This window comes from Lampetra fluviatilis, chromosome 39 (genome assembly GCF_964198595.1).
Source record: "Lampetra fluviatilis chromosome 39, kcLamFluv1.1, whole genome shotgun sequence".
Lineage (NCBI taxonomy): Eukaryota > Metazoa > Chordata > Hyperoartia > Petromyzontiformes > Petromyzontidae > Lampetra > Lampetra fluviatilis.
The window spans coordinates 8,779,422-8,836,540 of record NC_136313.1 but is presented as its reverse complement, the minus strand read 5'-3'; the positions used below and the strand labels follow the sequence as shown (position 1 = coordinate 8,836,540).

The 57,119-nt window shown below is 47.8% G+C and overlaps 1 protein-coding gene across 2 annotated transcripts; it reads left to right on the top strand.

Moving 5' to 3' along the window:
• Nucleotides 1-30,543: 30,543 nt before the first annotated feature.
• On the top strand, nt 30,544-56,510 carry SQOR (sulfide quinone oxidoreductase). 2 transcript variants are annotated; one of them, XM_078874654.1, is made up of 10 exons: nt 30,544-30,648; nt 34,637-34,971; nt 36,023-36,193; nt 36,554-36,607; nt 46,219-46,413; nt 48,226-48,435; nt 50,387-50,570; nt 52,141-52,208; nt 54,305-54,483; nt 55,281-56,510. In XM_078874654.1, exons 2-10 carry the CDS (start codon nt 34,708-34,710, stop codon nt 55,336-55,338), a joined length of 1,383 nt encoding a protein of 460 aa, XP_078730780.1. In that variant the 5' UTR covers nt 30,544-30,648; nt 34,637-34,707; the 3' UTR covers nt 55,339-56,510. The 2 variants fall into 2 exon arrangements, with proteins under 2 accessions (XP_078730780.1, XP_078730781.1); XM_078874655.1 differs by having other exon boundaries at nt 30,621-30,695.
• Nucleotides 56,511-57,119: the final 609 nt, after the last annotated feature.

Here is a 57,119-nt window from a genome sequence, read left to right as displayed (position 1 = left end):
GGATTGGTTAGTGGCGCCGACCGGCGATGACGTAAATATGGTAACACTGATGCGCATGGCTGGGTGAGCGTGTGGCTTATTAGTGTTACCATATGTAACGTGCAGTTAAATTGTCTTAAAATGTATACGTATTTTACCTTGAGGGTGATAATTGTGAAATCTGCATTGGGCCATGTTCATCCGTATCATTCTTTTTGTAAAATTTGTGCTGTACAATATTTCGCTAATTCATTAACCCCAATGATAAAATCAAAACGTCCGTCTTATTACCTTTAAACTATCCCTAGAACAAGAATTGGCATTGGTGGTAAAGTCTTTGCCGTCACAGCACCAATGTTTTGGAACAACATTGTTTCCTACCTTCACGTCGTAAATCTTCCTTTTAAAAACCTTGAAGCTGAATATTTGTGCTGGATAATACAACATATGCTAACTTTGACCTTTAGCCGTGATTATATTAACATGTTGGGGACTGTGTGTTTTCTTGTTGTGGTCTGGGACTGCTGTTGTTTTGCTGCTTTGCCCAAGCTTGCAAATACAGTGTAGTGTTGAAAAATCTGCAAGAATGTATGCACTTATTCAATTGAGGCTCAAAAGAAAGCCGTCTCTGGTGTGGACCAATCAGTTTCAAGGACAATGCATATATTACCAGAGTGTGTTTTTTGTTTGCATTTTGACCACAAGTATTGTGGTTAATGCACACATGATTCATTGTAAAAAGGTTTCAGTTTTGTTGCCAGAAAAAATGGGATAAACCCTATTATTGTGATTTAAATACTTTGTTTATATTTAATTTGAGTGACTTGCTTACCTTTTCTGTATTTTGCACTCCGATCAATTTTTGGATTGTAACTTGCTGACCTGCCCCTACTGGACATCTGTGAAAAGAGCTTCATAGCTTATCGGATTTCTCCTCCAGTCGAAATAAAATTAATCTGATTTTTAATCGCTTAAGGTTGTCCAGAGTGTAAAGCAACCCGCACTAACCTGCGTGGTAAACTATGGTCAAATAAAACCGAATGATGACACGGCCTTCATCCAGTAGTGTACTGATCATGGTTGATGATGAATAAATTCATTTGAGCTTTGTCTTGTTTGGACAATACAAATAATTCGGTGATCCTGCTGCGTTGACAGTGATGCACAAGCACAGTCAACAGCAACACTCAACACGTTCCGTGTCAGTCACGCTGCCTCAACATTAAAATACTGTGTATACTATATATTTGGCGACATTTCGGGCAATGCTATGAAAAAGAGTCATTGCCCTAAACGTCGCCTTTATTTATTTTTATTCTAAGGCCATGCACACACGGTGTTGCTATTCACACGGAATGTGTTCAGTTGTTTTGTTAAATATGCAGTATATTGTACGTTTTGTCCTTTATTTAATACCCAGACATGGAGTCATTGATGCTAAGACTCTCTATTTTGACACCGAGTGCCCTTTGTTCAAGTTGACTTGAAACAAAAGTGACCATGATTGAATTACTGTACCCACAAGACTCCCATGTGTCACTTATTACTTCGTATGTCAGCCTGCGGGTATAGCATGTATGCACATACATTGAACTTCTTTCGCACCGTACGTGGCCAACCGCGCTAATCGGAGGTGCGGGGGAAGGACAACAAACTAAACACAAAAATCTGTTTTCAGAAATGCGTTTTTAGTCTAGATTTTAAAGTGCATAGCTTCAACGGCTCCCTAATAACAGTTTTCCTTAAAAAAAACAATAGCTGCTTAACAGTCCCAAAGAAATGTCAAGCGGCTAGCAACAATAAGCACTCTTGTAGGGCTTGAGTATAACGCCCCACGCATCCCCCGCCTCTGTTGCTATGCAAGCAAGCACAGTACAGTGGGCTGATGTGAGGTAATGGTTGTGTTGTGACTTTAGGCGAAGTGGGTCGTTAAGGGTTGAAACAGGTGTCAGGGTAGCCGGGAGGACACAGGCCAGTGATTGGCTGGAAAGGTAATTGGGCATTAGCTGGCGTCGCTCCGGCGGCAAAAACAAGGCCACGTGACACGGGGGGCCAGGAGGCGAGCAATAAGCGGGGGGTAGAGATAATTAGGGAGATTAATTGGTGTGGGGATATAAGCCAGAGCGCAACGGAGAGAAGGGAGTCCTGTATGAGTCGGCGTCGTGGATGGAGCTGCAGTAAAGGTGCCCAGAGAGTCGCAGAGCAAGTGATAGTAGAGTACAGCATAGAGACAGTGTTAGTAGAGTAAAGCACGGAGAGACAGTGGTAGCGAGAACGCAGTGAGCAACCAGGGTGGCCATGAATCGGAAGGATGCAGAGTAGGAGAAACCGTAGAGACGACAAGCGTAGCGATAGTGAGGTAGAGGGCACGGAGAGACGTGGAGCGGTGGCGCAGCAAAGAGACGCGGAGCAGAGCGAGGCCACGTCGAGACGCGGAGCGGTGGCGCGGCGAAGGTGGACTCTAAGAGGAAAATAAAGAGGAGAGAAAGACAACCCTTGTACGGGTCCTACACTCTGATCAAAGTTCTGAAATGTGAGAGTGTAACGTGTTTCTTGAGTTGAGTGAGATTAGTATAAGATCTTGGGGGGGGGGGGGGGGGAAGGATACGATGGTGATGATGGCAGAGAGAATACCAGAGTGGAGCAGAGCAAGGGGAGAAACAGGGAGAGAAGTGAGATGACCTGCAGTGGGTGGGTGAATGATGTTGTGATCTGCAGTATTGTGGTTGAGTGGGTGGGTGTGTAGTCGACCTACACACCCACCCACTCTGAACCGGTCCTGGGCCTCCCCTAAGTCGACTCAGCTTAAAATTAGTATCTGGTGCGATGTGTAAACATCGGCACCACCCCCTCGCGTGCTGTGTCGGCCTTCATAGATGCTCGCTAACAGCACTTTTCCCGAAGGGTCTGTTAAGGCTATACGAGAGATCTTTGTTGGAACGAGGTGCAGTGTGGTGGATGAACACAGTATGGATGAGGTGAAACAGAGCCTTGTAGACCAAGTCTTCAACACGAGTGGAGGAATCATGAATGAAGTTCACGGGACCATTAATCATGGTAGTAGCGATAGATGAGTGATAAGGAGGCAACTAACCACAGGTGAGTGAGTGACTTTGTGAGTGCTTGATCATCAACCACCCTGACTGCAAAACCTAGAATTATGCAAAGTTCAGTGATGTAAGAACTGAGTGCTCATAAAATTACGGCTTATTTTCATCAGCAATGAAAGTCACGTGTGTCTTGTTATGTGTTGAGGAGTTCCCACGGACGCACTCGGAGACGGAGGTAAGTTATGGGCTTCCACCAAGAGTTTATTAACGACTTCACAAATACACACAAGGATACACAACTCCCAGGGGCTAGGGGTCCGACACGGAGTCTTGGTCCCTGCCCGGCTAGCTCCGATCTCTCGGGAACTCTGCAGACTCCACCGACCGGAGAGAGAGCACCTCTATCGGCTACCACCGGCTTCTCCATCGACTCACTACTCGATCCCTCTCTACCCCTGGTTCACTCTTCGCCCTTCTTACTCTACCCGTTCCCACAGTGACCCCGCTTTCGTCACGGGGTCTCCGTTAAGTACTCTAGGAGATGTGACGTCATCGCACTGAACGGCATACATGACGTCACGTCCCCATTTTACTCCTTTACATATGTAAAATGCGCTGCAGGCGGAGCGGTGGCACAGTGGTTGGCGCCCTGAACTCTGAACCCAGTGTCCTGAGTAAGGGTCGCTACCTCTTCCACACACCGAACCCGGACAGATTCCTCACTCAGCCTAGGCCAGGGGTCGGCAACCTGCGGCTCCGGAGCCGCATGCGGCTCTTTTGAACCTTGACCGCGGCTCCGGGGCGGATGCTAGCGATGGGAGGAGGCGCACTGTGACACCTGCTCTGGCGTTGCCGCTGCTGACAGGTCGCCGCTCCGCTCCACACTGCCCGCCCGGTGACAGGCAATAACGTTGCCGTTGCTTTGTCACATGTTTGGAAGAAGTAAAAACCTTCCTGGGCAGCAAAGAGCTCACCTTTGCTGAGCTGGAACAGCCAGAGTGGCTGGAAAAATTACATTTTATGGTAGACATGACAGCACATCTAAACACGCTAAATACAACCCTTCAGGGGAAAGGAGGCACATCCCTGCACATGCTGGAGGAGGTTTTGGCATTCGAGCGCAAGTTGACAGTGTTTGTCAAAGATTTACAGAGAGGTACACTGTCTCACTTTCCCTCTTTGAGAGAGTTCAAACAAAGTCATGATACGATAAATTTGGAATATTTCAAGTCTGCAATCACCACAATGCAAAGTTCGTTTGGGAAACGATTCTGTGAGTTCAGAGAGGAAAAAACGACATTATCCTTCCCTGTCACTCCCCTGGCGATCGATCCATCCCTATTGAATATGACTGCATTTGCAGGTGTAAGTCAACCTGATCTTGAGATGGAACTGGCCGATATAGCCGACAAAGATATATGGGTGTCCAAGTTCAAATGCTTGACCGCTACTCTTGAGGATGTTGCCCGTCAGAAGGCCATTCTGGCTCAGAATCATAAATGGAGTGATATTGAAAACCTTCCCAAACAGGACAAACTTGTATTCGAAACATGGAATGCCATCCCCAACACTTATATAAATATGAAAAAGTATGCATTTGGAGTCCTGTCGATCTTCGGCTCCACATATGTATGTGAGCAGGTCTTCTCCAACATGAACTATATTAAAAACAAACATCGATCACGCCTCACAGATGACAGCTTGCAAGCCTGTGTGAAAATGAAGGTGACGTCTTACAGCCCTGATGTGCAGACACTGTGCACTGAGGTTCAGGAGCAAAAATCCCATTAACCAGGTAATTTAGCTATTAATTTGCAAAAATATATTTTACATTGTTAAGTGAAAAAGTCCTTTTTTTATTCATATTGACAGCTGACTGCACGATCCTGTATATAGCAATAAGGTAAGAAACAATATATGCAGTGTTATATTTGTTTTAAATGTTGCAATGGTTTTGCGGCTCCCAGTTTATTTTTTCCTTCGGAAACGGGTCCAAGTGGCTCTTTATGTCTTAAAGGTTGCAGACCCCTGGCCTAGGCCTATCAACACTGTGCTATGCCCAGAAATGAATTTCAACACAAGAATGATAGTCCCAAATCTCGATGCAAAACACATTCCTGCGGAGGGAGCTGGTAGGAACGTTGGGTTGCTCGGTCAGTGGCCAGGGTCAACGGCGGTGTGGTGTATTCCGCAAATATGCCCGACTGTGAAGGCGGGCACAAGCCGACGTGAGTAGGTTAAACATTGAGTTTTGTAAGGGCACCACGGGGTGACCAGCCCCTCCCCACCCTCCCCACCCAGCCCCTCCCCACCCTCCCCACCCAGCCTCTCCCCACCCTCCCCTCCCCACCCAGCCCCTCCCTGCACGACAGACGGACACAATAATCCCCTGTGGGCTTGTGGAACCAGTGGGTTCCTACCAGTATAAATTTCTGTGACCCGAGCACAGATGAAAATTCCTGGACTGTCTGGCTCAAACCCAGTCAGGCGGCCAGGGCTTGCATTAGTGGCTAGTGATAACCAGACCAATACCGAGCGCCCCCTTCACACACCTACACTGACCAGAGTGGTGAAGTATGCCTGACAAGGCGTGGAGAGGCAGTCATCCAGTAGTGGAGTGACAAAAGAGCTGTACATGGGATCATACCGTTGTAAACTTTACACTGCAATTTCATTGTCTCAGTGACATCGCATGGTTGGGATGGACCCTGGTGTGTGGAAGTAAATAGGGCCCCAGTCCGATTTAACCCTCCTCTACATATCCTGGAGTCTTGGCCCTGGTACAGTTACTCCACAAAGCACAGCTCGATAGCTACGCCACGAGGGCAGCTTCTGTTGAGGAGCACCTATTTAGGCTGGCATGATGACAGTGGTCATGATGACAGTGAAAACGGTTCTCTATTTATGGCTGAGCTAACTTAGCAGAGGCTGAAGCCAAGCTACGCACGCCACTGGCCTCAATCTCTTGGCCACAGCTGCGTGAGTCAATGGGAAAGACAGAAATACTCTTGTGATGCTCTCGCGTCGCTGTAATTTTTGGCCACATTAAAGCACTGGCCCAGTCCCTTGAAATGCACCGAGACAGGAATACACTCTGCAGTGGTGGCTGCAGGAGTACTGCATCGCAGGGCATTGCACAATCTCGGCCAGTGACAAAAAAAACCAAAGGGAAGTTAATTGCGTGGCGGTGTTTGATGATGCAAACACAGCATTGGCAACAATCACATGGGGCTCACGGATGGGCCCAGAAAGCCACTTGCCATGTGAACTGTTTGTAGGGTCGCCACCCTTTTTCACAAACCAAACGCGTGCACATTTCGCACTCAGCCCAGGTCTATCTATACCGTGCATTCTATTGCAGTCTACTGCACAATAATGTTAAACACAATACCGGTACCAGATATCGATACAAATCGATTCCTGCCTCCCAAACACAGACGCCAATTCCCAAACTGCCCAGGTCAAAGCTGGATTGGTGGCGGCCATGATTAGCTGCCATCTGGCTGGTTATTTTGGTAACCCAGGTTCAATTTGTATATGAAACTCTATCCTGGTACGTTGAGCTCTCACCTGCTTAAAGTAAATACACTGAAACGTCACGATTAAGTGGATTTGGAAGTTATATAAACCAACATCCTTCTGTCCTACGGGACTGCTGCAGAGTATATCTGTTTGTGAAACATAGCACCTTCATGATAGCAGGGTGTGTTAATAATGGCACGAATAGTAATTATACTGATCATTCGTATAGCATGTTTGTATTCGTGCCGTTTGCTATGTATCATGTCAACCGACACCCTTGACACCATTGTAAACGAGATCGTGTCGAGGGATTACCCAGATGAAACACAGGTTTCTCATACTCTATGCGGGTTCGATTTGTGCGATTTAGCATTTATGCAGTTAACCTATTCTACCCAAAATTCTCTTCATGCGGTTTGAATTCACTCGTATGCGGCTATTCAGTCATATGTGGAACAACATAGTCGTGCGTACTGTGCGCGCTTCTCGGCAGGCAGCTGTCTTGTGCGGTTTCGTTTTGTACGCCCTTTTGGAATGCATATACTATACCGCATTAAGCGAGGGATACCTTTCGTTTTAAAACCTACCGTGTGTCTCCAGCCCCTCCACCCCCACCAATGAACATTTCCAAGATTTCACTTTAGACTGTCTTAAGCTAAAATAAGAAGACAATGTAATAACTGGTATTGGCAAAACATCCCTATGCTGGAAAATCACCTGCAAATGACTCAATTGGGAACACACACTGCAGCAGTAGCATCGCCCTCTACTGTGACACTACTTCAGACTCTGTGTGCCAGCAGCACCTTGCTTCAGTGATGGTCCTGCGTCGTGATATCCTTGCGTAGTGATAGGAATGGCATGAATACCAAATGTACTGAATTATTATAGTGCCTGAGTAACAGAGGTCATTGTTAGGGCCCATCCACCCTCCCTATAAATATTTTGTTCTGAACGAAATAGTTTGAGGGCTTTAGGGAACTGCTTGGCCCAAAGTTAGAAACACATTCCTTTCCACCACAACTACACCTCTACTGAGAACTCACCCAGCTATCCCACCACAGTGCCACGGTGCCGCAGCCTCACAAGTGCTGGATGAGACGCACGCATGCAAAAAGCACACTGCATATACATACTTACACGTTTCTGTCTTGTTATTGTTGTTTGAAACTCATGGTTTTTTGGCCGGCACTATTATTCTGCTATGATGGGTGTTTGGTCAAACAATCCCCATGACTGACATAGTATGGGGAGGCCTTCTTCTAGCAGTGGAATGAAAGACTGTAGCCACATCACATTCTACAATCCTATTGTAAGTGGCCACTCTCAAAGCAACAGCTGGATGAAGTCTTCCACATTTTGGCACCTCAAAATCAGCAACAGCCATGTTCTATCCACTGCTATATGAAGGCCTCCCGACGTAGTTGCAGCTGCACACAATGTCCGACGTTTCCCTCCACGTGTTAGGAGCTTCTTCCATTCATCCTTAAGTAGTGCCCACAACTTGGGAGTGAAACATCGGACACAACGCCGAGCAACGCGCAGCAGAAACCCAAAAACACCGCGGAGAGCCGTCTGTTTCAATAATCACACAGAGATCTGCCGAGTCTGACTGTCTAAACCTCGAACTGCTCACCCACCCATCCGCACTGCATCGAGTCAGAGTTGGTTGCTGCTCAAAGGAGCTTTGGGGTATTGGTTCTCATATCCTACTCTTAGGTTTTTTCGGTAAAGTCACGTAGGTAAAAATAAATAATAAAATAATAGACATTATAATTGAAATAAAATAATAAATCATGACGTTTCGGGCGCAACACAAGCGTCCGTCATCAGGTGGGACAACCACAGCAAGAAACACATGCACAGCAAGAAACAAATGCTGAAGTGGGCATTTGATTTATTATTTTATTTATATTATTATTTGCATTATTTTAATATTTTTTATTATTATTAATTTTTACCTACGTGACTTTACCGAAAAAACCTAAGAGTATGAATCCTTGCAGTCACGAAAGCTTCAAATCTAGAATTCTCATATCCTGTTCACAGCCCAGATGATGACTGTTAAGAGCAGGGGCGGTTTCTTCATTAGGGCGATTGGGCGACGCACCACCAATCTCATTCAACCACAGTTACGCTAGGCGTTATTGTGCCTCTGCATATAGTCCAATCAGCGTCATGTCACGTTCTGTGGAGTACCGCCTCTTTTTGGGCGATTTCACTCCGGCTGAGAATCGCCCAGAGTGTTCCTATAGACTTACATTCAAAGATGTTATTTTTCGAACGGCGGGCGCTGCAATGCATTCTCTGGCTTCCGGGAGGGCTCGCACTAACGTGCTTACGTCATCATACGTAAGCACGTTTCATCCAACAATATTATTTGTCGCCACCTAGTGGAATCTTTAAGAAAAGAAACTGAGTGGATTGTAATAATAGTGAGTATATAAACAAACAAGATGTATTGTAAGAGTCACTTTATTTTTCATTAATATTAAAGAAGTGAAGTTGTCTTTACATGCTTAAGCTGTTAATTTATCCATTGCATGGGTGGACCTTATCCTTATCAATCATCCAGACATTTGCCCCCCCCTGAGAGATTTTGCAGGAGCCGCCACTGGTTAAGAGGCAAGTCTATAAACTTTCCTTATTTAAAAAGAAAACCCTAATGTATTTTCTCTGTTAAATATCAATAAAACACCAATTTTCTGGGTCTTAGAGAGGAAGGGGCTGAGGAAGGAAGGTTTCGAACGATCGTCCCCATCACCACCTCTGTGGATTCACCACTGCCCCAAGTAGCAGTGGAAATGCCATGTTCCTATGGCGGGGCCGAGTCTGTCCCCAGGGAAAATCAAGGAACATCCGTTTACACGCACAAGCCAAGGTGACAAGAGCACCTGGCGAACCCCACTAACGCCGATGAATAACGCATCCGAAGTAACGCCACAGTGCACAGGCATGTGCCTCTATGTATATCCTCTTAGCGCCGCTCATATTTATTTATTTAACTTGAGGAGCGAGCGTAAGTTCCTTAAAAGGTAAAGAACTCGGTGCAGGCGTGGCAGCTACCTCTGGCTTGGGCTGACAAGCCCTCACCTGCCTGCCCTCATAGCCTGAGCCAAGGGGTTTGGTCGGTACCAGCTGGGGTGGAAATTGCAACTCGTGTACACCACGGGCAGTGGCAATTGCCAGCAGTATTCACCATGAGCAGTGCTCACCGTGGGTAGTGCACACCATGGGTGATGTCTACCACGGGCAGTGTCCACAATGGATTGTGTCCACAATGGACGGTATCCACCTTGAGCAGACGTCTTTTACCAAAACGACGTTCTCTATCAAATGTCCCACGGTACCTTTGGCATAAACATTTTTTCTCAAAGCTACTCCGATGCCCTTGCTGTCCGACATCATCGTGATCTAGAGATAAAATTCCTCTTGAAAATCATTGGTAGCTTGGGTCACCCTTGGTGGTAGCTATAAGGATTTTTTAGCCAAAGGCGCCAGGATCCAATATTGCCGGGGTGACAGCGACAGGCGACCTACAGGGAAGTGGCGTCGTGTCAGCTATTGCGTCACCGTGGCATGGCTCTGCCCACAATACGAATAATCTCCATACACTGTATATAAAAGGCAAAGTTGTGAATATGTGTGTCTGTTCAAAATGTTTAGCGTACTTCCCGTCATGCAACAAACTGGAAATTTGCCATGTGGGTAGTTTCCAGACTGTACACCATGCAAAAATTATTAAAATACTCTTTTGTGTTTTTTTTGGGGGGGGGAGCTCAATAATGCATTTCTTTTTTTTGCACGGCAAGTAAGCTGTGACGTCAAATCTGTCATATGACCCGCGCATGTGGAAGCGTAACGCATTGTAGTGTCGTGGTTAGCGCGCCGAGTTTGATTCCCGCTCACAGCCACCACCGGTGACGATTATTTAAACCGGTCCTGGGCCTTCCCTAGATCGACTCAGCCTCAAACGAGTAATTGGTGTGGTGTGTGAACATCGCCACTGGAGAGACAAAAACGGCCGGGCGTGGTGAATCCAAGTCCCGGGCGAAGCCGGGTAGTAAAGCTAGTAATACATATACCGTACTGTACTAAAGTAGAGGAATTTCTCAGTCGAATGATTTCTTCCTCAAATAGGCGTTGAGGCATTGGTGCTCATCTCCTGTTTACAGCCCTGAGCCAGTGGTGGAAACATACCTGTCAACCCCTTATCAGTGCCTACCTTATTACAGACCAATTCAGACCTTATTGGTCACCCCGTGCCCTTATAAATATCAACGTTCATCCTACAAAGTCCCATCACAATGGAGAACACAAACAAATAGACAAATTATATTCTTAGGGTCTTTCGGTAAAGTCACGTAGATAGGTTCTTGTTATTTTCTTTCAACCTATCTACGTGACTTTACCGAAAGACCCAAATAACACGAATTCCTGCAGTCACGAAAGCTTTAAGTCAAGATTTAAATAGACAAATAGTTTTTTGCTAGTATTGAAACGGCTGTACGCTGTATGGACCTGAAAACTCAATTTCCCTGTACAAGAATACGGGTACACCGTATGGGTTTACAGGAATGTGGAAATGTCACATTCATATAGCGAGGACGAATGTATCAATTGGACAACCACTATTGACTTCCGACAAAGTAGTACTCATTTTCTTGACCCCACAATATTCTTTCATATGGCTGATGTAGATACAAAGCAACAACTACAATTTCACGTTCAGGTGGTTAAGCCAGATAACCACGTCAGGAGCAGCAGAGAGTGCATCGCTGTGATGTCTGCTTTATATTTGTGGATCGGGCATTGCGTCGTTATATGTTGTATGGTCTGTTCTGGGTGACCACAGTCGCAAATTACTGGAGAGTTTATAAGTTTCAATTTGTGCATCAGGTATCCGCATCTGCCATGGTTTTTGCAGATGCGGTTTAAGGTGGACCATGAGCTTCATGTGGCAGTCGCCTATTAGTCAACATCGTCCATATCAGGCGTATTATTTTTAGGCAGGGAATGGTCCTTGCGATCTTCAACATCAAGCCCTTAATTTAGATTTTGTTGTAGGCAGACGACAAGTCCACAAAGTCTGCGCCGGTCTTGGATTTCTTCCGGAATGCCATCAACGTGGCGACCGAACATCGATATTCGATCTCCCAGTCTCCGGAGCAACAACACAAGCCACATCACAGTGATGATAAGCCGAGTCAATCTCCAAACAATCTCCAAACCTTTAGATTGATATCCGCTCGCCCTACTGCTGAGCCACCAAGCTACGAAGAGATGAATGTCTCAGAGCATCGTTTTTTTAGGGAATGGCAGCTTGTCCCTATGCAGCACGAGTTGAACACACCACTCTGCCAGTGGGCAGTGGTCTGCCAGTAGCGGGTCAGTGTTGCTATTGGTTAATGTAGTTAAATACTTTGAGTAATTTCACACATTATGGAATATGTTGGATTGTGACGTTGAAACATGTAGCCTACTCTTTTTTGTAATAATTTAATGGGATATTTAAGGTCTACTTTGATGCAGACAATGCATATTCTTTTCATTATTGTGACACTTGCTGTATTGACTTGGGGCAACTGCTGGGCTCGAACCGTAAACCTCTGCTACGGGAAAAATATAACAACATCTTGAGAAGAAATATCACATCGCTACAGTGTTTGCTCGATAATACATACTGTCGCAACAAAACAAAAAAAAATGTTTCCTCATACGGCAGTCGCTGTTGACACGTTCCGACTACAATACATCCGACCCAGAAAACTATGAACAACACACTTTTAACTTGAATATCCTGGGCGTGGGCTGCGGTACGTAAAATGTTACATAACATTTTATTTCCAGTCCCTAAAATGTCATCTTTGTAGCTCGAGGATTGTTATACGAGTCATGCCTCTTAATTGAGTGAAGGGGGGCAGCATTACGTCCCTAGGTAACGATAACGGGTAAAGTCGTTGGTGAATGCAGCCCTGGTAAAGGTTGCACGCGGCTAATTGCAGTTTTCCACATAGACCTAACCCGATCACATTCCTCAGTTAGCCGAGACATATCAACACTGTGCAGTATACTGGAATAAAGTTCAACAATAATACCGGTACCAGATGTCGGTACAAATTAATTATCGTCACCCAAACACAGATGCCCATTCCCGTACTGTCCGGGTCAAACCTGGGCAGGTGGCAACCCTAGTCCTGACACAGAAGCATGTGGTCACCATACCCATACAGACATCAACCTCCGAACTTTTGACCTCAGTGGCAGGGCAGTCATCAGCGAATTGCGATCTTTAACTCCATGTCTGGACATTATCTTTATAACGACTGACGTTGGCCAGAGACAACAAGGCTAGTAAAGCACAACGCAAGGCATAGTCAAAGAGACAGGCGGGCGCATAGGCAGGGGGACAAACAGAGGCATACATGGAGAGAGGCAGGCAGGGAGATAGACAGAGAGGCAAGCAGAAAGATAAAGACGCAGACAGAAATAGAAGCTGGCACACAGACAGACAGCCAGACATATAAACAAGCTCACGGACGAAAAAACAGACAAGTTGGCAAACAGAGACAGACAAATAAACTGATGAACAAGCTGGGTCATTCGCTGTTCGATGAAGGCATCTCCACGATGTGTCTATTGTGGTGGTTGTTTGACCATAATTCACCACACTGGTCAGTGCGGATCAGTTAAGTGGGACGTGGCCCAAGACCGGTTCAGAGGTCACTCGCCACTGACATGAGCCGTGTGTGAGCACGAATGGAGTTCACAGCGCAGTGCGCTAACCACTGCGCTGAAACCACAGCGTGTGCAGAGTCGTGATACCTTAATCACTCACGCGCAGTGGGGTTATCAGTGCCGGGCAGACGTGTCTGTGGAGAAAATGGGGCTAGAGTAGGGCATAGCCACTGCTGCTTCGATGCCAAGATATGGGCTTCAATATAAGATATGGGCTTCAAACGAAAGTTTTAAGTCAAAATGTAACTTCAATATGAAGACTAACATCATCATCATCATCAGCCATGGTCAATCTACTGCTGGATGAAGTCCTCCTCACGTCGTGTAGCGGTGGGTATTGTTGGATCGTTCTTCACATTGGACAGTTCGTGAAAGGGGGAGCCCAGGACTGGTCCACTTAACTATTTATATATTACCACTTAGATAAGTGCAGTGTGTTGCTGGCAGTTTGATGTTTTGGGCATTTTAACCTGTGCTCAGCAAGTGCATTGATGTTAGCCGTGGCGGGGAATGAAGCTCGAGATATTGGATTCACAGTGAAGTGCGCTAACCAGAGTTCCACCGCTCCTACTCGCATTGAATAACCTAAGCATTCGTGCTTTTTTTTATTCACGCATGTTGTTTGCAATGTGTTCAGGCCACACATACAGCCACTAGAGCCACTGCAATTGACTGTGATTTTGAACAAAGGAGCGATTCTTGACTAGGTGCTGTCACAGATACAGTCTGCAGTAATTTCACCGTATGGGGCGATGTTGCCATGCGTGATCCCAATGAAGTAATTTGCGGTGTCAATTTTTTTTATTTTGACCATAACGCCGGCACACAATGGCCTAATCTTTTCAAATGACGTCATGTGATATTGAACATTAACTGTATAGAAGATGGCAGTTATGGTATGGTTAGTAGGATATTACCCGCAGTATTAACCAGGGTGGCCTGCGGGATTCGAACCACGAGCCTCAAAGTGAATATCACCACGAGTGTATACCACCACAGCGCTGGAATTCCGGTTGCCGAACGAATACATTATAAGGTCGCATTCATTGCACACAAAATGCTTGCCACAAATGAACCACGATACCTTCCTGATCTTGCCAAAGAGGATAAACCATCATATAAACTCCAGTCACCCTAGCAGCAGCTTTTGGCTAGCCATCGAACTAAGATGGTCACTGCATTGCGCACTTTTAGGTGTGCTTCTGCGGCCATCTGGAACGCTTTTTGTTCTGACATTAGGAAGCCACTGGAGCCCTTCACTTTTAAATCATCTAGATTGAAAACTAATTTATTTTCAATATACGTGCTGGGCAATGTGCATACCACCATTGTACTGAACCATTTGCATACCTCAATCGTACTGGGCCATGCAGGGGCGCAACTATGGGGGGTATGTGGCAGCGTTATGCGACATATAGAGACCCAGTCGGCCACAAGGGGGTCCCGAACCAACAAATAAACAAGTAACAACATGTTAAGAACAAATATCCTTCCAAAATATCCAATTATGAACCATAAATGCCAAAAAACATTGTTACAAATTAAAAATATATATATTTCCAAAAAACACATCGTAAAATATAGTAGCGCTACTGCTGGTGTTTATTACTGAACACCAGGCTGTTCTGCTAAGTGACATGCGCATCCTTAGCTCTAGCAGTCTAGCTACATCAGTAACGTCATTTCCAGTCAGAGCATTAAAAACGGCGCGATAAAGTGAACCGCAAAATTAGGCATGAGAAAACACTTGGTCATTCTCCCAAAAACGAAAAGAAGTAGAGGATGGAGAAAAAAATTAGCACATGCATTTCAAATTGAATTACCCAACAGCCATCAAAGAAAAATATCGATCCTCCTTCTACCAGTGACAGTGAGGGGCAAAGCAGTGAGGCGAGCAGACAAGCAGTTACGACAACCACCAATGATGTCAGCGAGGGTATCGCAGCGCCGACTGTCGGCCAGAAGTAGCATTTGCCGGTGAACCCACCACCCAAGGGGAGACTATACACGGGAGAGTCCACAAGGGGGAAGCACTGAAGCAATGGTCATGGAGGGATAAGAACTGGGCCAAGGGTCACGGAAGGGATCCATCTGGAAGCCCCCAGAACCAGTTAGAAGGTTCGAGAAGGGGGGAGTGGCCAGGGCAGGGCCGGGTCCCGCTGGAAACATAAAAGGGGGCGGGAGCTCTGGGCTGTCCGTGGGAGTCGGGATCGTCTCATCATTGCTGCCGTCTTTGTCATCGCTCGACGTCGCCGCTGCTAAATATTCAGCCAGCTATCTAGTCAGTTAGCGGGAACGAGTTGAGCATGATTGGCTGATATTTTTAAAGAAAATTAATAGTATATTGCTTCTCGTGTAAACTTTTTGCAAGTATACGACAACAGCAAGAAATAGGGAATAATCGTATAGATACCTTGCCTGGAAACAAATGGAGACACGTTTACGACTGGGAAAGTGCATTGACAGTCAACTGCAAAACACTATTGAAGTGGAGGGCGAGATGGAGAGCAATCCTGAATCGCGTGTTGAACGTATTTCTGTTCCTTGCAGAGAGAAATTTACCATTGAGAGGTAAGAAGGCTGAATTGGGAAACCCAAGAAATGCCAATTTCCTTGGACTGATTGGACTTTTAGCTCGTTATGACATTGCGACGGCTGAACATTTTCAAAGTGTTAGGGTAACAAAGGGTGCTCCATCCTATTTGAGTTGGTGCATGCAAAATGTATTTTGAAGTCCATCTCAGATTGTGTCATTCGTTAAATTAAATCTTGACTGAAAGCTTTCGTGACTGCAGGAATTCATATTCTTTGGGTCTTTCGATAAAGTCACGTAGATAGGTTCAAAGAAAATAACATTAAACTACGACGTTTCGATAAAAACACAAGTGGTCGTCATCAGAAAAAGGGGGTTAGCTTCTAAAGGCAAACTGTTTATCAAGGTTTGAAATGGGCATAGCCCAAATGTCAGCAGCATGGGCGGGACAACTAATGTTAATGTAAGTGGTGGGCGGCGACCGTGACGGTGGTGGGTTTTCCACTAATTAAAGGGCTGCCAGGTAAAAATCAGCATGTTAATGTAAGATCCGTGAGCGGCCTCTACGGCGAGCAGGCTGATGTGGCTATGTTAATGTGAGAGATTAGCAGGTTAATGGAAGATCGCAGAGCTGCAACCTCTAGGTCGGCGTGTGAAGGTGGCTGTGTAAGTTTGAGACATTTAACCTGTTAAATTAGTGAACAAGTCAGAGCAGTTAAATATCATTCTGTAGAATTATATTGCGCCCCCGACATTTCAAAGCAGAAACAACCGTCTGTAATAATCTGACATGTAGATATAAATAAAAACAAAGTGGCAAAGATTGAGAAATTGTTGGATTCACATCTGTTACTGACACAACAGGCTTGCAGAGACTTTGTGGGAACACTTTTGATAACCTAGGCATTTAGCTAGCGAATAGTTGCAGCCAGAGTTATGATAATGGCTCAAACACGATATAAATTCACCGTGGTGTAGAATCATTAATACTCGAAAAGAATCCATAGCCCTTATGTATGTCTTGCACGAGCCATAGCTTTAACTTGCTCTTTATGTGATGTTGCCTCCTCAAACAGAGTGCGTTTACATTTTTTTGGAACCGTACAGAGGCTGTACACAATGTTTTCCTTGTCGGTCGAGCGCTGGGACATTTTGAAAGAATGTGTTGACATTACATTGAAACCACTGAGTTATACGAGATGGGGAGAAAATTAGACTAAGTTAAAGCTCTGCGATACCAGCTCGGATATATCCTTGACGCTTTAGAAAAGCTTGAGCTCGAATCAAAAGATGGAAACAATTGTTCAGAGGCAATAAATTGTCAAATGAAATACAGGGTATGGAATGTTTTACTTGTGTGGTTATCTGGCACGATATGTTGATGAAAATCACACGCTTTAGTATTGCAATGCAGTCCACCGAGATATCGCGGGACACAGCTGTTATGCTGGTCAAGTATAGAGAGGATGGATTTAAGGATGCCATGTCCACTGCTTACATGCTAGCAATGAGATTTGATGCGCGCACAGTTTCCCGAGAGACGCAAAATAAAACGCAACATTTTCACGATTAATTGGGCACTGAAAACACTGACCACTCGGAGGGCCAAGACCCCCAACTCTGCTTTAAACAGGGCATGTTTTAAGTCATTGTTGATACAGTTCGCGGTGAATTTGATGACAGATTTCAAAATCTAAACCAGATTTCAGAGAAATGTCGCTTCATCATTGAGATGAATAAAATATCAAAGGAGGATTTGGAGGAATCGTTGGCACGATATGCCACCACATCACGGGATGTATCCCAATATATCATTCAGGAAATCTACCCTTGAAGCCGTCTTCTGAATGAATGCAGAAATGCCCTCGATAAACTGAATTTCATATTGAAGAAAAATCTTCAGTCAGTTTTCCCAAACGTGGCAGTTACGTTAAGAGTCTTCCTTACCATGCCAGTTCCAGTGGCAGCCGCAGAGAGGCAGAGAGGTCTTTCAACACGACGCATGATAACCTAATTGTGAGTATTTTACCTTTACATCTTACTGTCACTGTGAAACTATCTTCCTCTAAACCCAATACACGGTGCAACTAAAATAATATATAGTTATAGACAACATTATTTATACGGGTTAAGAACATCTGTAGCTATTTCAGTAAAAGTGAGTCGGGAGAAAGGAGGGGGGCCCACAGTCGGATCTTGCATAGCCACCACCCCCAAGTTGAAACAGGAAGCTGCGACCCTGGGGCCATGTCATACCACCACCATCGTCTCGCTAGCGAATGTTTATTTGAATAGATTTTTAAATGGAATTCAATTTTCGTGAACGTGCTATAAATCACTGCCTGTTCGTGTCTAGTCCTTTACAAGGTAATCCACGTACACAGGAACCCACGTTTCCCTGTCCTCGTGTAGTCCTGTAGCGGCTCGCTCGCGAAACAGCGGTGCCCGGGTGTTTAAACCCCCGAGGGGGAGGAAGGGGCGATTCCTAGAAGAGTCGCCATCTCGGAGTGAGGTCCCAGAAAAATGTTGGGATGAGTTGCTCCGAGCTTCCCCCATGGATGAGCAGTGACCTGGAATCCCAGAGCTATCTGGGGAGCCAGGGAGACCTGCCTGGTGAGACTGACAACTGTGGAGCTGCTGACTTTGCTGCAGCCTGTGAGTCCTTATGCCTCTAGTCTGCCTGGTCCCAAGACCCAGTCTCCCAGTGTCCTAAAACCAGTTCAGTTTAGTTTTAATTTATTAGGTATAACCCTGTGAGCCATGCGGCTCTTGACTCGGGTGCAACCACAACAAACAACAAACATGAACAAGAAACATTTAAAAGTGACTACACGCAACAGAAAAATCGAGGAAAAAACAGCAAAGTCTTCCAGAAAAAAACACCGTATATCAACGCTGTGTGCAAAAATCCCAGTAGGATGCAAGTCAAACATTAACAACCATAAGACAATTTGGATTAAAGTTATCAGGCTAACTCTGTACTACAACAAACAAACATGGCTAAACCAAAACGTTTTCAAAATCACCAAAATAAAGCGATAAGAACAATGTAACAGTGATCATAGGAACTCTGATTCAAATTTAACAATATACAATATACATAACATGTACGACCAAACTTTGCAGCCATAGCTGGCTGCATGAGTCACTCCATAACAGTACGAGTATCAGTATTAAAAAAATTCAATACACCTTTAAAGATCAGCACACTCTAATCAAAACTCAAGATCATACTTTGCAGCGGTCATCCGGAACGATACATTTGATTTCAGGCCACTGAATAGAAGTGGCAGCTAGGGTGTACAACTCCTCTAGAGCAGTTTTGAGTGAAGATCTCACAGGTAGTGATCCAAGTTGCAGTTTATTGGCAATAGCATTCCAGACCCTGGGGGCATCAATAGTAAAGGCCCTTCCTCCAGTATTTGTACGGCAATAAGGAATGTGAAGCTGATAAATGAGCGAAGACCTTAGGTCACATTTGTTCTTCGAAACAGTGAAGAGATCCAGCAGGTAGTCTGCGGATTATTTTGGAAGTACATCGTGAATAAATCTGATGCACAAGCCGTCGATCATTAAGATAAGTTAAGTTTGACCCAATGTAGAGATCGCAGTGGTGGGTCCTATATGGGCAGTTGAATGCAAATCTGAAGGCCGAGTGATAAATTGAGTCAAGCTTCTTCAGTATAGTACTGGGGGTTGATTTATATACGATGTCACAGTAGTCAAGTAGAGGCAGTATGGTAGCTTTTATCAATTCCAAGCGGAACATAGGGGGAAGCAGTGTTTGTGTCGATACAGAAAACCAATTTTTTATTTAGTCTTTTTACCAATATAATCAATGTGATCTTGAAAATTCTGTTTTGAATCAAAGATGACCCCAAGATACTTATAGATCTTGACTTGCTCTATTTGATGATTATTTAAGGAATATAATTGGGGGAAAATAACTTCCTGCTTTAGTCCTGGTGAGAAGCATAGCACCTTGATTTTGGAGGTATTCAGGACTAGTTTAAGAGCAACTAGCTTAGCAATCACGTCATCTGGAGAGCGGCCAGCAGTAATCAGTATCGTGTCATCTGCAAACAGATTTACCCTGGAATGGTCCAGGTCAGTGCCAAAGTCATTGGCATGAAGAGAGAATAAGAGGGGGCCGAGGATGGAGCGCTGTTGAACCCCTTTTGTTATCTTAACACTGTTTGACCTCCAACCATCTATGGGTGCGAGAAAATAGGTAATGTTTTAACCATTCTACTGCGTGTTTGGAGAAACGGAGGCAACTTAGTTTACTAAGCAGGGTGTTGTGGTCGACTGTATCAAAGGCTTTGGACAAGTCAAGAAAAAGACTGGCGCAGTACTGCTTTTATCAAGGCTACTGTAAATGTGATTCACCTACACAGCTGACCGCGATAATCGGAGGTGCGGGGGAAGGATAACAAACTGAACACGCAAAAAACACTGTTCTAAAGAAAGTAGTTTTCAATCTGCCCGAGTGGCTTCCTCATTCATTCATAAACACAATATGAGAAGCCTGAAGCCTAGGGCTTTAGATGAGGCGCTGGCGAACTAGGCCTTGATCATTTTTAACTCAATAAACAAAGTAAGTAAACCTTACATTTGAAAAAAATATCCGTGCATTTGTATTATAATAAATATAGACACGTACATTTATATTTGAAAGTGCGGACTAGGCCTTTATCACATTTAAACTCAATAAACAAAGTGAATAAATCTTAAATTAGAATAAAATACGTGTATTTGTATCTTGTTGCATTAGGAACCCGGTCACCAGAGTTCGATGTATTTGTAATAAATACAGACATGTACATTTATATCTGAAAGTGCATAAATTTACACAAATTAACAAACTCTTTAAAATAATTTACAAAAAGCCATGGGCTTTAGGCGAGGCGCTAACGGACTAGGCCTTAATCACATTTAAACTCAATAAAACTCAATAAACGAAGTTAATACACCTTCAATTAGAATAAACAAACGTGCATTTGTATTGTAATGAATACTGTAATGAATACAGACACGTACATTTATATTTGATGGAAAGAGACGATGATGATTGAGAGATGGAGAAAGAACACACGATTAGACCCTGGGTCCCGAGGCCTTGGGTCCCGAGACCCTAGATCCTGGTCTCCGTGGGACCAAGAACCCGAGACACCGACACCTCAAGACCCGATACCTGGTCTTCCTGGTCCCTTGGCCCCAACATCCCAGAGTCCCAAGACCACGAGACCCTGTGTCCCGGTCTGGTCCTCGGACCTCGAGACTCCAACACCCCAAAGCCCGATGAGACCCAGTCTACCTGGTACCAAGACCCAGAGACCCGAGACACCGATACCCTAAGACCCAGAGAAGCGGTCTCCCTGGTACCAAGACGACTTGAGACCCCAAACCTCCAAGACCCTGGGTACCGGTCTCCTCAGATCCCATACCATGCATCCCAAGATCCTGAGTCGCTGTATCCCTGGGTCCTGGTCTGCCTGGGTGACGAGACCCCGAGACACGGTCTCCATGGGTTCTACCTCATTATTAGCATCAGAATAATCAGCATAACCAGCAGAATTAGCATAATGGCAATTACAGTCGTACCTCGGTATACGACCGCTTTGGAATACGTCGAATTTGGTATACGACGTGTTCTGACGAGAAGAAAATATCTTGGGATACGACACGCTTGCTAGAACTTGTATGGGTCGGGATGAGTCACCGCGTACCCGCGTAGACCCCGTTCACGACTGAGACAAAGCGCCGCTCCTCAGTCTGCCTGTAGATCTCGTTCAGTGCACAACCCTTGCTATAACTCTCTGTGAATTTTCACGTGTTTTTTGTCATTTTAATTTATGTATGCATTTTAGTAATAAGTGTCTAAATTATTTTATACAACCCCATTAATGTATAATATACCATATAAAATATCATTTCTTATACTCTGGAACGGATTATTTTCTTTCCCTTTATTTCTTATTGGAAAAATTATTTTGGTATACGTCATTTTCGGTATAAGTCCTACCTTCTGGAACGAATTAACGACGTATACCACTGTATTAACATAATCTCCACCATCAGCATAATCGTACACGCGTACACAGAAAAACACCTATGAAGGCAGGTACGGCACACGAGGGGGGGGTGGATCACCAGCAACCGCGCCCGACCGCTTTTGTCTCCCGAGTGACGATGTTTACACACCGCTCCAGGTACTCATTTTGAGACTAAGTCAACCTAGGGGAGGCCCAGGACCGGTTCAGATAATCGCCACTGGTGTTGTTCGTGAGCGGGAATCGAACTCGGGTCAACCGGTTCGTAGCGCAGCACGCTAACCACCGCTCCCCAGGGGCACCTCAACAAAGACACACACACACCTGTCCGACTATTTTCTCTTTAAATGTAACGATTGTTTGACGCGACCCCTGAGCGCGGTGCCGTCACGGCGAGTGTCCGCCAGAGGGCGCCGCGCAGCCGCACACTGCGGGGCCTGGAGTAGCGCTGATCTGGCCACCAGAGGGCGGCCCGCGACCCGGTGATTAAACTGTACTCGCGTTTTTTTACACCATTGGAACCTCATTTGCCAGTAAAAAATAGAATTGTTTTTTTACCCTTCTATCTGGCAACAAAACTGACACCTTTTTTACAAGGAGTAATGTTTGCACAGACCACAATACCTGCAGTCATAATGCAAACGAAAAACACAACTCTGATAATGTATGCACTGTCCTTGAAGTTGATTGGTCCACACCCGAGACAGCTTTCCTTAGAGCCTAGTCTCACATGGGCTGGACCAGATAACGCCAAAAGGCGCCTTTTGGTCTATGCAAACATGACTCCTTGTAAAAAAGGTGTCAGTTTTGTTGCCAGATAGAAGGGTAAAAAAACAATTATGTGCTCGCGTTTGTCAACCATAACGTTCGTATTCAGAACCCTCTCGAGGGTACGGGTGGAGCTTCGATGTCACGGTGTCAGATGTGTAGAGGTGCTAGACACACTCTATTCGGTAACCTGCGGGGCCACTATGTATTAGAGGGGCAATGCAGAGTTACCGCTCTGGGACCAACGGCCGGGGTCAGGGAGAGGTGAGAGCGGATCGTAAACACGGATTCCCACCAGACCAACGGCCAGGGGTCAGATGAGATAAAAGAGGATCAAAAACGCAGATTGTAAAGAAACAATCAGAGGGTCCCACGAGGGAGCGTGGGATTGGATAAGGACCGTTACAAACGGGTATAAAAGGGCGAGCGCGGGGAGCGCGCGGGAGTTCTCCTCACACGAAGACAGAAGCCCGGCTGAAGAAGCTAGAATCCTGGACCAAGCCTTCCAGCTCTTGTAAGAGCTAAGGCTCAGTGTTCCAGTGGGCAAGGGGAGAATAGGTCCTGGCAGGCAGGACCCTGGCTCCCCAGCCTTCCAGCTCTTGTAAGAGCTAAGGCTCGGCGCGACCAGTGGTCAGGGGACCCACCGAGCCAGCGGTGGGTCAAGCTAGCCTCCCCTAGGTCACAGCCGGAGGACGCTAGGGTAGCGGGTAGACTGGGAATAGCTCCCGCCAGTTCGGAGGCTGTACCTCCCTAAGCTAGCAGTCAGAGCCGTGTAAAGGTCCCGCTAGGTACGGAGGCTGTACCTCCTCAGGCTACGGGTGAGGGAACGGGATATCCCTCTGTGTGTGTATAGGGACTGTGTCGCAAGAAAGACAATAAACCAGTGTGTGCCTTAAAGAAGTTTATTCATCTGTTATTACAACACTACAGATGTAATACTTCCGGTTTAATTTGAAGGCGTCGGGGGTCCGGCACAGTGAGATTTACCCTGGGCCCCGCACCCTCCTATCGACAGTCGTGCTCCTATTACAAATATAATCTATGCCTAGAGCTTCCCGGCTGCCTTCTGACTGGGCTCCACTCCCCCCCAACCATAACTCTATTGTCCGCAGCTGTGGCCACAGAGCCACCTTCCTTCCATATACCAGGACGTCCTCTCGTTAGAGGCACAGTGTGTATAGGTACGGCAAACACAATCCTTAATATTCTTTAGGTCTTTCGTTAAAGCCACATAGATAGAAAAAATAATAAAATAACAATATCATGACGTTTCGATCGCAACACAAGCAATCGTCATTAGGTGAAAAAAGAGGGGGAAAGCTGCTGAGGCACGTAGAAAGAAAATAACTTAAATAGTAGAATACGATGTTTCGATTGCAACACAAGCGACCATCATCAGGTAAGAATAAATGAGAAAACAAACCTAGTAAACTTAGAAATATACTGCAATACAACACAGAGAGTTGGCTAACACAACAGTCAACACCCTACCTGGTTGATTACCAGGTAGGTAGAGACACATAGACAGACACACAAGCAGAGAGAGACACAGAGGCACACAGAGAAACAACGTCTCTGTTATAGAGGGGGGGGGGGGCAGAGAGAGGGGGGGTAGAGAAATTGTGATGCCGCCGCCGCGAAGCCGCTCGGCGGGCGCCCCATCTACGACCCCGCTTCCCCCTCACCGCCCCCCACATAAACACACCCTCACACATTTTCCCCCATAGAGCTCCGAGGGGAGGTCTCCTGGCCGGCAGGTTTTTACCCGAAAGCCCTCATAGGGATAATCTTCACGGTTTCCTGCGGCCAGAAAATTGGGCGACCTCCCCTGATGCTAATTCGCACCACGGTGCTGTGACCTGGGTTGAGATTGCATGGTCACGGCGGGGCTGTTCAGCCACGACGGTCGAAACGCACCCCCCCACACACACGTATCGACAAGGCAGGCAGGGGTCCGCAATCCACAAACGAACGGCGGGAAAACAGGGCCCCGCCCACTGTTCGACTAGACGACGCAATCCACAAACGAACGGCGGGAAAACGGGGCCCCGCCACGGTTCGATGAGACGACGCAATCCGTCGCGCTAACCGGATTCGAACCGCCCGAAACCAGCCAGAGGACAGGTGAAGCGCTCTGATTGGCCAGCGGAGCGGGACCGCCTATGAGGTGAGGGGGATAAAGAGAGGGGTGAAGGAGGATAGAGAGAGTCTTCTCAAGTCAGCTCCCGGGGCCGTCAACTCCCTAGTCCAGCCACTCGAACGTTCGTGCGACGTGTCGACGTGCTGCGAGGACAAGCCGACAGGAGCGTCTAACTGTGAGTAAGAGGAGAGAGAGTGTTGGGATTGAGTCTAGGGAAACCAACACCGCTTAGAGTCCATCAAACTAGATAAATCGGGTACAGACCCTCGGGCGATAGTGTAGGCCTGCCTTGTCGATCCTTACTGACTTAACAGTGAATCGCAGTCAGCCGGTAATAAATCATTAATAACTAATCGTAGCCTCGTGTGGTTTCGACGAGAGTGTGAAAGCGCGCGGTGCTGTGTGTACGTACGCTCACAGCGTGTGAGTGCTGCGCGGGGCTGTGTGAGGGGAGGTGTCGCGTTTGATTGAAGGAGAGGCAACGCAGTGTTAACATGCATACGGGAGCCGGCGACAAGCCATGCCTCTCTCGCGAACCCGAGGTGGGGCGACCCAGGGAGGGGAATCGTCAGGCGACAGTCCCTGCCCCGCGAGCGATGAGCCCAGCGGCGGCAGCGGCTGCTCGCACAACAGCGAGGGGTCGGGAAGCGACGGGACCCCTGCAGTCAGAACACAGCAGGGAGAGATCTCGGGGGCTAGTGACCCTCGCAAAATTAGCATGTCAATGAGAGAGTTATGTTGAAATCCTCCCCGTAGCGGGTCGGCTATGTGTAGCTACGTAGAACGTTACATAGATGTATCGGCCAGTTTTGTGCTTAAAGTGTGAGAATAAATAAGAAGCCTTCTACACGACGTGTCTCGGAAGTCGCTCACTACACATGTAAGGACAAAAATGGGAGAAAGCTGAGCTGTAACCACAGGTAGGCACACGATTGGCCACGCGGTACGTGACCCTGGGCTTTTGAAGTCAGGGGGATAAAAGGGGAGCCTGGGGGCAGTTGGAATGGTTGTTCTTCAATATCTTGGCAGTCAAGACCCCTCCAGCGCATCCTGCCTTCTCCAGCCGCTCGCAGGGTCTGTGTGACACCAGCGAGTGCCGCTACTAGGTACGTGGTACGACGCTTGAGTCAGCAGGAGTCTAGACGGCAGTAAGCTAGGCTCTTCTCGCAAGATATTCCCCCCAAGTAGTGGCGACTGGGCAGCTTAATTTAAGGGAGTGCGGTTTGCGCGGAGAATAAAAGTTAGCACAGAGCATAGGTGTGGTGTCTGTGATTTCTGTGTGGAGCGACTGCGTGTGCAAGCCGAGTCCCGGGGTAGCGGTAGGGGAACGCGCGGCGAAAGTGAATGCGGGGCCGCGGCGTGCGTGCGCGTTAAGAGGTAATCGCTCGCATGTGTGAGCGCGTTCACGGCCCCCTTTGCAATAGTTGCGTTGTGCACGGGCGTGTAGTCTAACTCCGTGTGGCTCTAAAGCCAGTAGCACGAGTATGTCCCTCAGAGAGGGCGCTAGCGCAGGGGGCGCCGTCATTCAGTCAGCAGGGGTCCTTGCGGGAGCCAACCGACGCGTTGGAGGAGGGAGTGGAACGGGCGGACGTCACGCCCCACCTGCTTAGCGAGGGCGGTGGGGTTGGACGTCGGTGCCCACATCCTCTCTCATTGCATCTCCCGAGAAGTCATCCTTCTGAATTTCTCACCATCACCACCACTTCCAAAAAACACAGAAAACATACTTTTTTATATGTATTATTTATCGTAGTCATTGTTATTAAACATTTACCATTTCCCCCCTATGCTCACTCGTACCAGGAACGTAACCCTATTTTTCCCGTTGAACAAGGTTTCTGAATTCGCGAATTCTAAATTCGCGAGCGTTGTCAAGAATGTAACTCTCGCGAATAGAGGGGGTTTACTGTAGTAGTCATTCACCATGTATATAACATTGTCCTGGCTTTTGTTCTCTGCAGCCCCTGTAAACTCTCCCTTCCCATGTAATATGGTGGCTAATGTTGCACCAGCCATGCTATGTTTGGGTCACTATTGAAAGACAACTTCCTAGCTCAATGGGCTTCACCCGAAATAAACTGACAAACCGGTTCTTCCAAATTCAGTTTAGAAAGGAAAGACATTTCTTTGTTAAAAGCCAACATTGTCGATGTTGCCGAGTCAGCGTTGGTCTTGTCTTTGTGAACGAGCGGGCGTCACGAGGTCAAAGCCACACCGTCACGCTCCGTGGCGTCGCCGGTACAGGAGAAAGCCGCCGCAGAGCGACGGCCGTTTCCACCGAGGGCTGTCAGCGGCAGATCTCATTTCTGTCAATTCACCGTGTCTGGGGAGAGACAAAGAGGGACGGAGAGTTGAGGGGGCAATGGCTGTGGCGGTGATGGTGGCTGTGGCTGGAAACACGGCACTGTGGGTGTCGTGGGGTGTCCTATATGCAGGGGAGGGGTACCATTCCGATTGGGAGCGGTAGTGTAGCAGGTTAGCGCGCTGCGTTACAATACCGGCGACTCAAGTTATATTCCCGCTAGTGGCAAACACCAGTGACGATTATCTGAATCAGCCTTAAATGAGTCGCTGCAGCAGTTTGTAAACATCGTCACTGAGGAAACAAAGGGGACCAGGCATAGTGTTGGCCACCAACCCTGTCGTGTGCCTTGCATTTGACTCCTATATCCTTGTCTGTTTACACATACGTACAAGTCATCCTGTATCTGTTTAATACTTAAGTAACTTAACTTGTAATTGCGCTAAGATCAGTATAAATGAATCTCGATCCGAGCTGACTTATGCAACAGGGAATTAGGATGTTAACATTGCTTTATGTTTGTGTGATATTTTACATTTCTCATGTGACGCAGTTGTTTCTATTTGCTTTGTTTGCTGTACTTTATTATTTGAAATAGATTTTGTCATTTTGGTGACCTAGGTAAACTTTTGCAAATGAGACTATCCTAGTCTCTTGAGTTTCCACCTAGGCATTCTCTCACCCATCACCTCGCCATCTCACTGATCCACTCACTCATTCACTGTGCATATGACACTCGTGCTACTCGCTTGAGCTCCCACCTTGTTAATCAAAATAAACTTGAAACGTGTAGGCCACCCCCAACTTGCCACGTGTGTCTGCACCGCTGGTGTGTGGAGTTGTGACACCTGGTCGACTCAGAGGCTCCTGAAGGAAGCCATCCTCACCAGGCTCAGGGGAGAACTCCACGTGCCATCCCTTAGTCATTAGCGACAAAAGTAGAGGCCTGTTGTGGGGCCTTCTTTTGTGTGTAGCCGGGGCAAATCGCCCCTTTTACACCCCCGACACGCTCCCACCACCATGGGAAGCCCTGTGTGAGCAGAGACACCAGGCACATCACTCATCCAGGTGAGCAGGTTGGCGCATTCCACCCGCACACAAGTAAGGTGCCGAGTCACGATGACATACGAAGTAAAACATCGGCTCGAAGGAGGCTCTGGAATCACTCTGTGCCTGGAGCTACGTGGGGCTGGGCCGGGTGAAACCAGAGTCAGATTTAGTGGCTGCGGGACAAGGCGGGGGGCAAACGGGATATTTGTGCAGGGCCCAACGCTGCATAGGGAGCCACAAACAACAAAACATTAAAAAAAATTAGATTCCCCATTTAAGACGGAGTCCACTGGTTTTCCCAGGAAAGGTTCAGTAAGCCTCAAGATAATAATGTAATTTGTAATGCACACAATATTTTCCCGACGTAAATAACTGTGACTGAGGCGCCGAGCTGAGCTCAGCGTCGCTCTAAAGCCACACAAGAGAGAAGTGGAGCCTCTAAAAAGTCAGGCAAAGATTGAACGCTGCTGCTGCGAATGAGCAGCAGCGGGAAGATGATGGTGAGAATGGCCACGTTCCAGATGGATGGAGCTGCCACAAAGAAACGTCACCCGGCCGTGCCGGTCCTGCTGCTTGGTATGGACAGGAGGTTGTGAGCTGTAGTGCAAGATGATGGGCGTGAAGAGAGAGATACGGTAGACAGAACGAAAGTAGAGATGCGATGGCGCAGGCAACTGATCTTGTAGCTGGCCCTGGTGGTGGTGATAAGCCAGCGGAGGGAGTGTAGGTGAGGTGGGAATCCAGATGAGGATGACAGAGGGGCCGAGGACCTAGCAAGTGATATGGTTTTGCAACGAATGGAGTTTCTTGAGGTTACTTAATTTTTATTTTACGATTTTATTTATCAGGTAAAGCAGACTGAGATATTAGCTATTTTGCAGCAGCAACCTGGCCACAAATGATAGCTCAACGAGGTGGCTTATCATGTGGAAATGTTTATAGCATCCACATAATTTAAACGCATCTTGATTCTTAATGTGGAGAAAAATCCACGCGACCACGGGGTGTGAGAATATGCAGGTTTGGGACCGAACCCATAACCTCCTACATACTAGGCGAGGGAGATAACATCTCGCCACCCTGGTGCCCCTGATACCAACGTCAAATTCCAGGAGGCCAATAAGGAGAGAGTGGTTAACGCTGCCGATGGCTGCAGAGACATTGAGGCTAACGAGTGCGATGATGAGTCCACAACGGAGAGATTTGTCATCGATGAGTTTTGTGAGTGCAGTACCAGTGGAGTCGGTGTAACAGAAGGTGTGAACTTGCAGCAGTCGATGTTGGGAGAGGAGGCGATGTGGGCCTTGAGCTGGACGAGGGAGGGTACGGCGTTCCAGGAGTTTTAGGGAGTTTGTAAAACACGTTTTTTTTTAAAATAAGTTAATAATTTTCTGTGTAATTATAGAAATGTGAGAAATCCGGATGGACATTGGCGTGTTTACTGGGGATTTAGGAGGAATACTTTTAGAACGGCGTTATTGGGGTAAAGTGGTCTGCAAAACTTGAGGGTTGACTGAGAGTGAGTGGTCCGCGGGTTGAGGCAAAAGGTAGACTTAGCCAATGATGTAGGCCTTGCTGTCTGATGTAACTGGACGTTATGTATCCAGTAAACATCGAACGTTGGGCCATCGTTGGGCTAACGTTCGCCCATCGTTGGGCTAACGTTCGCCCAACGTTCAATATTTACCGGGTAGCAGTTGCCTGCGGTATGAAAATCTGGCAGCAGAGGGGGCCCAAGGGAGATTGGGAAGGACTTCCTGCACCTGTGCACACAACCTGTGGCCTCGTCCATTGCTCTTTGGTGTAGTCTCGTGTGCGGAGCGGTAGTGTAGTAGGTTCACGGTCACCAACACCAGTGACGATTATCTGAACCGGTCCTGAACCTCCCCTAGGTCGACTCAGCCTCAAATGAGTACATGCCCCCTATCGCACGCACACTCGATCACCACCTAGCACCCGCTCACCCAAGCACGAAACGACACACCCGCTCACCTACCCTACCCTCTCACCTACCCTCCGACTAATCCACCCACCTCGTTCATCTAACCAGTCGCTCAACTCGCCTACTCCACTCTCGTACTCACCAATTCCACCATATACCCTACTCACTTTCGCCACCCCCAACTACCCACTCACCTACCCCATCATCCCACTCACCTACCCTTCTCTCACACTCACCTACCAACCCACTCATCCACACACACAACCCTAATACCACCCACTGCCAGCACCGTCCCACTCACCAACACACTCGCCCACTCACCAACACACTCGCCCATTACCCCTCCCCACCCTGTCACTTAACCTCGGTTTGTCCTCTCCACCGCCACCCACAGCCCCCTGCTTGACGCGTTTCCGCAGGGAGGCCGCTGGAGGGGGCCGAGGGAGGGGCCCCGTGTGGGGGCTGCGGTTTAAGTGATGAGTGCGTGACACACTGGCCACCAGCCCTGCATTGCCACCGCCACCACCAACCACCTCATCCTCCTCCTCCTCCTGCTGCTGCTGCTCAGCAGGTGAGCCGCGTGTCTTGTGGGAAGGACATCATTGAGTGGTTGGCTGGGTGAGTGGCTAGCCTGGGTGTAGTTTGGTTGCTCGGGTGAGTGGTTGGCTGGGTAAGTGAATGTGTCGCGGCGTGGGTGGTTGACTGATACGCTGGATGAGTGTGTTGCGATGTGAATGGTTCGCTGGTGAGCTGAGTATCCGTGTGCTTGAGTGAGTGCGTTAGTGGCTAGCTAGGTAGCTGGGTGCTTGAGTAAGTTGGTGGGTGAGTCGCTGGGGGGGGGGGTGGCTGCGTGAGGACACCACACTGCCTCATTTTGTTGTTTACTTGAGTTCTTCAGTAAATTCTCCTGTGCTTCTTGACTTTGGTTTAATTTACATTTCCGGTATTTCTGTTTCTATCTCGCTCGCAGTGGTGTTATCTCTATCTCAAACCTCTGCCGCCTGTTATGAAGAAAGTACAATCCGTTACAAAGTTTGATGATTGGTGTAATGTTGAGGTTTGCCAGTACTGTACTTTATTTCCAATACTGCAATTACCTTTCTTAACCCGTGAAGCAGTACCGAGGCTCAAGACTCCTTTTCAGGAGGGTTGTGCGGCCGACTGAATGATGCCCCCCCCCCCGCTAGCACCCTCTCTGAGTGACACACTCGTGCTGCTGGCTTGTGGCCACACGGAGTTGGGCCACACGGAGTTGGACCACACACCCGTGGAGGTTGTGGCGCTGCGATCCCATAATCTCATGGTCTGCCCTTCTCGCTTATTCCACCCCAGCCTCTCCCGATGTCGTGAATGACTCATTGCGGTAAACCTTTTTGCGCCCATACACTATTAAGCCTACTCAGGGCACCGCAATGTAAACTGTCTTGTGAGGGTCGGCCAATACCCTGGCACCGGAAACCCTGGGACTTTCTTCATAGGTACCCTTCGGATTAAAACCCATTGTGCCAAGCAATCCCCCACCAGGACACTACGTGTGTGCGCTGCATGTGTGTGCTCAGTGCTGGGGCCAGGGTGGGGGGGTCGCGGTGCTTGCAGAGTGGATTCGAGGTCGTGGCACCACAGGGTCCTGTTACATTGGGATGTTTGGCCAATCCCATGAGTAATTGAGCGTTTTCAGTTTAGAGAGTTTGGCTTCATGTGGGAGGAACATTTTTTGCTGTTACCCAAAGACAACCCACCACACTTGCAGAGGGTGTAACACTTGGGAGATTCGCACGGATATGTTCAAGAATCTACGGTAGGAGCGAGTGGTCTTTCTCAGCCCCAGGGGGGCAATTAGGATGACCGTTTGGTGCTAAAAGTAAACGTGGACCCGGCACATACAAGCGCCTCACAGCCATCGCAGGGGTCATCGCCTGCGCCCTTTCCACCAGGATCAACGTGCGACTCCAACCCCTGTGTACATTTATGTTAATGTAAATTAATTAACGGAAATATGTTGGTCAACAAAGTCAGTTTCCGAGGGAGTAATGCCCCCAAAACCTCTGCACCAATGGATTCATAATCCATTGCTCTGCTTCCCAATATTCCGACCACCTCGTGGCTGGCGCCTACCTCACCGGTGACTGCACCCAGAGCCGTTCCGAGGGTCCGGCGAATCGGGGCGATCGTCCTGGGCCCCGCACTTTGGAGGGCCCCGCGCTTTTATGTCACGGTATCAGATGTAATACGTCAGGCTTCGTTTGAAGGCGTCAGGGTGGGGGGGGGCACACAGCGGGATTTGCCCTGGGCCCTGCACCCCCCTATGGACGAGCCTGACTGCACTCGGTATTCTACAATCCAAATGTACATCCTGGCTCTACCTCCGCTCGGCTTGCAAGATTCCACGAGATGGGGCGCATTCAGGGGCGATTTGTTCGCAGACCCTAGGAACGTGACATTTATAGCGCTGACTCGGGGGCCTGAAATGAGCACAGGTCAAATCTCGCCAAGACATTTGTTAATGTGGACTTTGTTACCTAAAGACATCTGTATCAGCTCGTTAAGTACTGTACATATGTAGTGACTGACTTGGAGACGTAACTTCTTGGAGGCAATTCTTTAATTAAACACCGAGCACACTGTTACACACTCTCTGCTGTTACACAATGCTCTGTCTCTCGCTTAAACGCAACTTTACACTGATTGCTAGCCTACAACACAACGCGAGCCATCTGATACTGACGGTGCTGAACTAAGACAGCCAACTACTGATAGCTGCGCAATTATCAAGTGGACAATGACAGTGACGAAGGCACGAGACGACAGCGGCGAAGGCAACGATCTTCAACAGCAACGACGACGGGGATCTCACTCCAAACGACGGCCTGATCTCCCGCTCGGGGTCCCCTTTTATCCTGCTAGCGTGGCCTCGCACTGCCCCGGCCACTCTCCCCTTCTGGAACCTACAAGCAGACTCTCGACGTATCCCTTCCATAACCTTTACCCTAGATCCCTCTCGGGTCTATCGCGTGGTCTGCTATCAATCAGGGCTGCTTCAGGCTGCAGATCCCCTTCCCTGCCAGCAGCCAGCGCTATGCTACGTAGTGACCAATTCTATGTCACTACACATATATGCAAAGTGAGTGCACCGGGTACATTAAATTAGTTCAGTTGACTCGTTCAGGGTACAGTGACATTTTCTTTTAAAGCTTTTTCAGAAGTGACCTGGCCACAAATGATAACACAACAAAGTAGTTTATCATTTGGAAATGTATAGCAGCCAAATAATCTAAACACATGGTGGAGGGGAAAACCGGAGGGCCCGGAGAAAAATCCACGCAACCACGGGAAGAGATAACATGCAAACTCCAAATTTATAACAGGGTGGGGATCGAGCCCACAACCTCCTCATATCAGCCAAGGAAGATTACAATTCGACACTGTGGCGCCCTATAGATATCTGTATCAGCTCGTTCAGTACATATGTGCTAATTTGTTCAGTTGACTCGTTTAGTATACGGTGACATTACAGTAATTGGCTTGTGTAAGACAACCCGGCTCAGTGCTCCTTGAGTGAACTCAATTACGGCCGCAGAAGAAATATTTTATGGGATTATTTTCCAGAAAATCCAGATTAGTACCTGGTGCGAATTGTCAACATCACCATGAGGAAGACAAAGGCGGGTGGGCAGGCGTGGCGCTGGCCACATCGCTCCCCGTGTGTCATGCCGGCCTTCATAGGTGCTCGCTAACAGCACTTGCTGCTTCAGTCTGTTCAGGCTATACTGGAGATCTTTGTCTTTGTGTGTGCACTTGTGCTGGTGCGTCTGTGCGTGCGTGCTTGCATGTGTGTCACATTTGCTCGCTGGACTTTGGATCGATGGGTCTCTAGTGAGCAGGATGTCGTCCATTGTGAACGTGCCGACTCTCCAACACTCGCACTAAAATCGATCGTTATAAGGTTCACAGCGCCACTCCGCATGGCGGTGAGCGATCGTAAACTCTCATTACCTTGAACAACAAGCCAGCACCTCTGTGGTTCTAGCTTGGAATCCCAGCCTAAACACAGATATTGTCCTTCTCCCACACCACCGATGAGCATAGTTGGCTGGGTATGGTGTTAAAGAAGGTCAATATACATACAAGCATCTTCCTGGTGAGTTCATTCCTCGCCTAGAATTGTTTAGATGTTTTAACCCCAGCGTAACTGGACACAGAACAAATGCTAGAATTTATCCCTCCAGTTTTACATCGTATATTCTGATATCCACACTTGTATTCCAACTTGTGCTGTTGGCATTGTCATGTGACAAAGAACATTTATTTTTTGCAACTCTGCAGGTGAGCAGTGCATCACCTTGCGTCAGTGAACGGCCCGAGAACATGACAACGCAGAGCTACCACTGAAGTCGCTTCTCTAGGCCTCTCTATTCACACTAGGGCCTCACTTTTTTATTGTTCATCGCATGTCAATCAAACCTGAATATTTAATTCTCAGAGCTGGATTTCAACCCAATTAATTGAAAAGCCAACTTTAATATGACTGTGTTTGTTTGCATTCATTTGTGGCTGAGCAGAGAGCATCAGCTCACTACACACTCGCACCACCGAGTGGACCCCCTCGCTGCCACCGTCACTCCCCCCAGCGATGGCTGCGCTGCGCACGCTCGCCCTCCGCCGCGCGGCTGGGGCCCTGGGAGCCGCCCCTCTGCACGGGCCGGCCTCGTCCCGCCATGGCGGCCAAGCCGGCGTCTCCTCCTCCCCCTCCTCGTCCGCGTCATCGTCGGCGAGCGCCGGAGACTACTACGACGTGCTGGTGATCGGCGGAGGCACGGGCGGCATCACGATGGCCGCCCGCATGCGGCGCAAACTGGGGTCCTCGGGCAAGGTGGCCGTCATGGAGCCGAGCGAGGTGCCCGATTCACGGACGCGCCGCGACTGCCTCGCGCACCCCGGTTCGATTCGTGGCTGCGGTGCGAGCGAGGATCCCCGTGCGCCCACACGTGGCCGGTATCGGCACGATCGCGTTGGCGTGATGGAAACGAAATGAGTGCCGCAGTCCCAGTGGCAGGCGGTGGTGTCTGAACCCGGATGGGTACTTGCCTGGGTCGACTTGGCCTAACATAATGAGTACCTGGTGCAGAGTGTGAAATTATGTCCAGTCAATAAAGGTGGCCGGGCGTGGTGCTGGACACAGCCACCATTGTTGAGCACCCGGCCGACCATTTATAGGTGCTCGCTAACAGCATTTGTTGTTAGCGAGTATCTATTAAGGCAGTATTTTAGTTTAGTTTTTATACAATTAAGTGCGTGAACCGCTGCGCCACCACTCCACAAACATGATAATAACTATTATTTTAATTTACCAGTGTAATTCATGCAAATTGCATCTCACAATCATTGGTGGAGGATTTGTAACGTGCATAGTTTTCACACGGAGAGGAACGAGCGAACAATTTACAGACAAATGGGAGAGGGAAGGCAGCCGGAACCAATGCTACCAACAATTGCCCAAGCTCTGTGGTCCTATATTGTGATGTTTGGCCATATGTATATATATACAAGTAAATAATAATATCTAACTCTAGGACGGGTAACGCCAGCTTCTAGCAAAACCCGGTACAAAATCTTAATCTTTATAAGCATCAGAATCTTTATTTAGACTAGAGGAATCCGATGAGCTATGAAGCTCTTTTTCATACTTGTCCAGTCGGGGCATGGAGTCAGGATGACTTGATCTAGGACCAGTTCAGATCATCATCACCAGTGTTGACCACGAGCAGCAATTGAACTTGGGTCGCTGGGTTCATAGTGCAGCGCGCTAACCACACACCACCGCTCCCTACCACCACCATCATCACCACGGTACCCACCCGCAATCCTCCGTCTCATCCTAGGATTTGTTGCTTCCGCCCCCCCCACCATTCTACCCATCCTGCTCCCCCCCCCCCCCACCATGGCAGATGCACTACTACCAGCCCATGTGGACGCTGGTGGGTGCCGGTGCGAAACGCTTCGGGCAGTCGGGCCGCTCTACAGCCTCGGTGATGCCCAGTGGAGTGAGCTGGCTGCAGGAGCACGTCGGCACCTTTGAGCCCGAGCAAAACCGTGTGCGCACTGTCAGCGGGGCGCAGGTGAGTGGGGCGAGTGTGGATAGGCGAGATTGGGTATTGGTGAGCGTGTGAGTGAGTGAGTGGGCAAATTTGTGGGTAGGTGAGTGAGCGAGCAAGTGAATGAGTGGGAAAGTTTGTGGATGGGTGGATCAGTGAGTGAGCAAGTGGGCAGGTTTGTGGGTGGGTGAGTGAGCTAGTGGGCAGGTTTGTGGGTGGGCGAGTAAGTGAATGGGTGGATGGGTTTGGGTGGGTGGGTGAGTGAGCGAGTGGGTATGCTTGTGGGTGGGTGAATGAGCGAGATGTGAGCCGCCGTAATGCCGATGCCACCGCTCATGTTGAAACTGGCAAAAACAACAAAACTCTCCGTTCTTGTCTCCGCAGATCAACTACAAGTATCTGATCGTGGCAATGGGTATTCAACTCAACTATGAGCAGGTGAGAGGCTGAGCATCTATATTCGTGTACTTGTATGTGCGTGTGTGTGTGACAAACTGGCAAGGGAGATGGACTGATGTGGTACAAAAGGATGTGGAGCTGATTGGACTTGTTGATGACTGGCACAAGCAGTGTCAAGATCAGCCTCTGTGTAGGTTCGTGAAGGACGTTACTGTGCAGTTGGAGGCAGTTGCCCTCCAGCAATATCGGAGAGCAGGGGAACACTGCTCACAACAACGAGCAGAGCACCGGGCCGCTAAAATGCAGAAATTTGGCAGTTTGGGGATCATAGTTGGTGCATCTGCCAGTCATCTCAGTCGGTCAACCCATGGCACCTGAGTCTGTTCTGTGACCTCCTGCCATCGGGCCTTTGACACTTCACATGGCCTCAAAGTGCACCTAGCATGGCACAAGTACATTGGTGATGTCACTACCACTTAGAGGCGAATGGCAGCTGTTGTTGCAGTTGTGGTACCCAGTGTTATCACAGGCCACGTGCAGAATAACCAGGTGGGCGGCTCAGCGGTACAGCGAGCGGCTCGCAATTGGAAGGTCGCGAGTTGAACTCCTGCTTGGGGGTTGACTCTGCCCATCATTGCTCCCTCCAAGGCCAATGAATTGAGGCAACAGTGGCTGTCTTATGGACAGACTCGCCCACACCATATCAATATGGAATTTCAGGGCTGTAAAGAGGAGATGAGCGCCAATTCCTCAATGCTCAGTTTAGCAGGAAATTACTTAATTTTTTTGTAAATAGAATACAATAAGTGGAAGGATGGGGGATCTTATCTTGACATGCACATGATGCTGGGATACCTGGTATGTTGAAGGAACTTTTTGGTATTTAAGTGGTGATACGGCTGAGCAGTAGCGTTTTTGCCGCTTGTTGTAGAGGTTAGTAGTTCAAATCCAGCAGGCTTCCCTGGTTAACGTTGCAGGCGTATTAGTCATAAAATATATATGCTGTCTGCTTCGCAGTGGACGTTAAAGATCACGTTACATCATTGAAAAGAACAGACAAAAATCCAATTTGAAAAGAATTACACTGAAAATTACTCGAGTAGAATTACACGAGGCACCATGGCCCACTTCTGGCAAACTAATGCCAGGTACCGACACTGTGCCGCACAGGGACAGCTGCCACTGGGGGTGCCCTTTTACGTGTGCTGAGATGAGATGCAATGCACGTCACTTAGAGTTTCTGAAGCATTTAAGCAAGCGCTGTGTAAATACAATGATTATATTATTGAGAGTCAACTCAAAAATAAGCGTGTGCGGATTTATCTGGAGTTTCACTTTATTTGGGCCATCCCTCTTCCTTCCTCGTCTCCCCTGACACTCGTGGGCACTGTGACGGTTGGATCATCGTGATCTGTGGATGTTCCGCCATGTCGCCGAAGGGCTGGCGATGTCCGTAGGTTTTTTTTTTGTCCTGGGCATTTTGACGTGCGTGTGAAACCACTCCGGGTGGTTGAACCTGTTCGGCGTCCCCGAGTCGTCGAGGACAGGCGTAGCAGCCGGGGCTCTTCGGGCCCAGCTCGGAGGCATTCGCAGCTGACGCGGATCCGCGGCCATTGTGTGTTTAGTTTGTTGTCCTTCCCTTGCACCTCCGATTAGCACGGTTGGCTACGTACAGTGCAAAAGAAGTTCCACATACGTACATAGCCACGAAACTGGCAGTACAAAGGAGGCATAATGAATTAGACAGACGGTACAAATGAGACAATATAAGTGAGACAATGAAAGAGTGTGACAGTACAAAAGAGACAGGCGTGTCAGCCATGGGGGTTGTTTGATCATACTCCACCACGCTGATCAGTGCGGTGGATTGCATAAAATATAAGTACTTTAATAATAATATAGAAAATATTTTCTTACACTTGAAATGTGGTGCATAGCTCGTGAGCTGAGGAATCGACAGTATGTCAATGTGTCGTGCCGGCCTTCGTAGGTGCTCAGTAAAAGCACTTACCCCAAGAGCATGTTAAGACTATACGGTGGATCTTTGTCTTTTACTCCTCCGGGTAGAGGCAATAACACTATATCGCCACCCTTTAAAGATTCTCAACGAGCTCCGACTGATACACTCGCAGGAGGGCAGGACCCTCCTGAAACTAGTCACGAGACTCGGGGTGGAAAAAAAAATGTGTGCAAAGAGCACAATTGTGCAAAAAGAAACGATCAACATTCCTTGAAGCAGTGCTTTGTGATCCTCAAAGTGATTTTCTGCTGCATTGTAATTATTTGAGCTCAGCTGTTTGTACTACACCAGGGAAAGTAAGGGATCTGTTCTGTGAACAGTGGTTCAGGGACAGCAGCAGCAGGGAGCATGTGTTCTATTATGTCATGTACGAAGGCTGTTGCCATTTGTAAATTCACCGACAAACCTACCCAGTCACCCATCTACCGTCCCACTGACCCACCACTGATCAAATTGATCAATTGTCACGATTCCGGGTTGTGGTCTAAATATGTTTTTAATGATTTAGTTGCTGTAATTTTAACCACTTCCAACCATCATAACCACAATCACCGCAGCAATAATCTCCACAATCACAACTACCAAAGCACCACAGCAACCACTACAGTCACAACCACCATCACAACTACCACCAAAACCACCACCACTAAAACCACCACAATCACAACCAAAAATAAAGGCAAATATCCCCTTGTAGCCTTAAACTGTCGGATCAAGTGCTGTTAGCAAGCACCTATGAAGACCGGCAAGGCACACGAGGGGCTGAGTGACCAGCACCACACCCAGCCGCTTTTATCTCTCTAGTGGCGATATTTACACACCGGCTAAGTCGACATAGGGGAGGCGCAGGACCAGTTCAGATAATCGTCAATGGTGTTAGCTGTGGGCGGGAATTAAACCCGGGTTTACCGGGTTCATAGTGTGGCGCGCTGACCGATAAGCCACCGCTCCCCACAATCGACACCACCACAAATGCCACAACCACCCGACTACGGTCAAGATCACTTGCCCGGCCCCTCCACCCCCTCCTGCATTCCCACCCCCGGGCTGCCTTCCTCCCGCACCCCTGCCATGGGCCCCCCTTACTCCGCCTACCTCCGCTGACCCCCACACCCCAGTCGCCCTTCTCCTCGCTGCACGCAAAGCAACAACACCGACTTTGCCGAGTCACGGTGACTGCCACGGCCAGCGCTCAGCTCCCGGCGAGGCTTGGGCTCCTCTTCTTCGTTAGCGCCCCTCCTCGTCAAATCCCCGTTCCCACCCCTCCTCGCCGTGTCCCCTCAATTTCCCTCCTCGTGTCAGGAGCAGGCGTGGTGCCATGTGCTGCTAGGGTTGTGGCGAGGGATAAGAGTGTTGGGTGGTGAGGGTTGCAGTGGTAGGGATAGCGTTGTAATTGTGAGGGTTAGAGAAAAGTGACACGGTTATTGTTCGGCTTGGGATTATGATTAGCATTGGGTAGGTGGAGAGTAAGTTTCTGAGTCGGTGTTAGGGTTCGAGTAAGCGTTTGCATTCTATTTCTAGATTTAGTATTGCTGTGAGGCTTTGGGGTTATGATTAGTCTTGGGGTTAAGGTTCGTGTCCGGGCATGCATTGGATTTAGTGTAATGGTCGGGTGAGTGCTGGAGTTTAGATAACACCGTTGGGAAATCCCACAGTTGGGACACACATGCACACAGGGACACAACAACACCAATGGCCTCGGAGACTGACGCTGAGAAATGTAAACGCACATGCAGGGACACGAGGAAATACTCGCTCAAGGACACGGGGACACTTGCTCAAGGACACGGGGACAGTCTGCAGACACAGGAACACACGCACACACGTACACGCGTGTGCACCCACACACACCCACAGGCAGGCGCATCCAGATACAAACTGGTTCCAGATATGATTTGTTTCTGTGTTGAGTTAAACCTCTCACTGGCCTCACGTCAATCCTCACACTTTTACCCCCGACAGCGAAGCGGTAACACTCGAGTCTCAACAGCAAGAAGTGCCTGGGTTTGATTCCCGATTGGGGCGCCTTTCTGCGTGTGAACTTTGTATTCTCTCCGCCTGTTGTGCGTGGGTTTCCTTTGGGTTCTCTGGATGATTCCTCCCATAGCTAAACGCACACACGTACAAATGTTATCGATATCGGCCAAAACCATCCCAATGCTGAAAAATACATTGAAAATTACTGAATTAGGACCACGCAAAGTAACACTATCGCCCCCTCCTACAGAAACTTGCAAGGACCCTCCTGAAAAAGAGCCTTGAGACTCGGTAAAGCTTTTCTGGGTAAACGAACCTGGTGATGATAAAAATACAAAAACTTATCTGTCAATATAAGCAGCGAATAATTAGCAACGTTCGCAGCAGCAAGTGAATATAAATTAATGTTTATTTAACATTTTTAAATGTGTATGCATGTCATTGCTTGATAGCTATGTGTGTGTATGCAAGTCTGTATTCTTAGTGCAGCGGTTAGTGCACCACGCTATGAATCCAGTTACCCGAGTTCGATTCCCACTCATGGTCAACACCATTGATTACATTAACTGGTCTTGGGCCTCCCCTAGGTCGACTCAGACTAAAATGAGTACCTCGTGCGGTGTGTAAACATAGTCACTCGGGATACAAAGGCGGCCTGGCGTGATGCTGGCCACCCATCCCCTCATGTGCCATTCCGGCATTCATAGATAGAAGCTCGCTCACAGCACTTGCCCTAAGTGTATGTGAAAGCTAAACGTGGGATGTTTGTCTTTGTATTTGCATATGTGTACGTGTCATTGGGCGTTTGGCATGTGAGTGCATGTGATTGTATGTATGTGTGCGAGTGCGGAGCAGTAGCGCACTGTGCTACAAACCTAATTCTAAGCCAACACCAGTGACGGATTTTAATCTAAGTGCTGGGCCTTCCCTAGATCGAATCAGCCTCAGCCAGACATAAATACCTGATGTGGCATGCAAACATCAGCACTGGCAAACAAAGGTGCCGGTCACCCACCTCCTCGTGTGCCGTGCTGGTCTGCGTCGGTGCTACTTGCTAACAGCACTTGCCCCAACATTATGTTGGGGCTATATGGGGGATCTTAGTCTTGTACATGGCATTCCGTGTTGGCCAGAGGTGGGACAAAGTCATTGTTATGCAAGTCCAAGTCGAGTCGCAAGTCATCAAATTCATGACTAGAGTCTGACTCGAGTCCAAGTCACATGACTCGAGTCCACATCTCATAGGTGGGACAAAGTCATTGTTATGCAAGTCCAAGTCGAGTCGCAAGTCATCAAATTCATGACTCGAGTCTGACTCGAGTCCAAGTCACATGACTCGAGTCCACACCTCTGGTGTTGGCTATGTGTGAGTCAATCATAATACATTTGTCAATGCATAATTGCGTATCCGTTTCTTCATGAAACATGTTTATGTGCTTTAGGTGAGGCTTTGACCATTTGAGTAATTCCACCCTACATTTTCCTCACTGTATGCGTAAAAAAATGTTTTGCGAGGTCAAATGCAACACTGTCAACATCATGGATTATGTCTAGAAACACGATGCAACTGTTTCACTTCGTCCATCAGCCTATGGGGCCCTCAGAGCCAATCTTTTCCAGTAGTGATTGCTTTTAATCACCCTGCCTGCTGGCAAGACCCAGAAAGTCAAAACCGGTGTAGATTTTTGTCACCATGAACAAAATGCTGCTGGAAAACGTAAGCTTGGAAGGACAAGAGGCTAAGGGACTAAAAGCAAAGATTACATTGTAAACGTAGGTACAGACATTGTCAATGTATGTATTCACCCATGATTATCCAATTACGGGTGGAGCAATGGAGATTTTTAAATAAAACACGCAGAACATATTATTTTATGACCAGATTTTTTTCTGGGTGTTGTAATATTATAATTTAGCGGAGCCCATTCTTGCTGATGTGTTTACAGTTGCGGTGTTGCATTAGCGGTGACGTAATCACTAATGAAGATGACGCCATGCCAGTGGCTCAGATGTTGGAGATTCTAAGGCGGCACCGCCTCAAGGTTTAAACCCAGCGGTTATTATTTAGGGATTAAAATGTCCTGCGGGTTTAATCCCAGGTTTCAGCCATGGCAATGTGAGTGGCAGTGAGAGCGTGAGTGACAACCTGTGCATTGCGGGTGACAGTCCGCGTGTACGTGTGACAATGTGTATGCGGGTGACAGTAAAAGTATGACAGTGTGGAGTGTGCATGAGTGATAATGTGAGTGATAGTCTGCGTGTGTGTGAATGATAAGTGTGTGTGTAAGCACAAGAGCGTTTTTCTACGTTGTTGTGAAATGCATCCGTGTCCCCGTCTGACTGGAGACAGAAGCTTCAGTTTTCAACTGCAGATGCAATGCACCCAGTGAATGGGGATTACAACACAACAAAGATACAGTTCCCCTGTATAGCCTTGAACAGACAGTGCTGTTGGCGGGCACCTATGAACTCAAAACTGCTCTAGAGGAGTTGTACACCCCTAGCTGCCAGTGCTATTCAGTGGCCTAAAATAAAATGTTTCGCTCCGGATGATGGCTGCAAAGTATGACCTGTGTTTTGATTTAGTGTGCTGATCTTAAAGGTGCATTGAAAAATTATAATACTCCGACTGATGCTCCTGCTGTTGTGGAGTGACTCATGCAGCCAGCTATGGCTGCAGGGTTTTGGTAGTACATGTTGTTTATGTCATTTATTGTGAAAATTCTGTCACAGTTCCTATGATCACTGTTTCATTGCTTTCATGGCTTTATTTTGGTGATTTCGAAAAGTTTATTGGTTTAGTCATGTTTGTTGTAGTACGGAGTAAGACTGATGGCCTTAATCTAAGCTGTCTCGTGGTTGTTGTTGTTGTTTGACTTGCATCCCACTGGGATTTTTGCACACAGCGTTGGTGTACGGTGTTTTTTCTGCAATATTTTACTGTCTTTTCTTGGATTTTCTGTTTGCACTTAGTCACATATTCACTTTAAGATGTTTTCTTGTTCATGTTTTTATTTTTTGCAGTTGCACTCGATTCAAGAGCCGAATGGCTCACAGGGCTATACCTAATTAATTAACTTGAACTTGAAGGCAAGCACGGCACACGAGGGGGTGCGTGTCAAACACCACGCCCAGCTTACATTGTTTCCCTAGTGGCGATATTTACACACCGCACCAGGTACTGATTTAAGGCTGAGTCAACCTAGGGGAGGGCCCAGAACTGGTTCAGATATTCGAACTCAGGCGGCCGAGTTCGTAATGCAATGCCTAAACCACTGGCACCGCTCCCAATGCGTGCGCACACACACACGAACACGCGTGTGGGCACACGTCACGCACACGTTACATACACGTTACGCACACGTGCAAGTTCTCAAATTTGTAAGTAGCAAGGGAAGTCATCATAGAAGAACAGTTCAGACAGGGAACCTGCACACGTCTCTAAAAGACACACAATCATAAACGCGTACAAATAGCACCAGGACTTTTATGCGTCATGCCAAAAGTATCAACAGTTCCTGAAGTGCTGTCTCCAACTTTCATTATCCACTCTAGTTCTCTGGCCTCTCTTATTTAAGTGACGAAGCAGGGCCATTGCTCATAACGTCACCTATTATATATTTTTTGTCAGGCCACACACAGTGTTGTTATTGACGTGCAGTGTGTTGTTGTTCATTGTGTTTGTGCACCACTGCCAAATACAGCAGTAGCAGCAGCACGTGATTTGCACTGTGGTCCTCTTGTCTTTGGTGACCATGAAAGTTAACACAAGTAAATGTGACGGCGTAGGTTTTGGCGGTCATTCCTATGTGAGTGGCACTCCACTCGTGTTAGGCTCGCACAGCAGCCGCGTGTTGTTCGGCGTCGGACGGCGCAGCGCAGCCGAATGTAGCTCCCGACTCGGCATGCGGAGCGAAACGTCGGACGTCACTCCGCATGGCGCGTGGCACAATGTGGAAACGCGCCGTTTTACGGTTTTCAGCTTCACGCCTTTTTCGCATAAGGTGGAAAATCGTATTTGAATTTTTTTATCTTGAACAGCTGTTAACATAGCAGGGCATCACCGCCTCCCCCACCGTGGAAAGCATGCTACAAACTGCCCGTGTGGCCTGCAATCCTCAAACTAACGATGACCAAGCTCTGGTTAAGTCACTTGGTTCCCACGTGGCACGGGGTTGGGGAGGGCTCATTACGGATCGGAGGAGACGCTCAGCCTGCACTGCTGAGTTTCTGGGTTTGGTAACAGGTTTGGGTAGGGGTTGAGGTACAGATTTGGTTACAGGTTTAGTTCCCAGTTTGGTTCTGGTTTGGGTTATGGGTTTCAGGGACTGGGCCCTCCTGGGATCTCAGTTACACACTACCTCGCGCCGTCATGCTCCAGAAACGGACGACGGCGTGCGTACTGCTGGAGAGAGAGACGAATTGTGCCGTGCCTTGTATCGGCACGATATCTGACGTTTCAGTGCCATGTGTAGGGAGCTTCTTCAGCAACTGAAATGAGCCGTTCACCTTGTCCCTCGATTATACAGCATTGCAAGAAGCTCCCCAGGCAGCACGTGGAGCAATATGTCAGACATCGTGCCAAACAAAAGAAAAACACAAAAATATTGGATCTGACAACGGTACAGCCGCTGCGTGCAAAGCCCCGGTTAGTGAGCGCCGCGGTCACGTGACTTCCCAGACTCTCCTCGTTACCCTGGGACGTGGGATGGAGAGGAGGGTGCCGGGGGCACTCTGCTGGGAAGGATCGAGTGTGCGCTCACAACCATAATCCGGTGTCGATCGGCGAGATCGCGAGCGGCCGGTAGGGGGGCCGCAGGAACTAGGTGGTCTGAACCCTCGTCCCACTCACCGACCGGGCCTTCTTGAGGGTTTTTTTCCCATAATGGCGTAGAAAGGTGCAGCCACTGTCGGTGTCGGTCAGTCTGCGATGCTGAGATGACCTCGTGGGAACTTTTGTCAGAGAGCCGCTGCCTTCACCACTGTTGCCCCGTTGTGTTGCGTGATTCTATTGCCGCACATCCCCATTGATTGCTGTGTCCTATATCACTATCAGGTGGCAGCAATCCTGCCCCCCCTCCCCCAAATTCACTGCCGTCGCTTCCAATTCACTGCTTTCCCCCTCTTAAGTTCACTGCCACCTCCTACTTCACAATTCATTGTCACCGTGAATACTACTGCTCCCCTAATTCGCTGTTCCCCCCCACCCATAGCACTGCCAGCTTCTTTTGACTCTTGCTGTTGATTTCACTGCCGTCCCTTTTCGGTCTCCTCCTTTCACAGCTGCTGCTCCCATCATTCTCTACCACTCCCATTACAACCGCCCAGCATCCCCCATCCCCCACCGTGCTGCGGTGGTGAGATGTTATCTCCCTCCCCTGGTATGCAGGTCTTGGGTTCGATCTCGACCCTGACGTCTACATAGATTTTTTTATACAGGCGTCAGTTTTTACATCCACATTTAGAACCAACGTGCGTTTAGATTATTTTTGCTGCTATAAATTTGTTGAGATATCATTTATGGCTAGGTGGGTTCTCAAAATGAGATACATAGCTCAGTGGGCCTTACCTGGTAAAATAAAAGTTTTAGTTTATCTCACCATCTTCCATGACCCCCCCCCCCTTCGCCATCACCACCTCTTTCTACGTCTAGGTGCGAGGGCTCCCCGAAGCGTTCGAGGAGGCGGGAGTCGGCTCCAACTACTCGCGCCACTACGTGGACAAGACGTGGCGCGCGCTGCAGGACTTTCGCGAGGGAAACGCGATCTTCACACTGCCCAGCACCCCCATCAAGTGCGCCGGCGCCCCCCAGAAAATCATGTACCTGGCCGACGACTACATGCGCAAGGTGCGCCGAGCACCGGAACTCGGCAACCAGCGGCACGGGTTACCATGGGTTACCATGGATTACCATGGGTTACTGTGGGTTACCGTACCACCACTGGTGGTTTTCGGGCTGTTGCCACTCACGCGTTGTCCAGCGTTTCCTTCTGCGTGCCAGCCAGCTTCTTCTGGAACTGGAAGTTAACAAGATTCCCGTCACATGCAGCGACACCAGAATCTGAAAATTTATGTAGATTGAAGGAGAAATCCGATGAGCTATGAAGCTTTTTTTGACAGATGTCCAGTAGAGGCAGGTCAGCAAGTTCTAACAGCAAATTATACACAAAAAAATAGGAGTGCAAATATATAGAAATATTTATAAGTAAAAAGTGCGTAAGTACATACATTCCTTCCAGTATTTCAACACTAAATGCAAGCTTGGGCAAAGCAGCAAAACAACAACAAAAACAGTCCCCAGCCCACACTAAGACAACACGCAACGCTGGACATTGTATCCAACACATGCCGGCACAAACCGGACGTGAGCCAGGCGGACGTTAGATTCCCAGTGAAGGGGTTAAAGTGAGGTGACGGTTTCTTGAGCAGGGCACGTCAAGGTCAAGAGTTAATTTTGGTTGATGCCACTGTGATGGCAGCGCCTGCTTGCCATCGCTTTTCTCCACATGCTAGATCCTGCAGTTGTCGTGAAGTTGACTTTCAAGGCCCAGCCTCCCAGTCTGTGCCAATCTGGCTCGTAAGCCTGAATCCACATTGTAAATAAAAAACATTACAGATCGATCGTGATGTCAAATCGTGGTGTCAATCATGATGATTCTTCGTTCCATGAAAGGGGCCATTAGAAACATACATATAGTTACAGGCTGCCTATAAAGCTATCGTCCGTTATTGAAGGATTAGTAACTTAGGCATAAGTTTGAACATTGTTCGATTCTAACCTTCCTCGATCCGAGGTCTAAGCGCGAGATGGACTCTCCTCTATTCTACATCACAGGGCCCTGTCTATGGAAGTCTTTGTGTCGAATTGTCCCCATACTGAGCCCTGTCCAATCAGCAACAGCGTCGTAATCCCGAGCTCTTCTGTGGTCGGCCTCAGCCTCACTTTCCTTGTTTTATAAATTACACACAGGTTTGAGCACGGTTGGAAAAAATTACACGAGCATTTGGTCGTGTGAATATTTTTTGTTTACCTGATAAGGCTCATCGCCCTAACCCTGTACATGTCCACCACATCACATCGAGAGTCGAGAGGGCCCCAGGCGTTTGCCACCTTCTCAGCTGTGATAGCTTTTTGAGTGTGACCAGAATGTGCCATCTAGCTCACCCCAAGGGATTTTTAATTAGACACTTAACATTTTGCTTATCCTCAGCATTCCACCACACAGTTCAAACTTGCTCTCTCATTATAATTGTTTAATAATGTTGGAAATAGAGCTTGTGTGTTGCACTGCAAGACCGTGAGAGATGATGGATAGACAATGGATACCTCGTGTATTGATGACAATGGTGATTGATGATGATGTGTTAAAACAAGGGGATAATGGATGATGGTCAAGAATAATAACGGAGTGGCAACCGAGGACTGGAACGTGTCCAAGAGGACGTCCAAGAAGAAATAGAGTAATATCGGATCATGTGCAGTTGCTTGGGTGTATTATAAAAATTCAGGATCATGGAAGGTGGTGGTAACTTGGGGCGGCCTTCATTCAATAGTAGATTGACCATGGTAGATAAAGCTAATTGATGATGGTGGATAACGGATAATGCGTACGGACAACTCCCGTATTTTATTCTAATTCTTAAATTTCATTTTTTTCAGACGGGCAAGCGAGACAAGGCGAACTTCCATTTCTGCACATCTCTGGCCGTGATGTTCGGCGTGAAGAAGTACGCGGATGTGCTCACCAAGATCGCCGCCAAGCGCAACATCGCCGTGAACTTCCGCCACAACCTGGTGGAGGTTCGCGCCGACCGGCGGGAGGCCGTCTTCGAGAAGCTCGACCAGCCGGGCGAGACCGTCACACTCGAGGTTCGGCAGAAGCGTTGACTGTATGGCCTCTGTCCATCCATCTGTCTGAAACTATTACAACTATAAACTTAACTATTTCTAATAATTGTTTTTTTACTCTTCTATCTGGCAACAAAACTGACATCATGTTTACATACACCACAATACCTGCAGTCATAATGCAAACAAAAAACATAGCTCTGATAATGTATGCACTGTCCTTGAAGTTGATTGGTCCACACCCGAGACAGCTTTCCTTAGAGCCTAGTCTCACATGGGTTGGACCAGATGACGCCAAAAGGCGCACGACTCAAAGACAATGCACCATCAGAGTATGAGAGCTCGGGGTAAGCATTTACACCAATTAACTATTTCTACTTTATCAGGTTAAGCAGACTGAACTTTTACGTCTTTTTTTTTAGTCGGGTCCCACAATTTTCATATCAGAGCTCTCCAACACATTTGGCCACTATTGAGTCGTGACATAGCCAACACAGTGGCATGTAGCATATTATCGACAAAGCTCAATTATTGCAACTCACTACTCTACGGGACGTCTGCCAAAAACAGCAAGTTGCGCTTCTGCGACCATCTGGAATGATGTTCCTTCAGATATTAGGAAGCCACTGGAGATATGCACTTTTAAATCTAAATTGAAACCTAATTTCTTTAGAACTGATTTTTGTGTTTAGTTTGTTGTCCTTCCCCCTCACCTCCGATTAGCACGGTTGGCTATATACGGTGCGAAAGAAGTTCAACATACATACATACAAATGATAGCTGAATGAAGTGGCTTATCACGTGTAATTTTATAGCAGCCAAATAATCTAAATAGATGTTTCTAAATGTGGAGGAAAATTCAGAGGACCTGGACAAAAATCTACACGACCAAGGGGAGAACATGCAAACTCCAAATATACAGTCATCAGGGCCAGGACCGAAACCATGAAATCCTGCATTCCAGACGAAGGAGATAACATTTCGCCACTGTGGCACCTAGAGATGGCCCAATATGAGTTAAACTTGAGTACAGGTGTCCCTTAATTTACGAAAGGAATGGGTTCTTAAAAAAAACACGTAGAACGAAGTTCCATAAATTGGAATGGCCTTTCCCATAAACTTAATATAAAAAAAATTAGGAATGTGTTTCGGCACAGGGAACTAGATCATTCCAACTCTACTCACAACCTAAACATATACACCTATATCACTTTTAAAAATACAAAAATAAAGAACATAAATATTAAAACGATTGAATAATAATGAATAAAAAAAATGTTTTATAACCTTTTCATGGAGCTCACCAAAACATCTGCATGTTGGAATAACTGGAAAGGTGATGTGGAGGCGTCACTGTTCAACTGTAGGGACACCGTGACGCGGTCGTGGATGGATGACGTCGTCTCCCGGGTGGCTCTTGTTTGATATCGTGGTGCATGCCGAATGAAATTTCGTTTACGTGGATATTATATTTCGTGAATCAAAAAGTGTCTAGAATTTGCCAATTACTTTGACGCGAAATTTCGTTAATCGAACGTTTCATAAATCGAGGGATACCTGTATAAGGGACCAACCCTAGATCAAATCAGCCTCATTGATAAAATGGTTGCGCAAAACATGGCGACATAAAATCGGCGTGAAATGCACAAGCCTTTTAGTTCAACCCTTCTGAGCAGCAGTGGGTCAGTAGTTAGCATGCTGCACTCCAAACCCGACAACCCAAGTTTGATTCCCGCTCACGGCCGATAACAGTGGCAAATATTTGAACGGGTCGACGGTTTCCCATAGGTTTACTCAGCCTTATATTAGTACATTGTGTGCTGTGTATACATCAGTTCTGGGGAGACAATGGCAGCCGGTCGCGGTGCTGGGCCACCACCCCGGCGTTCGTAGGTTGCTCGCTGGCAGCACTCGCCCCAACAGTCCGTTAAAGGCCACCACACTGGGGATCTTTGCCTCTGTGCGCGTGCAGTACAACCTGCTGCACGTGACGCCGCCCATGGGCCCCGTGAACGTGCTCAAGGGCAGCGCGGTGGCGGACGCCGCCGGCTGGGTGGACGTCGACAAGGGCACGCTACAGCACAAGCGCTACCCCAACGTGTTCGGCATCGGAGACTGCACCAACATCCCCACCTCCAAGACGGCCGCTGCCATCGGTGAGCACGCCCGTTAGCACGCCCGCGTGTTGGCATGCCCGTTAGTGCACCTGCTCGTTAGCAACATGCGTTAGCATGCCCTCTCGTTAGCACGCCGATTAGCCCGCTCGCCAGTTGGCATGCTCTCTAGCTCACCCGCCTATTAGCACGGCTATTAGCACACTTGCCCGTTAGCATGCCCGTTAGCACGCTCGTTAGCACGCTCGCTCACTTGTTGGCTTACTTGCTCGCTTGTTAGCAGGTTAGCACACATGCTTGATCAACCGTTGGCTTACTCAGCACATTCGTTCGCATGCTTGCTCGCAAACTAACGCGCTCACTTATTTAAAAAAAACCTCGCATACTTATGAGCTCACTCATTAGCACACTCGTTCACTCGTTAGCACGCTCGCTCACTCCTTTATTTGCATCCTAGCTCACTCGCAGTCTCCCTCTCTTACTCCCGCACTCTCGCTTGCTTGCCCACTCGCTCCCTCTAGTGGCTGTAGACGACAAGCCAAGCTGTTGAGCTAGAGGAGACATCTGTTCATGTTTTGTTGATTACTAACAACGCAGACGTCCTTTGGAATTGACTGTCCATGCGTCCGTCCATCGCTTCCTCTGGACGTGAAGTCCTGCCAGCCAGCCACATTTTGTTTACATATCGTATGATATTGAAGTTATGCAGCTGTTGAGAGAGGTCCCAGTCAGCTTGACTCTGTGCTGACATCTGCAGGCCGTCCAGAGGAAGCGATGGACTTCCTCTTTATTTACACAAGTTTATAAGTACAAATAGTAAAAGTAAATACTTTTCTGCTGATTTTTCAACACTAGATGTAAGCTTGGCAAGGCAACCATTAGACCGGTTCGAGTCCCAAACATGTAAACACAGGGGTCCCATTGTAGTGACAACAACAACAATAATAATAATCTGGTATATTTGGTATTTGCGCCATTTTCAAAGGCGCTATGTTTCACTCATGGATAGGGCAGAGGTTAGCCCAATGGATTACGAGCCCGGCTACCCAAGTTCGATTCCCACTCGCACCCAACATCAGTGATGAATATTGGAACCGGTCCTTGGACTCCCCTAGGTCGACTTTGCCTCAAATGAGTACCTGGTTTGGTGTGTAAACATCGTTATTGGGGAGACAAAGGCGGCTGGACGTGGTATGAGCCACACCACCCCTTCTTGTGCCATGTTGGTCTTCATTGGTGCTCTCTAACTGCAGTTACCCCCTACAGAGTCTATATGGCTATACAGGGATCTTTGTATTTGTGTGCGTTCGAGGAGCGGTAGCTATAAACCCGACGACCTGACTTTGGTTTTCGCTCACGATCAACATCAGTGACGATTATCTGAACCGGTCGAGGACCTCGAGCTAAATTCGGCCTTAAATGAGTGCGTGGCATGGCGTGTAAACATCGGCACTGGGGAGAGACACCGGCAGTCTCAAACGTGGTGCTGGCCAAACCACCTCACTGTGTACCTTGCCGGCCTTAATAGGTGCTCGCTGACATATATTATTGGCTAAATGAGGGACCTTTTGTCTTTGTGTGTGTGCGTGCGTGTGTATCCCCATGTATGCAGCTGCCCAATCGGCCGTTCTGGACAAAACAATCTCGAGGGTGATGAAGGGCAAGGCCATCTTGCACGCGGTAAGCTATGTTTCACTCATGGGTAGGGCAGAGGTTAGCGCAATGGATTGCGAGCCCGGTTACCCAAGTTTGATTCCCACTCACACCCAACATCAGTGATGAATATCGAAACCGGTCCTGGGACTCCCCTAGGTCGACTCTGCCTCGGTCCGGGGGTTCGCAGTTCGACGTGAGCCAGCGCGCTCCCCCTTGGCCCATGTTCCCACGACGTAGTTTCCCATGCTTAGCGCGGAACACTGATTTACGTCAACCCTTCCACCCCTTGGTCGAGTACGTCTTCATCTTCCACTTGCCCTTATGCTTTTCCCAAAAAGAAGGAATATGAGCCTCATCACTACATGTCCATCTTTCTCTGTCTGAATAAATCCGACATTTGTTTGGCAACATCCAATTACAGGCAGTCCCCGAGATACGAATGTCCGATTTATGAACATCTGCACTTAAGATGTTATCATTTTTTACCATATGACTTGCGAACAACCAGTTGTACTTACAAAACCAAACCGTGTGATGCACGCCCCTCTGACGAGCCAGCTAGCATCAGGATGCAAGGACTGTGAAAATATAAAGGATATTTTTGCTTATGTTACTTAATTTTATGTTTTATTTACTATCCAGTATTTATTACAGTTATACATGCCCGTATTCACAATGCTTTTTAAAAATTATTTTCTTGTCCTTCATATTTTCGTCATGCTTCCTGAAACATTTCTCTCCTTCGAATGGTTTCCTTTGTCACTTTTTTGTTCATAGTTTTTCTTGTCTATCAGATTCTCAGCATTGCACTAAAGCACAACATCTCATGCAATATCTACAGTATGTATTAATGTTGAACTTCTTTTGCACCGTACCTAGCCAACCATGCGAATCATACGGACGGTTCACTGATTCAGTGTCCTAGTCTGACATCATTCGCAAGAGTAGGCCGGCATCAGGGTCCTTAATTCGGCAAATTCGAAAATGAGGCCGCAAGTTACTCTTTTGGGATCTTATGCGATAATCATCGCCCCCTACTGGAAGACAAACTACCCCGGATACTCTTGCAAATGAGACTCCATCCTGGTCTCTTGCGTCCTGACCTCGTTAAACAAAATCATTTGAAACTTGTTTTAAAAATTCTTTTTAATGATTCATAGCTTGTCTTTTTGAATTCTAACATTGGCAGAAAACCCTGCTTGTTCGGTTTATGATGTTCCCCTGCTAACTCAGCACCACATGGCCATATAGAAAATTAACTGTAGATAATTTTCATATCTGGTATCTTAGGCACGTGTTTTGCAATGCCGTAATATTGAATGGACGATTGCGGGCATTACATTTTATATTTGTCCATTCCTTTGTGACCATAAGCGTGCGTGCCCATGCGTGTGTCAGTGTTTTGGAGGCAGTCACCCTCCTACAAAAATGAAGGGCAGAGGAGTGACGCTCACAGCAATGAGCGGATTGCCGGGTGGCTAAATCGCAGAAAGTTGGCACACTGGGGAGCACAGTTGGTGCATCTGCCAGTCATCTCAGTCAGTAAACCCATGACACCTGGGTCTGTTCTGTGACCTCCTGCCAGCAGGCCTTCGACACTTCACGTCGCCTCAAAGTGCACCTAGCATAGCACAAGCACCGTGGTGACATCACCACCACTTAGTGGTGAATGGCAGTTGTTGTTGTTACTTGTGTGCCTCTGTGGGGAGCAGGTGGCGCAGTGGTTAGCACACTGTCCTATAACCCTGGCGACCCGAGTTCGATTCCCACTCATGGCCAACACCAGTGACGATTATCTGAAATGGTCCTGGGCCTCCCCTAGGTCGACTTAGCCTCAAATTAGTACCTCGTGCGATGTGTGAACATAGCCACTAGGGAGACAATGGCGGCCGGGCATGCTGCTGGCCACCCACCCCCTCGTGTACCGTGCTCGCCTTCATAGGTGCTACTTGCTAACAGCACTTGCCGCAACAGTCTGTTCAGGCTATATCGGGGAATCTTTGTCTTTGTAAGACCGTGTATGTGTGCCCATGTTTATGTTCACTTGTGTGTTTGTGTGTCCGTCCATTGCTGCATGGTCACGCCCACGTACCTGCCCGTCCGCGCGCGTCACGGTGCAGTACGATGGCTACACGTCGTGCCCGCTTGTCACAAGCTACAAGACGTGTGTCCTCGCCGAGTTCGACTTCAACGGGCAGCCCCTCGAAACGTTCCCCTTCGACCAGGGCAAGGAGCGGCGGACCATGTACCACCTCAAGGCCGACGTCATGCCACCACTCTACTGGCACGGCCTGCTTAAGTACGTGCTCCACCGCACCCCACCACACGACAGCGTGTCCCAGCGCATTCCCAGCGCTCGGCCGGCCGAACCTTGCTATTCAGGGCACTACAGTAGCGAGGTGTTATCTCCCTCGGCTGGTATGCAGGAGATCGTGGGTTCTATTCCGACCATGACGATGCCTGTATATATGAAGTTTGCATGTTCTCCCCGTGCTCGCGTGGATTTTTCTGTGGGTCCTTTAGTGTCTCCCTCCACATTTAAAAACATGCGTTTAGGTTATTTGGCTGCTACTATAAATCATTTGTGGCCTGGTAACTTCTACAATAAAAGCAAAAAATTTAGTGGGCCTTACCTGGTAAATAAAATAGTTTAGCTTAGTTTTTATTTAGCTCTCCGAGCAATGCCGCAAGCGTCAATGCATTTCCTTCGTCTGTCTTGCCTGTAAAATTTAAGGTCAAAAGTTATTTCCTGCAGCAGTGAACACTGACAGTCAATGAGCACGTGGGACCCGAGCAGTTGTGCAGTTGCAAATATTGTGGCTTTTGGAGTAAACCTGGCAAAAATTTAATCCACAACACTCACGCAAAATCGGCAAGGTGCTGTGCATGTGTCATCCAATTCACCATTGTTCTGTTTTGTTTGTCAGCATCGGCACTTGGGTGGCCGGGAGTGTGCAGTGCTGGCCTTCCTATCACCCCCTGCCGTGTGCTATTGTGCCAACCGTAATAGCTGAACACAGATAACACGTCTCCTGACATGGCAACCAGACTAACGTGTGATTCTTTGTCTCTGGCTGTGTCTGTGTGTTTTTTCAGGGGTTTGTGGGGTGGACCAGGAATTTACCGCAAAATTATGCACCTGGGCTTCAAGTGAATATCTTACCCATGATACACTGCGTCACCAACCCCCTCTTCGACCCCTTCCCTCTGTCAAATCACGTCACTACTTGAGCGAGTTAAAATGGCCACTTGTTGTGGTCCTTCCTCTCATGAGAGTGAGTTTTTAGTTTTATTGCCAGATCTCGCGTTGTCTCCCCTTTTGCGTTTTCCACGTGAGTGAACTTTGTTTCTTGTCTTGTCGCGTTGACGCCGCACAAACGTTTTGAGGTTCGCACAGATGGGTTGTTCGGTATGGTCACGTATGTGACAGTCTTTGCCTAGAATGGCAGGCTTCATTTGTACACGGCTCCCGAGTGCAGCTGATCACGTTGAACAAATTTCGAGCATTTAAATCGGAAGTGAATTCACCTCGACTTGAAACCTGGCTTTTTATGTTCTCACGTGACAATTGTCACTTGTTACAGGAAGCCAGGCATGGGGATGCCAGCTCGCCTTTTCCGGACGCATCAACGATTGCGTGTGGCCATATAACAAAAGTTAATTTCAACAGCTGTTCAATGTGGTTTCTTTGCATTGCTTACATGTCAAGTATTGGACCATGAGTAATACTTGCCAAATCAGACATTAATCATCCTCGAATAATGATGGAACTTACAATTATCCACACCTATGAAAAGGAAATGCTTTTAGGGAGTGAGAAGATAAGGAAGGAGAGCAGCTTCTGCTTTCGTGTGGGATTATACAAATCAGCCCGACTACTGGCCCATTTAACGCCACAAGTCACTCCTGCATATGAGACTCGTCCTGGTCTCTGTGAATTCTCACTCTAGTTAAACAAATGCAACATAACTTCCTCAGATGTTATCGGAGGGCTTTAGTTGTCACCTGTTTTTAGATAGGTAAATGTCCTCCTCCCCATCTCCCGGAGTTAACGCTGATCTTCAGCACCGTTATTGGGACTCACTGCACTGCAAACACATCTCGCATAGACACTATATTTTTGCATTAAGGGAGAAATTTGTAATAATGTTTCTTTTTGTTGTTGTTTAAAATGAAAATGCATAGACGGTTACGTTTGTGCGCGTTTGAATCGTCGATAGCTGCCGCCACTGCCGCCACCGTGATGTTACTGATGGCAATGGTAATAACGACGACAGCTGTCTTTGGGAAGTAACACAATAAAATTTGCTTGTGGAGTGACTTTAACTGTGATACATTCTCTACTTTTATTTCCATCTTGTTTGGTATTTTTCTCTAAGTTGTGTTCCCAATTGTGTGATCGGTGTCATCTCCCGAGACCAGGGATCCTGTACCCAGCCGCGGCTCGGCTCCCAGGTTAACACTCGGACCCAGCTCACGCTTGAGTCAGTTCGGTTGCTCCCAAAAGACGCACGAGTTAGTGGCTCATAGCCATCGTCGTTTGGCTTGTAGAATTCCTGAGCACGGCTCTGGGACCCTGCTCAAGAGCCATGGCTCAATTGAGCCACAGCCAAGCCTGAGACGAGCCACGACTAAAACTATGGAACTGAAAATCCATTCTGATGCAGGGCAGTGCGAGCCGTGTTACACACATTTGTGTCACACATTATTTGAAGCTTTTGCTGTGTTGGCAGGGGTGCATACGCCAGTCTTTGTGCTTGTTGAGATGGGCCCGAGTTAATCAAGAACAGCAGTGATATCGTTTTGTAATTGAGCTGCAAATGAATTGACCATCAATGCAGGATTTAGACATGCCGATGACGACCGGATGGATGCTCTGACGGAAAGCATCGTGGTCCAATTGTTTCCAGTCCCTGGATGACAGCATTGTGACGG

Coding starts and splice junctions, on each gene's coding strand:
- SQOR (XM_078874654.1), top strand. CDS start 34,708: ATGGCTGCGCTGCGCACGCTCGCCCTCCGCCGCGCGGCTGGGGCCCTG. Junction 48,436..50,386: donor GCGAGACCGTCACACTCGAG/GTTCGGCAGAAG, acceptor GTGCGCGTGCAG/TACAACCTGCTGCACGTGAC. Junction 50,571..52,140: donor CAAGACGGCCGCTGCCATCG/GTGAGCACGCCC, acceptor CCATGTATGCAG/CTGCCCAATCGGCCGTTCTG.